The sequence below is a fragment of the Phaethon aethereus genome (genome assembly GCF_964289735.1).
Source record: "Phaethon aethereus genome assembly, chromosome: 1".
In the NCBI taxonomy this organism is placed as follows: domain Eukaryota; kingdom Metazoa; phylum Chordata; class Aves; order Phaethontiformes; family Phaethontidae; genus Phaethon; species Phaethon aethereus.
In genome coordinates, this window is record NC_138575.1 from 50,837,542 (window position 1) to 50,909,630 (window position 72,089).

At 38.4% G+C, this 72,089-nt stretch overlaps 2 protein-coding genes across 2 annotated transcripts in view; both read right to left on the minus strand.

The window, feature by feature from the left end:
- Positions 1–20,649: 20,649 nt before the first annotated feature.
- Positions 20,650–43,322, minus strand: EPYC (epiphycan; the record flags this gene model as incomplete). The annotated part of the gene is made up of 6 exons (XM_082005917.1): positions 43,076–43,322; positions 28,628–28,781; positions 25,812–25,970; positions 24,179–24,381; positions 22,337–22,432; positions 20,650–20,820 (listed from the first exon to the last, which is right to left on the minus strand). Exons 1-6 carry the CDS (start codon positions 43,241–43,243, stop codon positions 20,650–20,652), a joined length of 951 nt encoding a protein of 316 aa, XP_081862043.1. The 5' UTR covers positions 43,244–43,322.
- A 25,367-nt stretch (positions 43,323–68,689) lies between these two features.
- Positions 68,690–72,089, minus strand: part of KERA (keratocan) — a gene marked incomplete at both ends in the record, with an annotated part of 6,466 nt that continues 3,066 nt past the window's right edge. Inside the window, one exon of the mRNA XM_082002556.1 lies at positions 68,690–68,862. Within this exon, the coding sequence (XP_081858682.1) occupies positions 68,690–68,862 (173 nt within the window). The remainder of the gene's footprint in view (positions 68,863–72,089) is intronic.

Consider the following 72,089-nt stretch of genomic DNA (forward strand, 5'->3'; position numbering starts at 1 on the left):
TTTAAGTCCCTGAGTATCACTAAGGGATGATGTGATAGTCACTGAAAGACTAACAGCATATTTTTGAGAATACCTGATATTTTGGAACAGTTTCAACATTTGCCTCTTGTGCAAAACACTGTGAGGCATATTCTCAGAAGTACATGGAGGTGCGGGCATGAGAATACCTGGCACGTCTACACAGGAGTCTCAGCTTTACTGTACGTATGGACACGTTTGCAAGTGCCGTACAGATGGGTCCCGGCATGCATTGGCCAAACCTCTAATTATCCGCCCTCAAAGTGATATCCCCAGAGCTCTGCCTAACAGGAAATTTGCAGGAGTGAAAGTAGTGTACTACTTAGGCTCTTTTCAGAAGACAATTAGGATTTTGGATCAGCCTAACTTCAACAGCAAAGAACAATGAGATCAATATGGAGGTGGAGCGCTATGTTTGGGAATGTACCAAGATTTGGTTTGCCTCTATCGAGCTCAAGGACATTATAGTTTTCACCTTAATTTCTGGTAGTTCAGCACGTCTTTGAGTTTTAGCTTAAAGGCAAATGCTGTTTTCAGAACTTTTTTTAGAGGTAGGAGTGCAGATGATAAACTTGCCGTATGTAGATTTGTGTTTACTTCACACAAAATCTTGGTCTGCAGAAAATACTATACATCTATATAGTAAATACTCTCAGACTTGCAAAAAATATTTTGATTTTTATTTTAAATGTATGTTTGAATCACGGCCTGCTGCCTTAACATAATAAGAACAAAATTTTTGTGGCATAGCACTCCACTAACCTTTCTCTGAAGTGTAATGTGCTCATTTTCACGTTCTCCACAAAAATCTGTCAAAACAGAAATTTCAGCAGTGTTTCAGAAAGCCATCTTTCATACTCGAGCAAGCACATACGAACACCTGCTCTTCCATGTTGGAAAAGTCTCAAAGGCAAGAAAAGAGGCTCTCATGTGAATCCAAGGATTACTCAGCAATGCCTGCTGCTGTCTTGAGCAAACACATTAGTCTGCTGCTTAAAACAGATGCAGGTCACGTTCTCTGGGCCAACAAGCACAGACAAGACTGTTGAATTGCCATCTGTGCTTAATCTGTCACTAAAGAGCAAACAAGGGTGTTCCAGCCTTTCAAAGGCAATGCTGACTGGTAGGAACATGTGCCGCATTAGAAGGTTCTCTAGTCACGGGGCTTTCTTCAGTTGTGCCTTCTCTTTGATTGCTTTCTTAATTCCTTCTCCAAGGCACTGAGCTTTATTTTGACCTGTTACAAGGCTGCTCATCTTATTTGGTATCTTCCTTTCTCTTTTTATTTTGTTAAGGACTTTTTTATGTTAATTATTATTATTTTTACTGAAGATAAAAAGGAATCCATCACATAATCCTAATTTTAAAAAGAATTATTCTCAGTAAAATGATAATCCAGAGAGAAATCTTCCCTGGTAAACAAACCCTCATTCTGGGCACCGAATGAATAAATTTTAGCCATAAGATACTTTCAAATAAGGAACAGATTTATAGTCAATTAATCTAAAAATTGGATGTTTATTTGGACAAGACAGCGATCTTAATCAGTATAGGAGTTTATGTGAAAGTTTAAATGTTAAAAAAGAAAGAAAATTACCCTTGAAGATTTTTTTTTTCCTGATATATTACAGCAGTTACATAATTTCTGGACATGTCTGTTCTAATTAGCTGACTTCTTGTTAAAGAAATCATGTTTTTTGAAACATGATTGAAAAAGTACGTGCTTAGGGCTGTAAAAATGCACAAGAAGTACTTTCAACTACTTTATTTTAATATATTATCTGAGGGGGTTTTTAGAGACAATTCACACCGGAGTGTGTTTTCAGGAGAAATGTTCTGCCAAAACCACTAGTTTGCCAGTGGGTTTTTTAGTACTCTTTTCTGCGTATTAAAAGTAGACTTTACCCTGCCAAAATGCATCTCTTCTCTGAATCTCTCCTACATACAGCATAATTCATGCAGCTCTCTCGATCTTATTTCCCATCACCAAAGAAAGGATGTAGTTTTACAAACCATGTATTGTGATTCAGCTACTGTAGCAACTAGAAAAACATATTAAATTACTTTCTCTCTAGAGGCAAGACGTCTCTCTGATAATTAGGCAAGGCAGCAGAGAAAGTTGGTGAAAACAAGTTCAAGATAAATCTCCCTGGATTTTAAATAACATGGATGAGATGTATATCTTTTATGAAGTGATAGAATTCCACTGATTTAAATGACACCCCTAGTAATACAGCCTGAGAATTAAGCTTGATGTGTTTTGGGTTGGTGTAATTCATCTAACAAACTACTTAAGCTACCTGCTATCATGGGCTGCGCGGTGGGGGCAGGGAAAGACGACAAAATATAAATAGGCAGTTTAGTTCCCCAGGCACTGGAGGGCCTCCCACTGGAGTCACTGAAACGGTAGGAGAATAATTTGTTGCACCTTCCATTCTGCTGAAAAATCTACAGGAAACTGGACAGTTTGCTAGCCTTTAGTCTGCATGAGCTTGATGATCTACAAAATAAGCAAAATTATGAAGAGAAAGACTTCTGAGGAGAACAGATAGTTTGGAGTTTGTTGGTTTTTTTTTTTAAACTCTGTCAGTGCATGAAGTCCCCATGAATCTTTCGTAACCTCACAAGTTTTCTGGCCAACTGCCTCCTTTTTCTGAAACTTACTGTTATATTTCAATATGCCTCTGTCTTCTCAGATGATTGATTATAAGTAGGTTTTCTTCTACACTTGAGAGAAGAGACATCCCTAGCCTGTATTTTGCTGAGCCTAAAAGGGAGAAGATTCAGCCCTAGAATGGTAACACTTTTTTTTATATGCAGTTTTGTCAAATTCAGTGGCATATTGCATCAACTATAGGCACCTCTATAAATATCTCTCTATGGTTTTTTTCAGCCTATGAACATAAAATCATCACTGTACTTCATATTCAGGATGGTTCTGTGCTCCAAAGCTCTATTTTATAGAGACAATGACATTAAAAAAATCAGTGTCTAGATTTCTTTTTTTAAAGTCTCTAAAACATTTCTAAAACAGTGTTTATGTACTCTTTGTGATATATCCAGAACACATGGCAGTGGAATATAATTGACATTTTGAGCAGTTTTTTGGTATGTATGAGGTAACTTGATCCTGGGCTTACCATGCATAGATAGTTCAGTTTCCCCAAACTCATGCTCATGGAAATTAAAAATTATTTGGAAACAAAACCAAAATATCTTCCCCTTTGCTTGTAGCCAAATCTCCCCTCTGTGACCATTGTTATTTTTTAAACAATGACAGTTTGTGTGATGCTGAACTATGTTTCAGTTTTTACAAACTGTGTTTTCAAGCAGGAAACCGCTCTGTTGGACTCTCTGACTAGCTCTGCATACTAGACCTGAGCAGATGGAAAGCTACTTCTACTACTCCCACCAGCAGCAAGATTCAGGGAGTTGATGATTTTAACTTCCCAGGAATTCTTACTGGCTTAAAATTTTTCTCCTCCAACTCCCAACACTCAATCATGTTTGGGGCTGAAACCACCTTTCCTCCTGTTTTTCCGTTCTTGCTTCTTGGTAACAGTTAAAAATACACCCCACCCCAAAGAAGAGCTGGGATGACCTCAAGATACACAGACACTTCTATTTCTTTTCCAGTGTACATCCAGAGCTTTCTAAACAGTTTATGAATGGATTAAACACACTGACATATGTGGTAATATCGAGTAAAAGATCATTATTTTACCTGTAGAAAAGTCAAAGCTCAAAATAGTTTGGCAGCTCGCTTGTCATCATTCAACAGGCCAGGACTGGAATGGAGATGAAAGTTCAGGTTTTATATGGCTGTGGGCACATTATTCATGCGTTCCTGAACTATTTTTGTCTCTTAAGTATCAAACTATTAAGACTATTAAACTATTTAGGACTTGTCCTAAGAGGACCGTCCCTTAGATAACAAACTGTAGTGCCTTGGTGCCCAGTTGTCATTTGTTACTGAAACTGAAAGGATATCTTGAAGTTGTAGTCTGGTCATTTCGGGTTACTGTCACTTGGTGCAAAAAGCTCTGCTGAACACAGAAGTGTTTCAGTGCAAAGAATGAAAGCTTGGATCTGGCAAAAAGCTATAATCAAAACTAAAACCTTCTTCGGCAGAAGGCCTGCCACTTTCTTCGTGAAAAATACCTGTTAAACTAACAATGGTGAAGTGCCCCTGCTCCCCTACTTTTGCACCTTTCTGTGAACTGCTGGAAAAGACCCACAGCCAAGCTGTAAGGAAGAGGCAGGGAGAGGCGGTGTTGCTGGAGCTGGGAGAAGGAGCAGGGGCAATCTCCTTCCCAGTGCCGCCCAGCAGCAGCACTGGCTCCCTGGCCTGTTGCTGGGGAATCGGACACAACTTTTTCTGGAAAGCGATGGCAAAATGTAGGGAGCTCGAAAGGAGAATGTTTGTGCATATATTAAAAATAAAATAAAAAAGAAAATCTGTAATTATGTAAGTATTCCATCTGGATTGGTCATATTCAAAAAGATTTTTAAAAGTTAAGTGGATAATTTAAGCCACAGTTTTGATCCCATCTTTGAAGAAATGGTACAGTACTGGGATCTCAAATTTGTCATAGCTAAGTATCACAACCTGACCAATCCTCTGACTGAAAATGTCATAACTCGTGGATCTGTACAGCTTGTTCCTACCTAGATGACCAAAATTTTCCACAGACATCTGAAGTAGTAGATATGTAGATACGGGATCCTGCTTATATCTCTGTAATGCATGCATTAGTCTGCGAAAATGTTGCACCGATTTGAACTGCGTAGTGCCTCAGAAATCCTCTTTTGCTCTCAGGAGTAAAAATAGCCATGCCATGGATGAGACCTGGATCTGAGCTCAGTGTGACCTAGAGAATGTATCTTGAGCTTGCAGGGCTGAAGCTCATCTTTTCTTTTGTGTTTGGTGTGTGTTCCTAAAGCCCTGCAGGGGACGACTGACATTGTAGTTGTCTAAAGTTAGATTCCATTCTGAGGTTTGGGTATGAAAACTTTGGAGCAGACCAAATCTTGTTTATTCCATCTGGTACACTGTTCTTCAGAATATGTTTGTATTCAGGTGTAATTTCATGGGGGAGCAATTACTTCACACATGTTCAGTTTTTGTTGGTAGTTCACTAGTTTGTAAGTTTAAGCACTGCCTGTTATTAGTGGTAATTCTCATTATAATACCTCATCTTTAGGTGTTTGTAACCTTGCCAAATTAAGCATGGGACTGAAATCTTCCATGTTGGATATCATCTTCTGTTTTATTTTTAAGGGAAATTTTAACCTAGTTTGTTTAGCTATTTCTGAGAATAAGACTATTACCATCACTGGAAGTGTTCAAAAAACGTGTGGCCGTGGCACTTTGGGACATGGTTTAGAGGGCATGGTGGTGTTGGGTTAACAGTTGGACTTGATAATCTTGAAGGTCTTTTCCAACCTTAATGATTCTGTGAAAAGATTCTGTTTAAAACCCTTCTTTTTCACCTTCCTGTACTTCAGAGCAGGAACCTGATGTTGAACTCAAGAATGGCTTTTCTTTTAAGGAATACCTCTTCTGTTGTGCATAAAACAAAACAAAATCCTTCCATTTATGAATCTTTAGAGAAATTGCAGTTTAGTTATGGTGATAGGAGACTTGCAAAGCGTTTGCAGATTGATTGTCTGAGGATTTCACCTGCTCTGAACACACATGTGTTACCCACATGGGCACACACATAGCATCAGGTATTCCAGTGAAGGGTTGGAAGGGGTTCAAAAGGGCTTGGGCAGTTCTGATCTATTGCAGGCTGAGTTGGGGCTGGGATCTAATCTCAGAGTAGGAAGCTTGCTTCTGTTCTTGTGTAACCTTGTGCTTCTACCAAGTAATGTAGAAAGTGAAAATATTTAATTTGAACCTAGAGGGTAGGAAAGATGGATCAAACAAGGAAAGGAACAATATACAGATTGGAACAAAGACTCTGAAGCTGCATATATATTAGTAGATGAAATGGGCTTCTCTGGGCTTGAAACCAAATGACACAGCATAGCTTATTTCTATATAGCTCAAATCAAATACCTTCCCACCTAAAATAGATAGCCACATCCAGACTGCTGGCTTTGAGTGGTCTCAAGCCCGTGCTAACTTCAAGTATTGCCTGAAAGAGCACTAGTTCATTCGGGCCAAAATGATGCCAGACTCCATGTTAATGGTATGGAGAGATGTAAAACAGTCCCTTGAGCATTTTAGTTTTCTAGTGCAGATGAAGGTTTATGGTGGGAGTGAGGTGGGCACAAGGAAAACATTCAATGGCTCAGTCTGGAAAAATTAGAGGAGAAGACTGAGGAAGGGGTCTAAATAAGAAATGGGAGAAGAGGAGAGACCTGGCTTTAGTGAAAGTGCTTACCACAAATGAAGAGTTCCTGCATGAGGAAGGTTGGAATCAGAAAGTAATTTAGCTGCAGTCTTTGTAAACAGCCTTATAATTTTCAAATATTGTATATTCATCTCCTAAACACCTGTCAAAACAAGGTGCCCAAAACTCTATTCTGGTGTAGCAATAACAGTCAGCACAGAATGATAATCAGTCTAGTGCTTTGCAGTTCCAGATTAGATTTCATGGATTTTGAAGGATGTTACATTTTGGGGTTTTTTTTTTGTAATTATATCAATACATAATAGAATCATAAAATTTTTGGGTTGCAAAGGATCTTTAAAGGTCATGTAGCCCAAACCCCCTGCAGTGAGCAGGGACATCTTCAACTAGATCAGCTTGCTCAGAGCCTCATCCAATCTGACTTGGAATGTTTCCAGGGATGCGGCATCTACCACCTCTCTGGGTAACCTGTGCCAGTGTTTCACCACCTCTCACCAAAGGAGAATAACACAGCCAAGGTAAAGTGCTTACAGAATCACACAATGACTGAGGTTGGGAGGTCCCTTTGGAGACTGCAGAGTCAAACCTTCCTGCTCAGAACAAGGTCTGCTAGGGCAAGTTGCCAAGGATTGTGACCAGCCATGTACTGAAGATGCAGAGATGGAGGTTCCACAGCCCCTCTGGGCAATCTTTCTCAGTGTTTGACCATCCTCACTGATGTAGTCAGTATTTCTCATATTTAAATGGAATTGCTTGTAATTCAATTTGTGCCCATTGCTGCTTCTCTATCCACTGGGCACCACTGAGAAGAGTCTGACTCTCTCTTCTTTACTGCCCTCATTAGACATTTATACACATTCATAAGGTCCACCTCAGCCTTCCCTTCTCCAAGCTGAGCAGTCTCAGCACTCTCAGCAACTCCTATGTCAGATGCTCCAATCCCTTAACCATTTTCCTGACCCTTCACTGGACTCTCTCTGTTATGTCCACGTCTTCAGACCTAGTTTAGTCTGACTTTCTATCAACACCTTTTTTGTATCAGAGTCAGGTGAAAGTGGAATAAGGAGTAATGCATCCCAGAGCTTCTTTTTAAAAGGCTCTCTCAATAGTCCTGTTCCATTTTCTATAGCAGTTTTCCCAAGGGACCTGAAGGGCCCATCCTCACACCCAAAATATAGTCATTCACTTGTCAGAGTGGGGTATTCAAGAGATCAGGCCAACAGCAGCAATGAGACTTCAGGAGTCACTGTGACATCAGAGCTGTAGGATAAACTATCTGTGAAGAAGACACGGTGCTTAGCTGAATCATCCCTGGTGATGTAGTAACCTTACTCGAGAGGTAGCGAGCTATTGCTCTGAACCTGTCAATAACCTATGTGGTCATAGCTATTTCATATCAACACATCTGTCACCAACACTGTCCTAGAGACAGCGTGTGCTCAATTTCTAATATGGTTACACTACAGAGATTCTCAAAGTTTCTGAAAGTGGGCTCGGTACTGTTCCCTCACCATTTCAGTTGTTATTTCAATATGTACTTATGATTCAGGAGACCCGAGTGTCCATTCTTCAGTGTGAGTTTAATCCGTTCCCTTGACTCCATACAACTCTGTAGTACCATAAATTGCACACTGGAACACAGATAGAAATCCAGATATCTTATCTCTCGAGGTAATATGCTAAACTAGTGGCTGCAAGGTTGTTCTCAGATTATTTTTGGTCACTGTTTGCACGTAACACCTGAAATGAAACACCAATCAGCCTGATCTCTTGTCTCTGGCACATGAGACTATGGAAAGGAAGGGAGGCCACCTCGCTATGCTGCTTGTACAATACACTCCTAGGGAGAAGGAGCAGAAAGTAGTAACTAGTTTTGTCAAGGCCACATTCAGTAAATGAAGAATAGAACTTTGTTTTCCAGCACCACTATCAGCAAACAAGAAATAGTAAAAATATCCTTGCTGCTTCATTAATGTACAATAAAGAGATATTGGCAGGTCTGCGGAGTGCCATTAATGCCACTCATAGCAATACCCTGTTGGCGTCATTTACCAAATTGAGTACATATTTAATTATGTGCAATAGAAATATTAGTGATTTAGTCTTTTATATAATGAGCTTTTTAATGTCAATGTCAATCTGATCTTTATGTACCTTCAGATGTCATTAGAAATACTTATTCAGACAAAGCTCACAATACATTAATGTTTTAGTAAGTGTGTATTTTGAGAGGCATTAAGAGATGTTATTCAGGAGACTTAAGAAATATTACCCTTGTACATAGATAACTCACATTCTTATTCTGTTTATGTGCCACATATTTGAAAGTATTTACATGTCAGCTTGAAATTATTAGACACTGGTTGTTTGGAGAACTTATGTTAGATATAAAATGTAGTTTGATAAACAAGATCAATTCAAAATGTTGCCATAAAATTAGTGTTGCTTCAGCCTCTTATCTGCAAGAGCACTTTAAACTATTTTGATGTATCAGCTCCCACTTAAAGAAGAAAAAAAAGGAAAAAAGAAAAAAATGAAAAAAGAAGCAGCTGATATTTTTCCTCAGCTACTGTTTTTCACTGTGAATTCCCTATGCCTGGCTCATACCCTCTTGGGAGACTATTACAGATAATCCCTTTAGCAGAATTTGTCCAAGCTCTTTACTGTTGTAAGAACATCTTCCACTTTCTAACTTTTTTCTTTCTGCTATCCACACCAGTAAATTAAAAAACAAAATTTTCCTTGTGCTCTTGAGATAGAATGGTATTCACAGACAGCACTCATTTAATAACCGTGGTTTCTTTTGGCAGAAGATGAAACTGTTAAAAATGCAATAAGCTTTTTTTCCCTAAAAGCTTTTTAGACAGAAATTCAACATTTAAACAATGCTCTGCTATATTATTGAGCAGTTCAACAGAGTTGCTTTTCCCAGTTATATCACAAAAAACAGATGAAATAGACTCAACAATCAGATATTCAAAATTTAGGCTTTAAAAAGTTTTATTGCCAGATTACAAGCACTTCTGAAAGATTTTTTTTTTTTAAATATAAATAATGGCAGAAGTAATTCTGAATTAAGTCATTTCAACTTTATAACTGCACTCATATTCAGGATCTTTTAAAACAGTCTCCTGCATGGCAACACCTGAACAATACACTGTCAGTGGTCCATCATTGAAGTCCATCACACAACTTGTATATGGTGAAAGGAGAAAATATGCTGTAATAAATTCAAACTGGTTCAATTGTGTAGCAAAATTATAAATATTTTGTACTGTACTGTATCGCATTCTCATCTTTTCCAGTATAATAACAAATCAGAGATAAGTAATTCCAGCTTCATAGGGCCCAGTTATTTTAATGACCAAAGGACTAAGTAAAGAAGCCAAAATTAATTTTTTTCTTAATTTTGAATACTAATTCATATTGCTTGAAATATAAATTCCACTGTTTTATGGTAACAGTATGAACTGTGTGCTAAACTGTGATCATGTAATACTACTGTTCTGTGTAAACAGAAAAACAATTCAAAAAATAAACATGCAAAAGAGCCCAATACAAAACATGGAAGTCTGAACTTCCTGTTAATTTTCAAAAAGCAGTCGGTGAAGATACAATAAGTAATAAAATCAGCATTGTATTACACCACTACTCAGCAGAAATCTGTAGCTCGTACACTTAGCTGATATGAAGTTTGGACTATAATACCTTCTTATACACCAAAATCTATTGATTTCTTTTCTATTGTTAGAATGAACAGTTTTCTTCTGCCATTTTTTATAAACCAAATATTTTTCAGCACATTGGAACTGAAATTTGCATCAAAATAAATACCCCAAGTATATAGTACAGATTGGGTTAATAGAATACTCAGTTTGACCAAAATGACAATTTTTTAGTGATCAACTAGCATCATGTCATTTGTATTTTTGCCAAAGTATTTCTCCAAACAGATTCACTCTTACCTACAACTAGAAGATAATTAAGAGGGAGAAAGAAGAAGAAGATTTTCCTCTTTTAATCTCACACAGTGTTACAAAATATCCTGATAGGGAAAGTCACTTAAAAAAAAAAAAAATTGGACAAATCTCTCCTTATCCATAAAGGAAAAGAAAGATTTTTATCTTAATCTTACAATTCTAAAACAATTAAGAAGATTTGAATAGAAACATTCTGAACCAGAATATGAAATACTTGAGAACTAAATTTGAAAATGTTTTGGGGAAGCTCTCTTTTCTGGTCTTGTGGCACTCCAGTTCTTGTTAACCTTCCAATAGTCTAGACTAGACTATTTCAGGTGGAAGGGACCTACAACAACCTTCTAGTTGAACTGTCTGGCCACTTCAGAGCTGACCCAAAGTTACGGAATGTTATTAAGGGCATTGTCCAAATGGCTCTTAAACACTGACGGGATTGGGGCATCGACCACCTCTCTAGGAAGCTTATTTTAGTGTTTGACCAAGAAATGTTTTGTAATGTCCACTTAACCTCCACAGCTTGGAACCATTCCCATGCGTCCTATCACTGGATAGCAGGAAGAAGAGATCAGCACCTCCCTCTCCACTTGCCCTCCTCAGGAAGCTGTAGAGGGCAATGAGGTCACCCCTCAGCCTCTTTTTCTCCAAACCACACAAACCCACACTCCTCAGGGGACTTAGCCACCCCTCAGAGGGCATGTCTTCCATCCCTTTCACCAGCTTTGTTGCCCTCCTGTAGATGCATTCCAGGACCTTCACATCGTTCTTAAATTGTGAGGCCCAGGCTGCACCAACACTGAATACAGCAGGACAATCACCTCTTTTGACCGGCTGGTTACGCTGTGTTTGATGCACCCCAGGATGTAGTTTGCCCTCCTGGCTGCCAGGGCACACTGCTGGCTCACATGGAGCCTGCTGCTGACCAGGACCCTCAGATCCCTTTCTGCAGGGCTGCTCTCCAGCCACTCCTCTCCCAATTTGTACTTGTGCCTGGCGTTACTCTGTCCCAGGTGCAGAATACAACACTTGGCCTTGTTAAATTTCATCCCGTTAATGATTGCCCAATGCTCCAAACTATCTAGATCCCTTTTGATAAGCCGAAAGGATTTATCAAGATTTTATTGCCTTTCAAAGGCAGAAATGTACCAAAAGGGGATATTATAGTGAGGCTATAAACCTTACGCTTATTCAAATGGTTTTCTTCATGATTAACAAAGTTTCAAATGTTCTCCAGGGCTCGGTTCTGGGACCAGTCTTGTTCAATATCTTTATAGATGATCTGGATGAGGGAATTGAGTGCTCCCTCTGTAAGTTTGCAGATGACACCAAGCTGAGTGGGAGTGTTGATCTGCTGGAGGGTAGGAGGGCTCTGCAGAGGGATCTGGACAGGCTGGATCGATGGGCGGAGGCCAACTGTATGAGGTTTAATAAGGCCAAGTGCAGGGTCCTGCACTTTGGCCACAACAACCCCATGCAATGCTACAGGCTTGGGGAGGAGTGGCTGGAGAGCAGCCCGGCGGAAAGGGACCTGGGGGTGCTGGTTGACAGCCGGCTGAATATGAGCCGGCAGTGTGCCCAGGTGGCCAAGAAGGCCAACAGCGTCCTGGCCTGTATCAGGAATAGTGTGGCCAGCAGGAGTAGGGAAGTGATTGTGCCCCTGTACTCGGCACTGGTGAGGCCGCACCTTGAATCCTGTGTTCAGTTTTGGGCCCCTCACTACAAGAAGGATGTTGAGGTGCTGGAGCGTGTCCAGAGAAGGGCAACGAAGCTGGTGAGGGGTCTGGAGCACAAGTCTTATGAGGAGCGGCTGAGGGAACTGGGGTTGTTTAGTCTGGAGAAGAGGAGGCTGAGGGGAGACCTTATCGCTCTCTACAACTACCTGAAAGGGGGTTGTGGCGATGAGGGTGTTGGTCTCTTCTCCCAAGTAACTAGTGATAGGACAAGAGGAAATGGCCTCAAGTTGCGCCAGGGGAGGTTTAGATTGGATATTAGGAAAAATTTCTTCACTGAGAGGGTGGTCAGGCATTGGAACAGGCTGCCCAGGGAGGTGGTGGAGTTGCCATCCCTGGAAGTGTTCAAAAAACATGTGGATGTGGCGCTTCAGGACATGGTTTAGGGGACATGGTGGTGCTGGATTAATGGTTGGACTTGATGATCTTAAAGGTCCTTTCCAACCTAGTGATTCTGTGATTCTGTGATTTTTACAGGCACCAAAAAGATTCAAAATTACACTGATTTAGGAATAAATCTAGTACCGTGTTTTTCAATTTAAGTAAAGGTTTGAGAATCTAATATGAAGCAGCAGTTTCTGCTAGTTAGTTTATGGCATATCAAACCTTCTTGCTTTACAATCCCTCTCTCTACAGCACCTTACCCCATTACAGTCCATGATATCATCTCATAGGCTCAAGACCATAGCTCAAGATATGGGAGCTAAAAATGAGGTTTTCCTGCCAGATAAGAGGTTTGCATACTGCTAAATGTTCAGGTTCTAAGGTTTTGAGTGAGTTTCTACTAACTAGCAGTGAAGCAGAATGCAAAGGAGGAAGAGCAAAAAATATTAAAGCATTATGAGATTTAAAGGTGAACTTCAGTAGGAGCATTTGGGATTTTTTGAACAATTAATTGGAGGAAAGAACACAAAGGTAAAAATAAATCCACAGATCTATGTGTCCATTTAATTCTACATAAGGTATTCAAGAAATTTAACATAGTTGTATTTATATATACAACTATATGCTCATACATAGTTGTTTTACACAGAAAGAATATTGACATCTATAGCAAAATCATATTTAATATTGATTTTATTTCTCTTTTTGATTTTTAGTGGGTTGTTTCACTAGAAACATGAAAAATTGAATATTTCTATTCTATAACTAGCTGAGTTTTAAACCTTGTCTCAACTTAGACCAAAGTTAGAAAAGGCTTATGTGACCTTATTCTATCTTTGTCTGTCCATAAATATAAAGGTCAGAGACACAGCCTTTCCCCACTAACTTCATTTTTCCTTCTTCCCTTTTTAAATCCCTAGCCCACATCCATCAGCATCATTCTCTCTTAAGCAGCCTCTTAAGCCAAGAGTTTTTAACTACTGCTTTTCTCTTATCATGGCTTGTAGACATATATAATTATTTCACCTTGAGATGGAAATACTAGTATATTTGTGATGGCTCCCATGGCTATAGTTTCAGTCACCTTAAAAAGTGAAACTAGGGCATATCACCAAGCCTCTTTCTCTTCTTGACCTTTGGTAAAAGGAAAATGATACAAGCATTTGCGACAGGTCAAAGTGCATGGTCTGTGACTGAGCTGCTGTGCCACAAATGTGATTTTTTGTTCTTTTTCTCCCATTTTGGAGCTGCATTGATTTTGCTTATATTATACAGTGTATGTATGCAAATACACACTTTAGTCATGGATAGGCAGGTTTTAGTGTAAGTTTATATCAAAAAGTATATTTATCTAACAAATACTTTTATTTTTTCTAATGTCTAAAAAAAGTCTCCATTCTAATGTGTGCTTAAATATATGTTGGGGTTTTTTAGTTTTAATCATCTAGTAAGGCCTTCTGTTTTCAGTAGAACATAGTAATGTACTTAAAAGCCTGCCTGAATGGTACACATGTGTCTGAGGGGAACACAAGTTCTCTAAAAGATAAATCTCTGGGGTAGTGGTTTTTGACCATTTTGGCATATGCAATGTTAATCTTTTTGTTTTTCTGGTTCTTCCAGCCCTATCTCAGTGTATGTGAATCACTAGGCTGTAGGCAGCAGGGTTAGAAGCGCAGATATATATTTATTTAGGGAGCAGAATCTCAGGAGCTTGCCTGCTTGTAATAGCTGATGATTCTACAAGTCAGATGTTTTCCTTGTGCTGTCACTCCGCTTTAGGTTTCACAGTAGATATCGTCTTGGTACTTCTAGTCTTGGCAGGCAGGCTGCGTGCTCTCCTCCTCTTCCTCTTCTGTAGTTATGCCTTTGTCCTCCTGGGACACGGAAGGGAGAGGAAGTGCGAGAGGGAAGTCCTCAGCCACAGTGCTGTGGTTACTGCTTCCCCCGGACATTGCTGCTGCCGCTTCCTCTTCATTTCCCCGCGTGTACTCATGCTGGTCCATGATGTACTGGCTGGTGTTATGGGGCGCGCACATCCCTGGCAGGCAGTACCCTGCCATGTTCATGGGGCGGAGGCAAACACTTGCCTGTCGCAGCGTTGCCGCCGGCATGTGCAAGGTCGTGACCCAGCAGCGCTTCTTCACGTTCCAGAACAGGCCTTCCTCTTGGACACCTGCCTGGTCTTGGTGGAGGGGCTCAGTGCATTGCTCTTGTTGATTGCTCCTCCAGTCGTGACCCTGCCCGCGTGCCTCCGCAGGCTGCTCGTGCTGTGGAGACCTGCGCTGGCCATCCTGTCTCCCGCAGCCGTTGGAGGAAGATGCGCAGGGGTCCTGCTCCCCAAGGTCTTTCTCTCTCTCCTGTTGCCCTAGCCCGTCACATCTGTTACAATACCGTTTTCGCCTGGGCTGCCGTCGCCGCCGCCGTCGTCTTCTGCCCCTGCCAGCCCTGTTGCGCCACTGGAGCAAGCGGGGCACCTCGTCCGCCTGCGGCTGCTGCCCTTGCCTGCCGCCGCTGCCCTCAGCCTGCCGTGCCTCCTCGTGGTGCCCAGGACTGCCGGCGGCCGGCGGCGTGGCACGGCTGGGTGGGCTGTGCCAGGGGTGGTCCCCTCTCCTGCTGGGGCGCGGCTCCGCAGTGAGGGCAGCATCCCTGTCCTCGTGGCGGGTGTTTAGCTGGGAGGCCCGGGAGGGAGCCTTGTAACTTGCCCGCCCCATGCTGGCAGCCTGCCGTCCCCCGGAGGCTCTTCACCTGGGGGGGCCTGGGGGCAAAGTGACAGCCTGCCTTGCCGCCCCGCCTAGTGGAACCATGGAGCATGTTTGTGACATGGGGGTGACCGCTGTGACAAAGGTGCCAGGCTTTGTGACCTCAGCCTTGGTCAGCGGGGGAGTCAGGGCACATCTGCACCTCCCTCCTGCATAAGCCCAGGCCCCAGACCAGGTCTATCTTTAATGTTAGTCAGTCCTAATTTTTGCTTGCCTCAAAACACCTCGTAAAAGCAAGCGAACATTATTCTGGCGACGTGGCAGAGGAAGTAAGGGAGGGGCTACGTAACTTCAACAGGCTCACACAGAAAGTCAGCACTGCCAAAAAGCCTTTCTCACTCTGCTGACTCAAAATCCTGCATCCCGTCCTTTACATCACCCGTTGAAATTAATTGCTGTCCTTTTCTTGTGAAAGGTAGCCAGATGGATAGCAGACCTATCTCAAGATTCATTTTCTTCACATACTATATTTACATCACACCAGGTGCTATTTGTATCATCTCTTTTGTTGGCTTCTTGGGGTACAGAATTAATAAATAAATAAATTTACTTGTCTGTTATGGTGAAAGAAGAAGCCTTACAAAAGACAGCTAGCTTGAAGACAGATGTTACACTTATTTACTGAAAAACAGGTGGTGTGTCCTCATTCTCACCACACAAAGGTAAGTTTTGGGGTTTTTTTGTGGCTGTGTTTGTCGCTGTGGAAGTTCACAAAGCTAGTGTAGCTAGGAAGAAGTGGGGATTTATTGTTTCAACCCCCCTCCAACCACTAATACTGTCAGGTCAGGCTTATGGTTTCGTAGTAAGTGGTACAAATCCACATTTAAACCAGAATCTGTGTCCCTCTTTTGCTGAGAGATGTCATCAAGGACTCTGAATTTTCATATTTAATGGTTAAAACATCTGTATAGTATTACACCCCGAGACATTAATTATTCTGATGGCCTTTCTAGTCTATTTATTTAAATACAAAATAAAAAAAATAATAGAATATGTCAAAAACATAAAATATCTGTTTGCAATATTCCTTTTCTAGGCTGATTTAAAAAAAAAAAACCACACAACAAATCCACATAGTGTTCCTTTGTTTTTATCTGGAAAGAGTTTCCCATTACTTCAGCTTTAATTAAAGAGCAAAAGAAACAAAATGTACATAGGATTAATCTTACCAAACTTAAACAAAGTCACATCTACCCTTAATGTTAGGCTTTGGTATGGTATCAAGTGTTGCTATCTATCAACACACGATGGCAGTAGTTGTCTATGAAATGATTAACAGACGCTGCACATCAGTAAACCAAAATCTCTCTTACATCTTTTTTTCTAGATGTAGCTACAGGTTTTGCTTATGGATCGTGACAGTTACCGAGCTCAGCTCCACAGAGGAATGGGGGGGGAAAAAAAGTAAAGAAAGAAAAAAAAAAAAAAAAAAGAGGGAGGTTCATAGTCTTTGCTTAATCAAGGTGTCTCTGTTATTCCAGATACAGATAAAGCGGCAGTCTGGTGATGACATTAACCATAGTGACTTTTTGGAAAGCTTCTTCTGGTTTATCATGTTAACTGTAGCAGTCATTCTTTACCTCATGGTCAGATTGTAGCACCTCGAGGATCTTCCCAAATCAAAAGAAACATTTCTTTAGCAGCCCATCCAGCTAATAATGCTCCTATATCTGTGATCAGGTTTGAGTGAGGTATCAAAGACGCTCGCTGGAGAGACATATTGACTAAGTAAATACAACTTTTTCTAAATTGCATTGTCAATTCATCTTCAATATGTCAATGAAAAGTCTTTTAGACATGTAAAAGTAGTTTAATACTCGCAATGATCAGTTTGATTGGATTTTTTGTCATTACTTATCTTCTTGTTGAACAATGAACATTCATCCTTTCTGCAGAATGTGGTGTAAGGCCTGGTCAATTAAGGAATTCAAAGCAGAACATACATTTTCAGATCGTGGATTCAGAATAAGTGAAAATACCATCCTACAACCTGGAAGACAGGATGAGGCCAGTCTGAAGACTTGATGCCACACTCACTGGCAGGAATTGCAGATATTTTTGTTATGTTCCATGGCACTAAGGTCCTGCAGTGTGGAAGGCATCAGACACCTTGCTTGGTGCCCCACCCTGGAGCCAGCAAGTCAAACATTGCAGGTGTTTTCTTCAGGCACCCAAACTCTGTGTTATAAAAGCAGAATAACACACAAAGAATCAAGGGAGAGAGATAAGGAGCTGAATTCTGTGAAGCACAGCCAATTTCCCCACATAGGGCTTGGCTACAGAAAACCATTTTTTGGATTTTCATTTTTAAATTGATTTTTTTTTTATTTAGTTCTTTATTCATAATAGACTTTCCAGGTTCTTGCCCCAATATTGAGTGTTTGGCAAAGAGAACTATCTGAAAATCTAACACCTTTCATTTGTTACTCACATACTTAGAATCTGCATACCAAGGACATATGCTTTTGAGCCTGAGGGGGCAGAAAAGTTAAATTAAAGGAGTAACCCTGTGTTGAAAATGTACCACTTTGTATCCCATGAATTAATTCTGAAGCAATTATTTGATGTTAGGGTGGTCTAATTTTGGGTTTGCTCCTAAAAATTCTGCCTGATTCAGTTCCTGAGAGAAGTGTTTGCATTTTCAACTTCAGAGAAATAAGATTCTCTCCCTTTATTGTGTCCTTCTGGCTTCCTAACTTTTTCAAACCCACCCACCTTGGGCACACACCCTTTTAACTACTATGAGTTTTCTATTTTATTGGCTGAAATTCAGGTTAGCTTCCCTTCATTTAATAAATGAGAAACCCAAATCTCATATACATTGCTCTTGAAATTACAGAAACTGATGCAAACATTGTTTTTTAAATGCAACCAAATAAGAGTGAGGATATCGTTCTTGCAGATGTCAATAATATGAGTGGGAGGTAGTAGACTCAGTGGCAGAGAACAGAAGAGATTAATATTCTTACATTGACATCCACCCACAATACAAAGGGGATCACAAGTGATATTCTATATGTATAACAAAAAAAAATGTAGACTATAGTGAGTGTGCTTGGCCTTGTGAACTTGCACCAGAATATTGTTCCTATTAATGGTTTTGTTTGGGTTTTTGTCTTCCCTAGGAAGCAGAGACTTATAGTATGGGCACAGGACTGGTCAGTCTCTAATGCTTAGTTTCTTCCATTACAGTTTTTTCAAGGCTCTTAGTTGTACTGGTTTTATCTTACTTTTGCTAAAATCAATCAGGTTGATGCACATTCAGTTTGTGAAAGTAGTGTGAAGATAACTCGAGTAGAAAATTTCTAAAGGCTCTTCTCTCACAAAAGTCAGTGCAAAATGACAGCTATAGTACCGCTTATAGCCTTGGTAATATTCCCTAGGAGTCTTCACAGTCATCGGAAACAGAAGTAAGAACAGAGTTGTCTAGTTTCTGCATCTCCAGCGCTCTTTTTATTTCTGCTCTATGCCAGGCATGAGATTTCTGACCGAAGGAGACGTTGTAGGAGTTTTTGTCTGCTTCCCCTTTGGTACAGTTTTGGCACAACTTCTTCTTCTGGTGAAATTTCACATTGACTTTTTGCCTGTATGACACATTCACAGTTGCAGAACATTTTTTTCCCCTAACACAGGCATTCGCTTGACATGTATTTGAATGGGGAAGTTGCAATGCTGCCTGAAAGGCAAGCGCAGGCTCAGACTTCATGTTTGGCAGTACTGCTGCAGGAAACTGAACTGCAGAGGAAGAGATGCTAAGGTTCAGGCAGAGAAAAGTAGCAGAACAGGTAGCACATGTACTCTGCATGCTGAGCAGCTCTCCCAAACCTCTGAAGCATGGAATTTGGTAGTGGACTTCGGGAGGTCTGTTTACATGAAGCAGGTCCGCACGAGAGCATCACAGCTGAGTTCCGTGAGACTCGGTCTGATTTGTGACGTGGAACAAAGACTGAAGTTCAGAGAAACCTCAGAAAAAGAAAAACGTACACAGGAACTGTGAATCCCCTGGCTAGATTCCTGCATGTGTATAAGGTCTGCATTAGATTAGTATAGCTGACCACTATACAAGGGATGGAGCTCTGGTCTCTGGTTTTGGAGGTTTCTTCCAAGGCAGAGTTTAGAGACATTGTATTCCATTTAGTATTTCTTAACTCCTAGAGAACGATAGTTGATTTTTGTCTACCACAGGAATTTCTAAGTTTTTTTTCGCAGTGTTCCCTTTCCTCACTGTCCTTGATCTGAGAGTAGCTTGCAGAACAGTCTTCAGATTGCAGGTACACACCATAGAATATGCCTGGGGCCAGATATCTGAACACCCACCTTCCTTTGTATAATATGGGGCACTGTACTCAGCATTTATGGATTCTTTATTTATAGTTAGTGGATCTTTTCTAGGCGCTTTCTCCCTAGAAAAATATATTAAAGCCACTTGCCAAAAGGAAGAGCGTTGTTTAAACCATCCAAAGGGAGGGAATTTCCTAATCTTTGACTGGTAAGGCTCTTCAACAGTAAAGCAGAAAAGCTCAGTGAAATTATTTCAAGTAATTGGAAGTTGAGCCATGGCTTCACAAGGACATTTGTGACTTGGACTCTGAATTCTGGTCCTTACTATATTGAACTGCAATATTTTGGTTGACTGTGATAATATGTCAAGGGGAGTTTTTTACACTCCTGTACAGAATAAAGTTCAGTGTTTCTCAAACAGGCTATTTTACATGAGGTTTTTATTAGCCAGATAATCTGGCAGACAAGTTTATCAAAGATACAAAAGAGAGTTTTGGGCCTCATTGTCATTACAAACAACCAGTTATTACTGCAAAGGTATAAATGAATATTTTATGTACTTTTTTGGGGTAGTTTGGTACAAGTGTAATCTTTATATTTGATTACTGATTGAAGGAAAGATTCTGTTTGTTAAAGAAAACATGGTTTTTGGAATAGTTAGTGCTTTTCTAAAATGAAGGGACATTTAAGGAAAGACATAGAAAAATGGATGTGTCTCTGAGAGAAAAATAATTAATTAAATGGGGATGAATTTTCAATTGTGTACACATTTTTATTTCTTTATTTATCATGTTATAGTTAGATTTTAACATATAAAATTATTTAACTTTAGAATTTATATGTTAGGTCTGAATAATTCAGCATAAATTTTTGCATTTACATTGATCTTTTATTGCCTTTAGTACAGTATTTTTAGCAAAATATTTTTCTTGATATTGTTATACAACTTACATTTCAGTAGATAATAGAGTTGTCTTTTACCATTTCATATTAGTCGTTGTACCTCAGTAATCAATTTCATTAATAGAAATATTTCCCAAATTAATTAAAAAATGCATCTTGCTTAATGTAGCAGTGAGTTAATAATTTGTCTTTAAAGATTCTTATAGTGTATGATAGCACTGGCTTCCGTCAAAGCTTAGTTGAGGTTACCAATTGGCAAACGTGGTAGACACATGTATGCATAAGGTGTTTTGCTCAGGTTGATGGGATTACCATCCAGTCTGATGTCTTCAAGAGTTCTACGTACATAAGTAAAATCGTTCATTTTGCAGAAAGTGTCTTCATGCATCTCTTGAATGTTGTTGTTCTAAAAAAAACACCAAACTATCAGAATAGTTGCTTGAAAGCAATTTCTTACTCTTTGAAGAATGATTTATGGATTTATTTTCAGTGCCTAGAGTGATACTTGTTTGAACCCAAGGGACCAGATTGTGGCGCGCAAGTCATCAGCACAGAAATGTCCCAAGCAGAGGAAAAGTTCTTGGCCAGTGCAAAGCTTCGAAACTCAATCATGTAGCAGAGACAGGCTTTGCAAGAGGGGCCTGTTAGAAGCATAGAGCATTTTAATTTCTGAGTTCATATATTGAAGAGCTTTATTAATGCAAATCAGAACCAGCATAGGCCAGTCCAAAAATCATAGAACCATAACTAACCTGACAGCTTGATACGCCTCAACCTGCAAAGGCACAAATGTGCAATTTGATTTGTGACAAATTTATTTCCCCCAGGCCCTCTCACATTAGCTTAACACAAATTTGCATATATACAGGGAAAACAGAATGCTTTAGGTTTTATTCCTTTGATGTAAATTCCTCTTATATACCTTATCTTTACTGAGCTTTTGTTCTTGAAGTGAGCCATTTTCAACAATGAATTGCTAGAATACAGTATTTTCAGAAATTGAGACAAAACCATCATCTTCTAAAATAAGGGCTGTCTGAAAATTCTTCCCTTCTCCATTCCTTTGCTAGTTAGAAACTGGTGTGGAAAAAATCCAGTTCACTAGCTTTGGCCTGTAGCACATAGAAGTGAATATTTAATGTACAGGCATGGGCAGGTGAAAAAAATAGTCAGCTAGCAGGCAGAATATTTCTATAGATTTATTTATTGGAATATAGAAGTCATATTATATATAGTACACAAGGGTATTTATTCAAAGTTTTTTGCTCTATTATGGAATAAACAAAAACATCTGATAATAAAAATTGAGCCTTGGTACAAGAGAAGATAAAGGGAAAGATGCAGAGATGCAAAAGAAGTCGTCAGAAAAAAAGGTATAGGTAAAAGCAAATACCAAAAGTAGTAATACAGAAAGATGATGGATGGGATGTTCCAACACAGTCAAAAGGAAAAATTTGGCTGAAAAAATGTTAGCAACTGGGAATGACATTTATTAAAAGAATTACATGCACTGATATAGATACAACCAATATGTAAGGTAACTTTCTTTGGGTATCTTAAAAACATTCCTGTTGGAAGATTTATAGGAGCAGTGTGAGGGATTTCTGTCTTTGAAATCTCTTAGACTAATGTTGCTCTTCACAGCTGTGAACCTAACTTTAATCTGTACTAACAATAAATCTAGAATTTAATGTTTGAAAAATACTGGATCACAAACTCTAATAATTAATGCTTAACTGAGCTAAGTTTTACTTCTTTCAAGTACTACATTCACTAGTTAACTCTATGTTTCCAACAGTTTGTTTAGTTAAGTAAGTACACTTTTGGATTGATAGAAGAAACAAAACATGACAATAGTTACCTTTTCCAGTTTTACTTACTATTTGAACATGATCTATAGAGCCATTGTTTTTTTAGCCTACCTGAAGATGAAGAGCTTGGAGGCTTTCAGGGAGTGGCAATGGAATGTGATCCAAGTTATTGTCAGTGATGTAAAGATGCTGCAGTTCATGCAGATCCTAGAGGATGAAGGAAAAAGGCAGGGGAAAACTATAGACATTTTTGAAAATCTGTAGCAAGTAAGTTTGCAATAGAATCATAGAATCATTAAGGTTGGAAAAGACCTTTAAGATCATCAAGTCCAACCATCAACCCAACACCACCATGCCCATTAAAACATGTCCCAGAGTGCCATGTCTACATGTTTTTTGAACAATTCCAGTGATGGTGACTCCACCGCCTCCCTGGGCAGCCTGTTCCAATGTTTGACCACTCTCTCAGTAAACAAATTCTTCCTAATAGCCAATCAAAACCTGCCCTGGTGCAACTTGAGGCCATTTCCTCTCATCCTAAAATCTATCACTGCAATGAGCACTGCTGGATACTAACACAGTTTGTTTCAGCATGATATGGTTGAAAAGGTAGAAATTCAAAGACAGTCATGACCTTTCTTTTGCACAGGCTGAGAACTGTTACTGTTAAAGACTAGGTGTTTGGATTAAAATAAAGGAAAAAAATTCTTTGAAATCTCTAGACACTTAATAATTGGAGATGTAATTTCAGTGATGTTTTTCTAAAGTGGAAATAGTGTCTTACCCAGTCATTATACAAAAAGGGTTCCTATTCTGTTTTCTTGCTTTTGTGACAAGCTTACTCAATTTTGCAGAAGTGTATTGCTGTTGAAGCAAATTATAACTTCATAAGAAATGCCTGAGCTAAAAAAAAATTCTCATTCCATTTGAAAAGGTTAATCATTTTCTTCCTTAACTTAGTAGTAAGATATAAACTTGTCTAGGTCAATAAAGCTTGGTAAAACACTCTCATTTTGCCCCCTTTTTACACACACAAGTTATCATTGTACCTAACTACTACTTTGAGTGCAGTGTCCTAGTTTAATTCCTAGTGACAGAACTCTGAGATATCAGGGTGAAGGTTCTTGGCAAATATGGAAGATAAAGGCTGAGACTCCTTCATGGCTAGAATCAGAAGAGTGCAGAAGAAAAGGGTGCTATCTCAGTCTGGGGGACTGATTTTTGTCCATCATTCCTATTACCAACACCTGCCTTATGTTGGGCTAGGAGAAAATACCTGATTCAGTAACTGCTGTTGGTTGCTTCATTAATAACCTGTCTTCCAAAGGAGGAATTCAGAGATAGCTGGTTACAGCTACCTTCTTAGATGCAATTGAATAGTGCATATGAGCCAGGTCTAAGAGATGAACCTAGCCTATATTCTATAATGACTTCAGATTCTACATGCAATTAGGAGCAGTACATGGCTCCACCAAAATTCTCGAGGAAGGATGATCACTCAGAGGTTCCAATATCCATGCTTTTCAAGGTGAAAAGAAAATATATATATTTAAAGAATGCTCTAGCAAGTTCCCATGTAGATACTCAGCAGAGTAAGTTTGAAGCAGCAGCATCCATAGCTTTACCCTTCCCTCTTGCCTACTTGCAAGGGAACATCAAGCAGCTTTCTGGAGTCTTGCTAGTCACGTGGGTAGTTGGTTCATAGATACAAACATAGTATGCCATCGCACATCTTGTGTGGATTTTTGTAAAGAAGAATAAAAAGGATTCTCATGCCAAGCTGATAGCGCTCATACATCTTGCTCCATCTTTATAGATTACTGAGCAGCCAGCACAGTCATGGTGCCTATAATCTTAATGGTTTTACTACTGTAGAGGGACACTTAAGCTCCTTTTCTGACCACATCCTTTGGAGAGAGGAAGAAAAGGTCTTCCCATCAAACCCCAACTTACTTTAAATGCCTCATTACGTATTCCTTTGTGACCAAGCCTGTTCTTACTAACATCGATGAATGTTAAGGTAGATGGTAACTCAGGGAGTTTCCTTATCTTATTGTCACGGAGCACCAGCTCCTCAAGTTGGGGCAATCTCTGGAAGGCATCTTCATGGATCTCTGATATAAAGTTTGAAGTCAAATCAATCCTCTTTAAATTGTCTGGCAGAGAAGTAAGATACAACAAACATGTAAGAATGTATTTCCTGAAAATTTTAAAAAAGATAAAAGGCAAATGGGTGATTTAAATTACAAATGAAATGTCTTGAATCAGACCCATTACTGTCCCACTATGTGACAACTCTATCTCTCTGTATATAATGGAATGATCAGTACTTGAACGGTTCTCCTAATGAAGGGGACCAGCACCTCCTTCTCTTGCTGCTTGGAATTGCCTGTGTCATTCCTCATACATCTTTCAGTGAAAGATTTTAAAGTTAATAGTTTTAAAATTTCTCTGTGTTCTGGGAATCTTTTAAATGGTTATCATTTGGAAAAATAACATTTAAAGGGAAATAAACATATTCTCTACCACCTTGTTCCATATGTTTATTTTCAATCAGTGCATTAATATGCATCAATTTAAAATGCATTATTCTGTAGTTTACTTCTATTTTCCACACAGATTATTTTTTCATGGTTATTTTATTTTATTATTTTATTCTTATGCTAGCAGTATATTTTGGCCTAAATAAATTTTCTTTCTTTTTAGTATTTATTCCCCTTAGGTTTTTTTATATAACAATTGTATTCCTTCCCAACCTTTATCTTGGTTTGAGCAAGCCAAACCCTTATAGTTTTCTTTCACAAAAGGATCTTTGCATTCCCCCGAATTATGGTAGTAGCCTTTTTTGGCACTGATTCCACACTTCTCAATATGAAAAAATAACATTTGTTACACAAAGTTAGGTCTAAAACAAAAACCAAAGAATATGACTTGATATTCAGATTGATGAGTGTATGGCAATCCCTACTGCTAAACAAGGTAAGCTTAATACTTCCTGAAAAATCAGGTATCTTTAAGAATCTCAAGTAGGAAATGTGAAAATATAAGCTCCCTAAATCACTAATTTTGGCCAGTTTTAGGCCACAAACGGTTTTAGATTATCAGTTTTAATTTACTGAAGATTTTTCTAGGTAATGCTGGAATAAACCAATGAACATTACTTTAAAGGTAAGTTTTAAAGGTAAAATTTAAAAGTGAAATTCCTTTCACATAGGTACTTCGCAAATATTTGCAAATATGTCTACCTGAGTACTTGTCTCGTTTAGGAAAACAGTACTTTCTATTACGCTACAAATGTTCCACGAGGTTTTGGGGTTTTTCTACCTTTCTAAAGCTTATTACAAGTAACAGCAAAAAGAGAGATGAAAGTTGTTATTTCTTATAGTTCAAAAATTTGACAGAGAATATGCATTTGAAGTATTGACTTTTGCATTCAAATGTAGCAAACCACTTTTCCATATGTACATTTATGTGTATAACTCTACCATCATCAAACATTACATAAAATGAATGACTATGTCTTAGGTTAGTATGAGCCAGAAATAATAGAGATTAAAATTAATTACAGCAATACTACTGTCCATACTTAAGTTAGCAAAGTCATTTCTGTCGATCTTCCTGATTCTGTTGTAGCGTGAGTAGAAATATGTGGTTTTCTTAGGCAATGGTGGAACAGCATCAAGCTCGTGATCATCACAGTAGACTGTGGTCCCTAGGCAGGTACAAAAAAGGCAAGTAGGAAGACCTGTCAAAGAATTTAAAAGAAAACAATTTGTTACAATAAAAAAAAGTACAAAACTGATATGTAAATTACTACTATGAAATGCTCACCTAAGCACGTAATGATCAGATTTTTTCAATGATAAAGTTCACTCCCATTCTGTTTTGACCACCATGTCATATAATTACAACGAGAAAGTGATTAGATGCTGCTTAAAACTAAATTTTGATTCTGCCTATGCCTCTTAGGAGTTCATTTAACTTGTTCTGATACAGTACTTCTCAGGCTATAACAATAGAATATTAGGTGACAGCAGACAACCAAAGATCAGTCTTCCCCTAAGCTGGTAAGTGTGCTCTTCCATGTGGATGGAGAAATTACAGCTGATGACTGAAACTTGTTATGATTTCCCAAGTTCGGTTCTGTAAATAGTACTTCTGAATAATTTGTAAGGAAATTAATACTTTCCTGCAGAACTGTGGAGATGAACCTCAATTTCCTTTGCATGTTGTTTAATAACATTTTCTGATTCAGAAATTCATCATAATGAAAAATTTCTCTATCAGTCTGAGTTAAGGTATCTTGGAGACCATGTTAACAAAACATTTGGTTACCATTACCACCAGAATTTCATGAAAATGAAAAATTAAGCCATTTAATCTCAGTCATGAATACCATGGATTCAGAAAATTCTTTTGATAATACTGTTTGGTGAGAATTGTGACACTGAGTGGTTTGTCTGAATGTAATTTTCAGTAGGAAAAGTTGTTAGTTGCTGTGTGTGTTGAATTTTTGATATATCTTTTCTTTGATTATGGGTATAAATCAACATAGCTGTTTCTCATTTTTTAATCACGTAGAAATACTTTTCTCTTTCATGTTTTCTGCCTCCTTCTAGCAGATGGCTGCTTGTTTGTTGTGGTCACTTTAGAGAATAGTAGCATGATTAATGAATATGAAAATATTTTTCCTGTGGATGAGTTTTTTCTCCGGAACAGTTGTGGCTAAATGGAAGATTTGCCTTCATAGTATGTGTCAATTGCCAACAGGCAGTGTGCTTTTTTATTTGAGAATCTCTACTTGGGCATCCAGGAATAGCATTTCTGGAGAGGTAAAATTCTTTTTATACTTTCCCCAACTTCCTGCATAGGACAGTTCAAATTAGCTACAGGGAGCAAACCTGACACAGGAAGAAAATGAATTGTCACACTTTGAACCATTCCAGCAAATCTAGAACTAAATGACTGTAGAATTTAGCATGGCTGACTTTTTTTTTTCAAAATATTGCAACATAGTACAAGATGGCAGTTTCCCCTTCTGTACTATTTTTGATCTTGGAGGAGTGGTATTTGTCACTTATGGCTGGTGTAGACTGGAAAAGGACAGAGGTATGGGAAGGATTCAAAAAGTCATCAAGAAGAAAAATTAAGTTGGCTTGATGTTCCTGAGTCTTGTAGTCTTCTATCCAGTACCAAGCCAACAACAGCAGCAATATTTGACAGGAAAATATATTGCTGAAAAAAAATAGAGACACAAAAAACCCCGATTTGATATGTTACAGCCTTGAGCCTCCCATATATATCTTTAGTCGATGTACTAGTTGATTTACATTCAGTGCTCAAAAATGTTGACAGATACAGAATTCATAATATGTAATATTTTTGTGAAATGTTTTGTAGCATCCTGCAGCTTTCAAAATTGAAGAAAGTGTGTGGTTTTTTTTCCAGAACTCTCCTAGGAAATCCTCATTTCCATTTTTATTTGTTTTGACATGAGTGTGGGTTTTTTTTTTTTTTTTTGGTCTGGTCAAGGCTCACTAGTAATATGCATAAAAACAGTACTAGGAATGATTAATTTCTCTTAATTGAACACAAAATTTTGGAAGCATTAACTTTTTTTTTCCATTTGTCTTCCATGGCACTCAGTTATAGTGTTAAACATATTGAAAAGTAGAGTTTGCCTGTTGTTTTATGTTGATCACCGTACAATACGAAGACCCATCACAGCAGTGGATAACTCTCATGAGCTTCGACTACAGGAATTCAGAGTAGCTGCTAACAAACGTCAATTATTAGCACCACAATGTTTGTGTAGGAGAGGGACATATTGTATTTTACAATTTTAATTCCCCCATGAGATGTAGAAAGCTCTTATTTCACTATAGCTAGTCAGAAAACCAGAAAATCAACATCACCTTGAATTTCTAAATAGATCCCTTTCCTTAAGTTTCACAGTTTCTAGTTTTCATAGTCAAAAATTCTTCAAGTTTTTAATTATATTTAGTATGAACACATTTATAAAAAATGTAACAAATAATTATAAAATAAAGATCGCTAATAATGATATTGAAATCTAAGCCAATAAAAAAGTACTGGTAGCATTTGCCAACCATTAACAAATTTTTAAGTTGTAAGTGTTTAAGCGTTAAGTAAAATCTTATTTGGAAAAATCTTTATTGGTGCACAGTTATTTTCATTGTGAAATAGTATGGAAACATTTGACTAGGCAGCTATCTGACTTCAGAGCATTTAAGATCAGCATGTTCTAGCTCTCTTCAGTAAGAGAGGTACAGAAATTATGTACCTCCTGTTCAGTAAGAGGTAGACATTCACAAGCAAGCAAAGTGGGCTCACTCAAAATCAAAGCTACACATGTAAAACTCGATTCTCTTCCCTACTAACCATCTTGAGTTTGGGGTCCAAGAACCCCAGATCCCTGTGCTGAAGACCCATCAATTAATTTTGGTGTTGATGCTTCCTCCTCAGGTTCTTCTGTCAATGGTGCAGGAGAATAAGTCTCTTGAATTACAGAAGGTAGTGCTGTGCCAACCTCTGCCTAGGGAAAATTAAGAGCAAACAGGAAATGTTACTGTTTACTTCCACTGGCAGCTGTTTCTCTTCCACTTATTCATATTCTCCCACTAGAGGTCACATATGTTCTGAGGTTTAGTGCTTGAGCTGCCTTTCATCGTGTAGCTATAATGAATTCTGATGATGTGTGAATAATTCATGAAACTCCAGCGTACTTATTCACTTTTTATCTCAGTGTTTTGAATGTTTTGTTCTGTGCACATGTGCATGTTCTTCGTTAGTGAGAATATGTGCTAACAAAATGCTTTTTCCATATTTATTTAAAGTTAAATTATATTTGTGATAAAAGTTGCTATATTCTGTGTGACAAATGAAAATTTGTTGTGAAACATCAAAAAGATGCAAGTCATTTGACAATAAAGTTGTAAATTGTATCAGCATAAATCCAAATCGAAGGTATCTGTGCAGGCTTTGTTTTAAGGACACTAAACGTGCTTTAAAAATCTCATTATCTAAGAATTCTGAAGTCTAAGTTCACATAATCCTTGCTAATATGTTGGCAGTTTATCATTTTTGTTTTCTGAATCTGATTACCAGTAGGCTCTGGTTAGCTTCATTCATCAGTGGCTGTATTATGTAGTATCAAAAATTAAGAATATAGGTTAAAAATGCTAGATAAAATGTTGATTTAGAAAAATCCTATAAAATTTGGCAGATCATTTCATGGAACTAGAACTCCGTATTTTTTCTTCTCCACTTAACATAATTAGTTAAACCAGCAAATTTTATTCTGTTAACTTTAATTCTAAAGATCTATTCTGTTAATTTTGCTATATGACTACTTCAGGATAAAAATGAAATTTTCTTGCATCATATTACCCCACATAAAAAGAGTATTGCAAACTTACCAGGCTTGTTGCAGAGGGTCCTACATTTGCAAAGAGGCAGTGTGGTTTGCTGTAATCACCCAGACACTGAGAATCCACTGTAGTTGTGTGATCTTTGCAAGTTACTTTACCACTGTATCTTGATTTCCCTGTGTATAATAATATTGTTTGACCACACCAGGGCCTCCCTTGAAAATGCACTTTTTATTTTTTAAATCCCAGGCAATGAATTAGTCCTTATAGATCTTTGCACATCTAAGGTACTGTTTAAAAGTTAGGTAATACACCCACCCCTGTGGGTGCTGCACCCCTGTGCTGCCATTAACACTCCTTATCTTATATACAAGGCACGACCAAAAATAGGAATTTTGTCACAGTATCTTTATCCCACATGCAAAGGTACTGAAGCCTAAAATTATACTTAATAAAGGTTTTCCTCCACTGCAGCCTTCTAGCACACTACCACCATAAAACTATTGAATCCTGAGTTTTTCACCTGACCAAACATTACCTTTTTTTTGAGATCATCTTTCAGCTACTGCTGGCTTTGCTGTCTCCATGGAGAAACAGTTGTTGAAATCACTCACACTACTGCTTGTAAATTCTAGTTGCAAAAGACAGGTAAAAGTAGATTGCATCCAGACTGGACAAGTGGTTAGGATTTTTAAAATTAGGTTTTCTATGTAAACTATACAAGTTAAAAGAACTAACACACCTGAGATCTGGGTCCTAAGCACGAGCAGAGCTTTTGCTATATTCTGATCCTTATTTGAATTGCTTAGCTTAACTATATAATATTCTGCAAGTAGAGTTATTTTTGTTGTCTTATTCCTGGATAGAATAAGTTTTAAATATATTTATGCAAAATACCTATATACATTCATATGTGTATATATATTTACCACAGTTTTGGAATAAAACACTTTACGCTTCCTAATAAACTCTCTGGATCTTGCAGTGTACCTATGTATAATTACTAGCAGTTTTAAATATTATGATCCTGGACTGCCTGAAAACATGTAAATAACCATCTAAAATCTGGGTTTTGCACAGAAATGATTTGGTTTAAGTTATATAGTAGCCATAGGTTCAAATATTATGCATCAATTAGTTTCACTGAAGACAGAGGATATGGAAGCAATGAAAAACCAGCAGGCACTCTGAACCTCACTGACTCAGATTGTGACTGAGCACACTTCAGATTCTCTGTATATTCTTTAGTTGTATTCCAATAAGCCATAGACACTATTAGTAAATCGGGTTTATGGATACAAATGCCCTGATTGGATTACTAGGATCATAACTTTGCAAAATGCAGGGTGATCAAATGAGCAAAGTGAACTCCAGCTGAACTATGACTGAGTAACCTGTTGGTGTAAGAGTAAGGATGTACCTTGTTGCTTTGTGCAGACAAATACACAATGTTCCCATCTGCAGCACTGACAGTAAGACAGCTTAACCAGGAATGGACTTGGGGACAAATCAAAAGGAGACTTTGGGAACAAAGGAAATGGGACAGATGTTCTCTGAATGGGGGAAGCCTAGAGGGAGAGATACATTCCAGACTTTTATTGACCCGGGGTAGTAGTGCACTAAAGTGCTTGCACATGCTGTCTACCTCTTCACCAGTTTTGTGGAAATCAGATAAAATTTGCTGTCCTGAACCTTGGAACAAAATCTGGAGATTTTGAGACCTGTTAACACCTTTGTATGCATCTTTTGTGGCAGTTCTACTGAAAATAATATTCTGGAGAAGAGCATTTTCAAGCTACAGTTTGCAAATAGTCTTCAGACCTAAGATAATGCTCCTTTCACTTGTCATGGGATTTGGGTCACCTACACTGACTGCCACTTCTCTGAATATTTGAGGGCATACTTTATGGAACTTACTAGCTTGAGATTTGTGATTTGTTTTATGTTTTCTCAGGTGTTCTTAGTTGATTAATCACTGTAGCTTTTGTGTACCAAAGCAGAGTTATTAACTTCTAGTAATTCTGTTTCTAGACTGTTATGTCTTTCCTGTTACAGGATGTTACCTAGTTTTGGAGATGCACAGTCTCAAAGTCTCCCCATAGTTTCCTTGCCGATGTGCTAAATCTGGGTTCTAGAAAAACTGTTCCAAGCAGTTAGCATTATCTAGTCAGTCTCCTGCACCAGTTGTGACTGTCATAAAAACCACCAATTATTACAGTGAATTTAAGGACATTGCCAGTTTTCTGCTGGTGACTGAGTAGAAGTTCACTGATACATGTGTATTACATACCAGACTCAGAGAATGAGCAGTATTTGCTTGCTGTACATAGGTTGGACTTGAACCAGTAACCTAAAGGTAAGAGTCTGTTTCCCATTATTGGTCATCTGATCCATGCAGCTTTCTATCTTTTACATATTTGATAAATCACACAAGATCATAACAAGACAAAGATGTTTCTTGGACTATAAATTGTACAGAATGATCCTTCATCTTCCAGATGTTTGCTTATTTTTTTGGAAACATGCACTTTACTAAAAAATTGAACCAGAAATGATTCTATATCACTTAATGGTATTATTCTCCATAGGGTATTTTGGGGCTTGGGGGTGGGGTTGTATTTCCTTTGCTACTCTAAGTAATATTCATTGTGAAAAATCACAAAGCAGGAAGAATATTGTAGAGAAATACAGTAAAGCATGTTTCTTTTTGCCAATAGTTGCAAGTCTTCAAATCATAATCAGCCTTCCAAGCCAGATTTAATACACAGCATAAGAAAACATTGAAAAGGAATCACATCACCTACCTTTAGCCATCTAACTATGTGGTTAATAGCTACCCTACTCTGTCTTTGGAATCAATCAAGAGATTTAGAGAATACCAGTGCAGAATGTTAGCCACAGAGCATACCAAAGGAGAGTGATCTTTCCTAAGGTTGCATGGAGTATCTATTTTTTCCCCCTCCTATACTTATCCAATGTGACTACATTTACAAATGAAACTTCATAATGTGGCTGGCCAATTTAGAGGCACTTTCAGACTAGGAAGTTACAAAAGTCAAGAGGGCAGAAATTGGAAACATATTAATGAGCGATAAAATACAAGTGGTAAAAGTCAACTTGTAACTTCACTCATCCATAGGCTAGGCTGGTCATCCTTTCACATTCAGCAGGGAGTGAGATAAAACTTCTGAAAAGCAGGTCCAGCCACTGACCACAAATGCTGCTTTTAGTACGGGCTCTTTAGGTATCTATCTCTCACCACTGTCTGAAAAGGAGGTGAAACAAATGAAAATGGTAGCCAGCCAGCAGAAAGCCATGCCCTCTGCACTCGCCAGAATGGATGTGGCAATCCAGACAGAGCTCCCACGGAAACAGCCATCCAGGTCTCAGGCTGCAGGGAGTGGACGAGCCTCTCACTGGTAACTGATGGCAGTGGCAAGAACAGCTGTGTGAGGTGCGACCAGGTGTATGATCTGCTCAGCCTGGTGGCAGAGCTACAAGAGAAGGTAGAAAGGTTAAAGAGCATCAGGGAGTCAGAAAAAAAGATTGACTTGAGGAACCATGCTCGGCCCTCCCTGAGAGAGAAGTAGGAACAGCCACCAGAAAAAAAACAAGATCAAGGGGGTCCTGTATCCTCCTCCTGCCAGTCTGAAGGCAGTCGGTTAAAGGAAAGGAGTGAATGGAGGCAAGTTCATGCTCGCGGCAGCAGGCAAACCCCCTTCTTGCCCACCTCGCCTTCCCAGATGCCTCTGTACAACAGATATGAGGCTCTGGATGTGGAAGAGCAGTCCATGGATGAAGTGGACGATGGTCCAGATACACCAGAGGTGAAAGGTCTACCCCTGCATCATGACCACCCCCATGAGGAAGAAGAGACGGGTTATACTTGTAAGCGACCCCTTTCTGAGGGGAACTGAAGATCCAATATGCCAGACAGACCCTTCTTTTAGGGAAGCCCGCTGCCTCTCTGGGGCCTGGGTTAAGGACATCAGTAGGAAACTTCTTAGCCTTGTGCAGCCCTCAGACTATTACCCACTGCTGCTCTGCCATGCGGGTAGAGACGAAGCTGCAACTCATAGTCCAAGAGCGATCAAAAGAGACTTCAGGGGCTTGGGATGGTTGGTAAGGGAATCTGGAGCACAGGTCATTTTTTCCTTCCTCCTTCCAGTTGTGGGCAGCGACATAGGAAGAAACGGATGGGCCCAGTCTATTAATGCATTGCTCTGTGACTGGTGCCCATGACACAACTTTGTGGTTTTTGATAATGGGATGGCCGACACAGCACGTGGATTGCTGGCATCAGATGGGATTCACTTTTCTCGAAAGGGGAAGAGGGTATTTGCTTGCAAGCTAGTGGGGCTTATTGACAGGGCTTTAAACTAAACTCGAAGAGGGAAGGGGATAATATCAGTCTTACCCATGGCAAGCTGTGGGATGATACACCAAGGTCAGAGGGATGGGGTGCTAGTGAGGTCCTTCAGTCTGTTGCACAAGAGGAAGACCTCAGAGGAAATAAAAGGGGTTCCACTAACAGGATGACACGGCCGACAGCCCATCTGAAATACCTCTACACCAATGCATGCTGTATGGGCAACAAACAGGAGAAGGTAGAAGCCACGATGCTGCTAGAAAGCTATGACCTGGTTGCCATTACTGAAACGTGGTGGGACGAATCCCACAACTGTAAGAGAAGCTATAGATGGCTACAGGCTGTTCAGATGGGACAGTCAAGGAAGGAAGAGTGGAGGCATTGCCCTCTATGTCAAGAAAAAGATAGAGTGCAAAGAGCTGTCTCTGAAGAATAGCCATGGGCAGGTTGAAAGCTTAAGGGTAAGAATCAGGGACCAAGGCAGCAAAGGGAACCTCGTGGTTGGTGTGTACTACAGGCCTCCTGATCAAGGGGAGCCCATTGATGAAGTCTCACTCCAGCTACAAAGGGCATCGCAGTCGCAGGCTCTCGCCCTGCTGGGGGACTTGAACCATCCTGGCATCTGCTGGAAAAGTAGCACGGCAAGCTGTAGGCAATCCAGGAGACTCCTGGAGTGCATGGAGGGAAACTTCTATGACAGGTTATAGACAGTCCTAACAGAGAGGATGCCATATTGGACCTGTTGGTCACCAACGCAAGTGAGACAATTGATAACGTCAAGATTGGAGGCAGCCTGGACTGCAATGATCATGCACTGGTGGAGTTCGCACTCCTCAGGGATAGGGGGCAGGTGAAGAGTAAAGTCAGGACCCTGAATTTTAGGAAAGCAAACTTCCAGCTCTTCAGGGAGTTAGTCAATAGGACCCCATGGGAAACTGCTCTCAGCGACAAGGGAGCAGAACGGAGCTGGTGGATATTTAAGGACACTTTCCACAGAGCACAAGAGCTCTCGATCCCCAGGTGTAAGAAATCAGGGAAGGAAGGCAAGAGACTGGCATGGTTGAGTTGAGACCTGTTGGGCAAACTAAAGGGCAAGAAGGAAATGCACAGGCAGTGGAAGCAGGGACAGGTATCCTGGGATGAATAGAGGGAAACTACCCGGTTGTGTAGGGATGGGATCAGGAAGGCCAAGTCACAGCTGGTGCTGAACTTGGAAAGGGATGCAAAGAATAATAAGAAGGGCTTCTACAGGTATGTCAGCCAGAAAAGGAAGGTCAAAGAAAGCGTTCCCCTCTCCCCTTCCCACAATGAGCAAGACTGGCAGACTGGTAACAACGGATAAGGAGAAGGCTAGTTCTTTGCTTCAGTCTTTGTTGGCACTCTGTCCTCCCACACCTCTCAAGTGGATGGATGTCTAGATGGGGACTGAATGAGCAAAGTCCCTCCCTCTGTAAGAGAAGATCAGGTTCAAGACCACTTGAGGAACCTGAGCATACACAAGTCTCTGGGACTTGATGAGACGCATCCCAGAGTCCTGAGGGTGCCAAGTGCCAAGCCACTCTCCATCATATTTCAAAAGTCACGGCAGTCAGGTGAAGTCCCTGAAGACTGGAAAAAGGGAAACATTGCAATCATTTTTAAAACAGGGTAACAATGAGGACCCTGGGAACTACCGATCTGTCAGCCTCACCTCTGTTCCCGGGAAGGTCATGGAACAGATCCTCCTAGAAGCTATGCTAAGGCACATGGAGGGCAGGGAGGTGATTTGACACAGCCAGCATGGCTTCAGCAAGGGCAAGTCCTGCCTGACCAACCTAGTGGCCTTCTATGATGGCTTGACTACATCAGTAGACAAGGGAAGAGCTACCAATGTCATCTGATTGGACTTCTGTAGGGCCTTTGACATGGTCCCCCACAACATTCTTCTCTCTAAATTGGAGAGATATGGATTTGATAGGTGGACTACTCAGTGGATGAGGAATTGGTTGGATGGTTGCATTCAGATGGTAGTGGTCAATGGGTCAATGACCAGATGGAGATTGGTGACGAGTGGTGACCCTCAGTGGTCTGTATTTGGACCAGTACTCTTTAACATTTTCATCAGTGACATACACAGTGGGATAAGTGCACCCTCAACAAGTTTACAGATGACACCAAGCTGAGAGGTGCAGTTGACACGCCTGAGGGACAGGATGGCATACAGAGGGACCTGGACAAGCTCAAGGAATGGGCCCGTGTGAACCTCATGAGAAAATAAATAGATTTAAAGAGGTAAGTGGCAATTTTGGAAGTCATCAATTGCCACATTTTTCTTCTGAGGTGGTGTAATTCCAGTGGCAGATGTTTTGTCTCTTGTTTTATGTCTACATATTTTAGGATCAAAGTTGATGTATTACATGTAATAAATTTAAATCCACAGGAGAATCTCAAGTGTGTCCAGCTTCAGTGCTGCTTTTACTGCAAAAAATATACTTAAAATCATGAACAAAAGTTCAGAATTCTAAAAAGAGACATCATAAACTTGAAGGGACTGTTGTACCACACATTGACCCATCAAAAGGAACTAGTTTCCCCCACAGCTGTTCTGAAACTACCAAAGCCTTACAAGAAAATGTCTAATTATGGTAGAGGTTTTTGGTTTGTTTTCCTTTCCAAAAGTGGCTCATACTTGTTTCTTCTTGAATTTTGCATTTAAGGTCTTCTTTTCTCCTATTGTTCTGTCTTAAAAATAAATAGATCTGTGAGCCATTGCATGTTAGTTCAATAATTACTTAGATTGCAAATTCTGCAGTTCAGATAAATTGTCATTTTCTTGTAGAGAGCTACATAAATAAGTTGTGTGGTGAAATTAGTGTAGTAAAACTCGGGGAGATCTTGTGGAAGCTGATACTAATTTACAAAATTCTTAAGTAAACTGATGTTACCTACTTGCACCCATTCTCTCAGATTTTAACCACTTGCATGTTTACACCCATGTACTCTCACATACTGAAATGTGTATGCTGTAGTGGTCTGGCCAGGATCACTTGTGTTCAACAAAGAAGACAAGGGACAGAAGCTGCTGAGTCCTTCTAGCACCTCTGGGGTTCTTCTTAACAAGCATTGAAAACTCACTTTCGGACAGGCTTTTTTCTCCTTTAAGATTCACCGGCTGTTACGGGGCAGGTTTTTTCCTCAGAGTCTTGGATACTCCTGCATCCATCAGGTTGCTGCCCATTGCCTCCTTTTCTTCACTGGGAATGTGATTTCATAATGGCTAACATGGAAAGGAATGGTATAGATTGTATTCTAAAATCTTATTTCCTGTCTGTTGGGGGTAGGATGAAGGGTCTTCACCGAAAAGTCATCTGTGCTGCAACACTATCAGGGTACAGGACCTTTGATTTTGGCATAAACAACACATTCCTCAGTCTTGCTGCTGGGAACAATATTCTGGAAGTGGTGCAGTTGTGTACATTGTCCTTCATTATCAACGCAAGCTGTTCTTTTAACCCTTTAAGCCTTCTAAATGTTTTAAGTTATTTTGTTCTTTCTGCTGGGTCTTACACACACATGCACACATAAATTTCCATTCATACTTCAGTCAGACCAACCCAGTTCTCTAGAAATTAATGTCTGTGGATTCTGCCTTGGAAAATATAAGCAGACTCTGAGGTTCTTATATTAGTCTTAGAAAGGGAAGTAGTCTTTTTAACACCTTGACCACAGAATAGCCTAAAGCTTTTTGTCTCGAACAGCAAGTGTATCTATGTCATGTCTGATTTTAGCTGAGTGAAAACATTTATGCTGCACAGCAATGCTACAGAGATTTTACTTATCAATTCTGTTATCTGAGAATGAAGAAAGTCCATATAAATGAATATAAATCTGCATTTCCATAAGTAAAAATGAAGTCAAAGTCTCATTCCAGTACTATATTTGAAATTACAGATTTTATTTCTAACATTCTGATTTGAAGGCTATGTAATATGTAAATTAGCCTAGAGCAGATGCGTTTCTTTAGAACAGTGCTGAAGTTTTGCAAGACATAACATTTCAGAGAGAAACATGCCAGTTTTAGAAATCAGAACAGGGCTCTTTGCGCTATTATAAAGCACAAAAAGACTGAAATCTAGTTCCAGCTATTTAATGAAGATTCCACAGAAGCTCCTGCTGACCCAAGCCACAGGGTAGACGTGTCTGGCCACAGCCAAAGTTGGAGATCACGCAGATGACCAGAGCTTCTACCAGAAACTTTGCTAACCCTCAGACTTGTGGTAAGGAGCTGCCTCAGTTGGACTTCCAGAGCTCACTGTAAAGGAGGGTTCAGGGACTCAAGGGTATTTCCTCATGCAGTCCAGGCAGACTGGGCATTGCTGGAGCTGAACATGCTTCTGCCCAGTTCACCAACCTGGCTTTTCCTAAATGTACTGTAATTGCTTTGAATCTCAACTACAACCAAACAGTGTTAGAAACATGAACCAAAATATAGTAGAAGATTTCCTATTTGGGGATAAAGCTTCAAATGGTAAATTTAATTCTCTTCTCAACTACGTGGTTATCTGACTTCTACGTCACTTGTACCAATTCATAAGTTTTTTAAAAGTGTATATGCCATCTTCTGAAAAATCATTGCATATCCACCTTGAAGTCTTATTTAATCAGATACCTGCCACAAAGATAGAAACAGCAGTGTAAGCCTCTCTCAAGTCTGAAGAATGGCAAGGTAGAGCTCTTGCACAGGTGAGATCCATCTTCATGTTATGGTAACGGCAGAGATGCTTTGTCTGTATGTGCATGTATGTAAGTGAGTGTGTGTGTGTGTATGACTCAAGTTCTGAGCTTTGTGCAGGCACCTGAATATCCTATTATCTGTTTGATTCAAATTCAACAGCCTAATGCAGGATCAAATATTAGGCTTTCACAGTGCCTGTTTCTGATTGTTTTGTGGATCGTGCTTCATAGCTCACCTCTTCTATGTACACAGACCCAGACCAATCCGGATTCAACTCCCTGGTTTTGCTGCTTATTCAGTGCGAGGATAGCTCCCTTGTTTCTCAGTCTCACTGATAACCTATTTTATTGATAAAAATATTTTTCTGATGCCCCTATATTTTGACTTCTTATTTTTCTAACTTAGCTTTTCCTACCTGAAGGAATATGAACTGATTATGTTTAACAGGCACTGTAACCAAAAGTTTGTGATAGGATTTTTTTAGACATTAGTAGCTGTACATAAGAATCTCTATCCACAATTTATTTTTCTCACACACTATCCAAACAAAGTTTTATTTTCAAAGAGGGAAAAACTCTGAGCCTTTTGTTTTACCAATGAGAAGCTGACACAAGAGTGCCTTTGACAATCTGGCTTGACTGTATCCATTTTAAAGAAGGAAATCTGTCTTTGAATATATTGGCAGAGCAGTTGGAACAATGAAGACCCAGTCTTGACTGAGGCCTCTCGACCCTATTGTGATATAAATATTCATTGAAAATTATAATGAAATTTACTGTGAATAAAAGGGGCGATACTGCAGCTCGTATTTATACTGCTGTAACTGTCAGTTTCTGAAGATAAATCCAACAAAAAGTTTGTACACTACCTTACAGTGACATTCCTTTGCAGTCTCTTTCACCTTTAGGACCTTGGAATTTCTTCCTTGGTTACAGGTTTTTCTTTTACATTGCCTTTTTTTTTTTACCATTATCTGTGAAAGGGTTCATACAGTTTTCTCTAAAATCTCTGTACACATTTTATTTCTGAGTGATATATTACTTAAGGTTTTTTCAGTAACAGTTTTCCTTTGGATGCAAAGCTTTAGCTAAGCCTTCCATGTCTCACCTACCCGGGAACTTGGCAACCACAGATTTTATAGCCCAGATTTGACCTGTGTAATACATGACAATTATAGCTTTGATCGAGTTGTCAATACAGTTCACTCAAGTAATTCACAGCTACAAGTATTTTCCCCATGCAAAGTATTTGCTTTAAAAAATGTACACATATGATGTCACACTAAGCAATTAAAGCTAAGAGAAAGGAGGCAGTGGGGGAGGGGGGAGGGGTTTCGTTATTAAGGTGTTTGTCTTCCAAAACAATCATTACATATACTGGAGCCCTACTTCCCAGGAAGTGTTTGGACATCACCTGGTGATGGGAAGTAGAGAATAAATCTTTTTGCTTTGCTTCTCTTCTGTGCACAACCTTTGCTTTTCTTCATTAAAATGCCTTTGACTTTGCTAAAGTTCCTTTAGTTTTGACTCTTGAGTTTTTAACCTTAATTTCTCCCCCTGTCCCTCTGAGAAGGGGGAGTGAGACGGCAGCTTGATGGGCACCTGGCAGCCACACAAGGTCAACCCACCACAACAGGTATCCCAAGACAATTATTCATACTTGTCTTGGAGGATGGTCTTGGGATGCAACGCCTAATTTTAGCCAGATAGAATGAGTGGGACGAATCTCTCCCTAATTACCTCTAGGTCTTTCCTCATTTTGGTGGTTACACATTGAATAAGTGATTGCAGTACCCAATGGTTAGCAATATGGAAAGGACATACTGATGTTTTAGTTTACTTCCTTAAGATGCACAGGTGCCTAATTCCCATGGAAATCAGCAGGAGCAACACACCAAATGCATCTGAAGTCCTAGAACCAGTCTCCTGGACCTCCTGAAAATAAGTTGGATGCACAATCTTGGAAAAGATTGCATTTCTCCAATGAGTCTAAGAACATGTTAAACAGAATTATTTATATTTGCACATAACTGATTTTTAAAATCTTAAATTGAAGACAGCAATGACAGAAAATGCTATTTCATTTTTTTCTCCACTATTTCAGAAGGCTAAAGACATGATTCAGAGTTCTCTAAAAGGAAATGCAGGCCTTAAATCAGACCGTAAAGATTTATTGTACACAGACTAGATCTAATGAAGGCCTGCTGTTTATCTGGGTCTCTGTGGTATTGCTCATCATTTAAGCTATGCATAATAAAAACTAACCTGTGACCTTGCATAAATACTGGGTTTTGCACATAGAGCCACTTGTGTAGTTCACATCGTTACGATAACAGAATCGTAGGGAGGAAAGTCATAACCACAATCAAGAAATCAAATGTATTCTGTTTAAAACTTGAGTGATGTCAATAAAAGATAACTTGCAAGACTGACATGCATGTCTATAAAAGATGCTTGATTTCTACAGCACTGACCAAGTTGAGCTCTCCTGGGTTTAGGGGAATTGTGAATGCTTAGGTTTCTTTTGGGTGGTACATGGTAAGAGGAATGTAAGCAAAAAAATATTTTGGCTAAATGTCTAGGAGAAAAAGGCTCTCACAGGGAGGTCCACCCATATGCAAAGTAACATTCCTTCCAGCTGCTATGATGGATGAATTTTAAGAAAGCTATCTGAAGAACTCATTAATGAGAGAAAATCCTGCTGTGGAAAAGAAGTTTACAAGACAAAATGAAAAGAATTTTTGGACTCTGCCTGTTCCATGTTTCCCTAAAGAAAGCAAACTGTGATAGGACCTGTTGTATCTTTTCTTTGTTGAGTGCAATATTGATCATCCTGAATTTCCTTTCAGCTGGAAAAGAACTACAGGAGCCTTGCCTTGTCTCTGTCCTTCACTCAGAAACTTGGAAAGGGGCCACCCCATGCTTCAGCGTCATAGGACCTCACAGGGAGAGCACAGCACAGGAGAGTCCCACCTACCATTCAATGCATTACTAAGAAATCTATTGTTTGAATGAGAAAATCTCTGTGGTGAGGCACATACAAGCTGTTTCTGTAGGACTGGTAAAGGCTTCGTTTCTAAGAGCAAAGACAGACAGGAACTGTGACTTTTTAGTCATTGTGAAATAGAGACAGCACAGGTATCCAGTGACTAAAAGTGGGGGTGACTCTGTCAGGGAAGAAATCTCAAGCGCATAGGTATGTAAAGAGCTTAGCTTCTGCATGGCACAACAGGGAATCAGGCCAAACGCAAAGTAATTTCTTTAAAGTTCTTCTTAGTCCTTCTTAGATGAGAAAATTTATTTCCCCCAAACTGTAAGATTCTGATCTTGGTGCAAAATTTAACATGATTTTTATCTCTTCGGTTCCCCAGTTTTGGGATATATTTATTCTTAAATTGTCCCTGTCCTTTTATTTCAAGGCTGCTATCCAGTTGTGATTTCCCTAGTTCCTGTCCCTCCTGCTGCAATCATGGATCACTCAGAGGAAGACATTTTCATGAATTATGTACTCTTTTGTGAAAAAATACTAAAATATTATGTATAACAGTGAAAAAAACAAGTTATTATTTAAAAGTTGTATTTTTCACTCGACTTCTGTTGCACTCAATCCTGAATCATACAGTACATATATCACCTTCAGGGAACTTGTGCCCATTTCTAAGCAGTAGAGTGAGACTAAAATTAATGTAGCCTTTTAGTAATGTAGATAAATACAGGAATGTAGGAGGGGAAGGAGGCATTTAAGTCAAGAAATGAAGTCCCTTGCTTGTACAGGCAACACATCTTACTATCTCATACTATTACAGAATTTCAACAGTTTTTCTTCAGTAATTTTTCTTACTTTCTTTTTTTTTCAATTCCAGTGCTTTCCCTTTTCTTTTTTATTTCCTTCTGCCCACTTTCCTAACAGAAATAGGAACCACTAGCATTTATATCCTGAAATACTTATATTGAACATATCTATTACTATACAAAATAACCTCAGGAAACAGCATTTTACCACCTCCTTTAATGGGTAATGCTGGATGTCCTATCTCAGCTGCCTCTGTGCCTCATCCAGACCGATAAATCATACGGACAATCTGCAACAGAATTTGTGGCAATGCAAGGAGACCTGAGGGAAGCTTGGTACCTTTCACCTGCTTTAAAAGATTACCACAAAAAAAAAAAAATCAGGAAATATTTTGGCCACATTGTAGATTAGGGAAAATGTGAATGAACTACGGTGTGTTACTAGCACAGAAAACCATTGATCAACCCAAGGCAATAGGAATTACATGATTTGTCTGATAAACATATTGATGGCCAAGAAAAACTCATCAGCAGCCACTGCATTTGATCACTTTGGAAAGATAAAAGAAATGAAGTTCTCATTACCTCTATTTGATCAGACTGCTCGTTTTCATCATAGACAAATGGGTGAAGCATCTCTCCAAGTGGCATGTCATAGAGCTCAGAATCATAAATTATGGTATCTGTGATAGGCACAGCTCCAACAGACTCGAAGATAAAAAATCCCAGAAAAATAATTACAAAAGTCTGCATTCTGCTTTCTTTTCTGAAAGAGAAGAAAATGGACAAAATGTGGGTAATCTGGTATTTGCAAAGAATCTATGAAAATGTAATCTCACAAATACAGTACTTATATGTATGCAATAATATTTCTGATGCATATTTATTGGTGATGACTCAATGGTTTATTTTGTTTTGCTTTATGAAGAGTCCCTGAATCTGAGAATTTCTGCAGACTGCTTTGGCCATACTAACATTTAGATAATTTAGGAAAGACCCATTGAGTTTTATTGGTACAAAAATAGACTGGCCTCAATAAGAAAGTACCTGAAAAGGTGAAAGGAAGATATATATTCATCTTTTTCCCCCTCCACCTAACTTCACCTATTTCTACTACACCAGTAAAAAAGACCTTTTAAGAAAGTAGCCAAAAGATAAATTATTTTATTATTTGTGTCTTTCACAATGAATAATCTTTTGAATGTACAATAATGTAATTAGTCTTTCTTCACCACCACCAAAAAAAAAACCCATTGGAAAACATTAGGACCTTTTTCTCCTTTTTCTTTGTTGTCTCTGGATGAGTATAATAAAAATATTTTTCACCCAGTAGCTGCTTTGCCAGAATATAATTTTAATCAGTTGAATGGTGTGGCATATTTGGACCATCACTTCTGCAAATGACTGGTGAGCAAAATAAAAAGTAGTCTGTGTCCTCTGTAGCCCTGTAAGTGACAGTACTCTGCATTCCTTTATTATTCAATCAACACCATCTTTAAAGTAGTACAGCCACATGTTCTCCATGGAGAATAGAATTGTAAAATCAAATTATCATCCTTTTAGAAGTTCCATATTTTATTAAAACAGTAGAAAATTCACACTGGGCTTAAATATTAGTGTTTATACATTCTCTATTCCTTGTAAGCGATGTGTTCACTATTATCATATAAGATGCCTGACACAAGGCTCTATTCAGCATACTTTACTCACACCTTGATTCAGCTACAGCTCCCACTAATTTCACCAAAAGCACAGACAGTGATAATGAACAGTACATAAGCCTAATAAATTGTACATAATACACACATAATACAATTGCCATAATACACACACTTAAATATTTCATTTTTGAACTGTAGCTACTTAAAATGGTTTAAGAAATGCATGAGATTTTTTTTGAAGGTGTGTGTGCTGAGCAACAAGCTGAATTTTAGCTTCATGAAAAGAGTCTTTATGAAGCTGGTTTAGGCATAAGGATATGAAATTCCTCTGGGGATGGTCAGCAACACAAGGCATTCATTTTTCCCTCATTTGCTTTATTCAAAAAGGCTTTTCAGCTGCTGCTGGGAGAAGCTTGAGTCACTTGGGTTTGTCTTTGAAAAGGCTTAGTTGAATTGCACCTTTCAGTATTAGCTTCCAATATTGCTAAAGGTATTCTGCTTCATTACAAAAAAATTAAATGAAATAAAAGTGCAACCAATCTCTGAAATAAACTGAAATATGCTCAAGCTTGGTTTGTTTCTGTATTTATATTTTCTGCTGCCTATTTTTGACAGCACTGGTTTTGGTCTTGCTTTTGTTTTGCATGTCATTTATTCCAAATGATGCAGCTATAAATGATGTTATCTATTAACCCAAAATGTAATACTAACATATCTGGTGTAATTTTTCATCTGAATAAACAATTCCTAAATAAAAAAGTACTAATTATTCAAAATTGTTTTCATTTCACGTTGCCCAGAAATAAAAAGTTTTTTAAGGGTATATAAGGCTTGATACATTTTGTGTATACATAGGCAAAACCAACAAATATAATGACAATCTCTATGAAAAAAAATTATTTACCTATAACTATAGTATCTGTACTAACTTGCAGAGTTTGCATGTCTCTGTACTTCCTTTATGTGTAATATATTGGAACACACTGTAATGATATTGGCATCTGCAGTAGCTGCTAGATCAAATATTTTGATGAAGATTATGTATTCCTCTCACAGGAAGGAACTAAGACATATCCAGGGAAAAATAAATAGTCTCCTCAATCTGCAGCCTTTGAATCAGTATCATGCACAATAAAATAAAACAAATACTATAAAAATATTTCCAGCATTAAAAATCCAACTAACTGTTCTAAGACAGAAGTACCAAAACTTACCTTTAGCTTCCAATCTCTCAAATGGGATGGAGTTATTCAGAATGCAGAGCCAGTGGTATTAGACCCTGACCAATGGCAGTGGCATTCTGGGACTGTGGGAGGTGGTACAGCTTCCACCCTCAACTGGAGACCTCAGCCCAGGGAGTTTCTCAGACTTCGAACACCTTTATATTTGATTTTGCTGAATAGAATTTTAGCAAGGTCAAACAAAGATTTATTGTAAGATAATGGCATCTATTTCACGTCACAACTTTTTACCCTTTCCCCTCAAATTTCTTACGGCTCCTACCAGTATAGCGATACACCAATAACAAGCTCAGTTGCATTCTGGAAATAATCTTTTGGTTGTCCTAATAATCTAGAAATCCATATTTTCCAACATCCAAAATCAAGGCTTAAGAAAATTGGGTTACATATTAATAATTTTTCCTATGTGTAACATTTCTATTTTGTGGCTCTTTGTATGTGATAATGTTTAATGAATTTCCATCTGCTGTAGGTATTATCTGGTACATATTTAGAGTTACTTTTTTTTCCTTTACTTTTCTGTCAGTACTTACGAGGCAATACTCATAGGATCTACACTTTCCTGTATGTTTTCCTTCTGAAGGGGAAATACCACTTCCTTAATAGGTATAAAGTGTTGTAATATGCTGCAAATGATAGGCATACACTGTAGTATCGTGCGCTTTATTACACCAGAAATAGGTTTTACAATGTTACCAGAAGCAAGATATCCCTTTTCCTTATCCATGTTTTTTTCTTTATTATCACTTCCTACTTAATTCTGTGCTTACTCCTATATTACCGGTATTTTGTACAACATACAATCATTCCTCTGAACTTTTTCATCATTCCTCCAACTTTTTAATGAAATATACCTCCTAATACTGTCAATGTCCTATATTAATACTTAGGAAATGGTAGGACCCATTCCTTATCTATGGAGGGATATAAGATTCACGTAGAAGATTCCAATGTGCTAAGCAAACCTGATACCCTTTGTTTTATACAATTTCCACATCAAAATTTTTCCAATAAAAAGACAATACTAGAATGCCAAATTTGCTTGAGGCACTGAAAGCATGTTAAGAATTTTAAGCCAGCTCTCAATAACTTCAATGTCCAACATGAAACTTCTGCTTGCTAGCCTAGGGAATCCAAGACATTTGAAAGTGTTTGGCAGATAGATAGGGCAAAGGGTAGAATAGCAACAGCTCTGTTAGCAGTTAGGTAGAGTGTAGGATATCGTAGGACATATCAAATGGCATTAGGTGTCATGTGCTGTTTTGGCAATTGGGTCAAGTGCATTACAGTACTACAACTACTCCTGGATGACAGACTTCTTTCTAAGGAAGGTTCAGCATGAATTGCTTCTATGAAAATGGAGGCCTTGAATCATTACGTCAGATATTTTTAATTTCCTTATTCACAGTCCCTTCCCATTGTAAAAACAGCTTCTTCCATGAAGAATTAGGGCAGTAAGTACAGTGTGAGCACCACATTACCGTGTCCTGTTGCTATGCTTTTTCTTCAGGTCAGTAGCTTTGGCCTCACTTCACTCCTTAAGTTAGTGATCTAGTTGCTTTCAATGCCTATGTATGCTCTTTCCTGGCAACAAAGCAAATAGCTATGTCTTCTGCAGCAAAACGCATAATTTTACCTTGTTACTCCTACTGGTAATTTTTATGCTGCTCCATGTGCTGAAGTAATAAATGACATTTCTCTTTCATGTATTTTATTTGTTGCTGTGCTTGATCATTTAAGATTCACTCTTTTAAACCCTCACTTCCAATACATCTTCTTCATTTACAAAACATATTCTCTCTAGACAGGCCCCATGTTCACTGTTTTCACTTGTACAAAAGATCCCAATCTTATATTTTTATTGAAGGAAAATTCTTATCTACGACAAATTCTTCAGATCTGTATTAATGTTTTTTCTTCATTCTTATACAACTAAGTTGATACTACTGTGGTCTATGGCTTGAAACTTTTGTGTCTTTTCTTGTGTAGGTTTGCTTTTTTTTTTTTTTTTAAGACCAACGAAGTTCAAACCACTTACTTTGGTTCTGAATTTTAACTTAGCCTTGATTTTAGTGGCTTACTGTATTCCTGTCAGACTACAATATGCTTTGATGGTCTTGTTTTCCAGAAACACTAAGGAAATAAAATTAATTGAGGGCAAATATTAACTTATAAACATTGATATTGCTTCTATTTTTTGTTAGAGCTATGCAAACTTATCTGAAAAAGTATATACTTTATACTAAGCATTTTACAAGCTTATGAGCATGACGTTTCATATGGTACACAAACTTTGCCAATAACTGTCAAACAAAGAAAACTGTTTTGTTTCTCTCAATCTATGCTTTAAAGAACCAGAACTGGAGATTGAGGGGTATATCTGTAGAGGACACACCTTCCTTGATGTTGGAATTAGTGTTTGGTGTTTTGTTAGAGCTTGGATGCTGGAAGTCCTGGTGCTGGCAACCCTAGGCTAGATAGAATCCCAAGAGACCCAACATTTAAGCAGCTGAAGAACGATATGCCATTAAAAGCAAAGGAAGAATACTTATAGCCCTTGTGGTGTTGCTGAGCAGAAAGACAAGCATTTAAAAAAGCTCACAGAAAACCTGTGCTTGAGCTAAGAACTGATTCAGATCACTGCCTTGTGCTTTCTGAATCCTGTTATCACAGAAGATAATGAAATTCCTGAGTCTGACTAAACGACATTTGGGAGTGAGCTTTTCATGTCCTCTAATTAGTCCCTTCACTGACACTTGTTTTTTTTCCAGATCCTCTGGCCTTGTGCAGTTAAAGTTACTGTCTTGCAAACTTCCCCAGTTGTCTCTAAGTCTTGCTGTCTGACTTACTAACTTGGGCTTGATTAAAAGCTCACTAAAGTTAATGGAGAGTTGCATCGCATTCAGTGGTTTTTGGAGCATGACTTCAGCTGGAAGGATAGCCAGCTGTGGTCATTGCCTAACAGGTTCCTAGCTAAAATGCATTCCTATTGTGTAATTGCTGGCAGTGCTAAATGAATTAATTTATTCCCTTGTTTTTTTGAGAGGGCTTTGTTTCCACTTCAGTTTTCCCAGTTCTTGGAGGTGCAATGACTCCTAACTGTGTTCTTGAACTCAGTGCCAAATCCTCAGGGTTTTTCTACTCTTGTTTTTCCAAAACCTTGATTATAAAGTACTGAGCCTTTGATTCAGACTCTCAGCATCCACTTGATATAAATATATTTTTTTCTTTGCTTTGTTTTCTTTCGGGCCTCACAGATTCATCTCCAGAAACTTGTGATATGAAAGTTAAGTAATAAAATGTCATACACTGTGTCACTTTTGTTACTGATTTATATATACTATTTAATTTTTTAAATTTTTGATCCTTTTTAAATGACTATAAACTGTTATCTAAGGTTGGGTTTCAGATTATTTGGTGACATATAGGTACCCTTTATTAATAAAATGCCCACAAGGAATGCATGTTTTCTTTGACTTTACTGTAGCGAAAGGACTGCAAAATAGATGTAACTCCTACAGACATTCTAACCCCTATTATTGTGAACATGTAAAAATTTTATTTTAGAATTTGAAATACGATTTTTCAACCAATACCCTCTAACCCACATCTATGTACCTAATCCAATTGCACAGTTTTTAGTTTTCTAAATAAAAGTAGTATTTAGCACTCCAAACTACGTCCCCTGAGTGTTAATGAAGAGCTTTATTAAGGCACATAGCAAAGAATTACACTTTTTTGCACCTGGGTCCATCTTCTTTGACATCCTACTTCTCTCAGGCCTTTAATGCTAGAATCCTCCAACATTTTCACGAATGTTATATACTATACCAGTGAGTCTGCTTCATGTCCAAACAAATGCTTTTCTCAGCTTGTGTTGGGTGTGTGACATTATTATTTACTGAATCATTATTTATTATTTATTTTCTAATTTTAAATATGTGGTCAGAATTATACTGAACAAAGAGAAACCATGATGTGAAAACCTGGAATCATTGAAGTTAGCTACAGTCAATTTCAGGGCTAAAATTCAGGCAAGTATTTTAGAGTGTTTTCTTCTGAAATACCGAACATCCCGACTCTTCTTTCTGTTTGTTTGTTTGTTTGTTTGTTCATTCTAAAGGCATAATGAGAGGATGGAGAGGTAGGAAGCTGCTTTGATACATCCCTTGCCTGTTTCAGTACCACTTGCATTTCATGAATTGCTGGATTGTGGAACCTTGTTCACCCTAGGACCCTGGGAAAAGGAGTGCATCATATGAACCTCACTGGGGCTAGGGAACAAAGGCTGGAGAACAGAAAAACAAATATTTCAGAGAAAAGGAGAAAGGAAGGAAATCATGTGTCTGCAGAAGGGATTAGCATTTCCATTTTGCTCATCAAAGTTAAACAAAATACAAAAGAAGGATTTAGAGCGCTCCAGCTGTTCCATCCCATGTGCAAATCACCATAAACAGGAGGAAAAAGAGAGTTAAACAGAAAATGTAAGATAGCTACAATTGTTTTTACTAGTAAAGTCTTGTTTCGGTTTAATTATTTCTGCATAAACAGTGAATGCAAGGAAGAAAAGAAGTTTTTTTAATGAGTCACAGAAATAACTAAAAACCCATTACTTATGGATCAACCCAAGTGCCTTATTTCTCACCTCAGTTTGCCTGATTTTCAGTTCTTGATGGCAAATTCCCTTTCAATTCACATACCCTTAGAAGCTGTTATTCTTTTCCTTTAAAGTTACTTTTATTGTCACCTCTTACTTCCATGGCTGAAGTAGGCAGATTAAAGTGTCAGTTCTTCTGCTACAAGACTTTCTTCCTGTCTTTCAAATATTAATAGTTGCTCTTTTGTACTGCCTGGGCAGCTGCTTTTTTTTTATTTCATCTTCCAGAAAAAAAAAATAACATGCCTATTTAACAGGGACCATGCACATCTACTGTAAAATCAAACAACAAATCCATAGTTACAATGACAGGAATAGATGGCTCCCACTTTTCTTTTGGAAAGGATGATTTAGAACCTGCAATATCTGCTTTGGAAATTATTAAACTTTAATGCAAACTATGAGCATGATCCAAAAGCTATTACTTTTAATTATCTTTAGCCAGGCTTGCTGGAATGACTGTCCTGTGAAATTCAAAGATCTTCCTTAAATACATTTCCAATTTTACCTCTCTAACATTTGTTTGTATGATCAGCCCATAAGTTAAATGCACCACAGTGTGCTGTTCACTCTTTCTGTATGGTATAAATTTTCAGGCAGATGAAAAGCTTGTCAGATTATTGCTATATATTATATATAAATAAAGCATATGGTTAGCTTAGAAAAGCACTTAGAAAATCAGAGAACTCTGATTATTCAAATTCTGCAAAAATGGGTCTGAAATAACCTTTATAATAAATTATATTCTTTGCACTTCTTTTTATTTGATTCAAAAGTTTCAAGAGAATATCTTTTTCTCAGGATATTTAGTAATTTTGGTTTGGACACAACTGGCAAATAATACTGAAATATAACCTAAATTGAGGTTGGTGCTTCAGATAACATTTTTCCTTGTTCAATGTAAATGTGCAGAGAAGAGATGGAGAGATGTATTTTCTGAAGATTTGCTGGGGAAACCATAATGGGGCAGGTTTTTTCTACCCTGTTACTAGTTGGGTGAAAACAAATGTGCATTTTGTGCTTCACTGGTCTATCAGTTCTGTGCATGCACACAGATATATGCAGGTTATACAGTAGCTTGTTAATGAAGGCAGTCCTAGGAATTCCCACTGAGACCAAAGATGGGAGTCAGAGCTTCAGACTCACATACTTGCGTTATATTCCACTCACGTTAGACAGACTGCCATTCTTCTAAAACCAAATTTACAGTTTGTTGTTTAAGAGGTATAATTTGCATCAGTTTTGAGAAGGAGTTGGAAGAGGAATCTCTGTTCTTTCTTTAATCATAGTAGAACATAAGATAGCACTGCTGAGTATGCAAGCGTGTGGTGTGGCAGAATGGTTTTTATTAACATCCAGAGCTATTGTCTGCTGTTCCAGCCCAGCCTGTGGACTGGTTGGTGTTAGACCCTTTCAGGAAAATGCAGTTCCTGGCCCCAGAGATGGAAAACTTCAGAGTGTTTTTGCTTAGCTAAACAAGTACAGTTCAGAGCTGGGTTATCATATTTATCGCTAAAAGATGTATGATGTTTTGCTTGGGATGAAAAAATAAACCAGAAACAAGGTTCAATAAGACGAGGATTTGGAAATCACTAGAGCACAGCCTTTGTATTATATATTGTATGTTGACATACCGATTTATTCACAACAAATGGGGAAGACTATTATACTATACTTATTTCATGGATAGAGACTGTCAAAGACTTTATGTAGCATAATGCGGGTCATAATGTCCTCAATATCCTGAGTAAATTTGAAATTGAGGACATGAATTAAAGTTGTTTTTCTCGTTAGCGTAAATTTTACCCAGCTTCCTGTGATGTTTGAATATGAAATTTTACATGTGTTCTTAGGTTTGCATTTTGTACTGCATAAATTGCAGTGTTTTATATCCTCTACATATGCTTCTAAAATGTTCAAAAAAGGCTTGTAAAGAAGATAGCATGATTGCATTTGAATGCCTTTATGTAATCCTACAGTTGTAATAAAAGAATGATCTCTGCTTTCACTGAATTTGTTACAAAATGCATGGATATGAAATGCTTATAGTATCTTACATTTTACAACTTTAGTACAACTCACTAGCAAGTAATTCTTGCCTACACTGATCCAAAGAAGTCATAATTACTCCAACCTGCAGAACATAATCTGGAAATCATTAGTGCATTGTATAAGCCAGTCATTATCATACTTTGCTCAGGCACGACTGTGTCAGACATGCAGCTGGCATTCATGCTACCATAATATCAGTTGCATTCTTCAATGGCATTTATGCATTGTCTCCTTTGGATTGTTTCTTCTAGCAGTAGCCAAGTTGGCGGCTCTAAGAGCATTGATCTCAAGGGAAGCTCTACTGATGTTAATCTACATTTCTCTGGTCTGATATTTTGGAAATATATTAAATCTTTTAATCTTTTATGTAATTAAGGATTGAAAATAAGAGCGTCTAACTCTGGAAGAAGAAAACTGGAAAAATACTTATTATAAATCTGGGATACAAACAGTAAAACCACTCCCTTTTTCTCCCCCAACTATCATTACAGACATGTTTTCAAGAAAAAAAAAAAAAGGATTTTAATCTTAAAACTTATTTTAACTTTTTTTTAAAAAATTGTTGTTATTGCCTTCCAAAACCCAGAAATAAAATGTATACAGTATTGGAATATATTTAATAGGATTTTATAAAATATTAAAACTGTAACCCTATTTGTAGGGTTTGTAAAATATGCTGGCCTGCAAAGCAGTTTCTTTTTCTAATTAGTTAAACTGAAGTATATACACATTGTAAAATAGAGGTGCAGGTGATAATAGAAAGTGATTTTGTAGCAAAATAGATCTGTCACTATATCAGAGCTGAGCTGAACTTCATCAGGATTGTTATTGCCAGTCCAAGCGTCTATAATTTGTTTTCTTCCCATTATACTAATAACATGGAAAATGATTTTTTGAAATTAAATATTTTCATAGAATAAGTTGTTGGGGTTTTTTTAACAAAAGTGTTTGTTTTTTTCATAACAGTCTCCATTCTATGGGAAGTTTTCTTTTCTGATAACTAGCAGTTTCTGACTGAAATATTTGAGCCTTTAAATAAAGGGCTATTGTCTAGGCTTGCTCTGCTGTGGCAGGAATAGCGCCAAGAGTTTTAGACAAGCTGTAGAGGAGGGCAGAAACTTCACCACCATGGCCAATGGGATGACTTATGGCACCAGGGAGTGGGAAAAGGGGGAAGTAGGAAGATAAACCAGCTTTAGTAGCTCTTCTTACTGCTCCTTGTAGGAGAAGACAGCATTCACAGGTTAGTTCATGTGACAGAGGCAAGACTATCCTGCTTCACAGATGCATGCGGGTGGCTTGAGTGATACAGTGGCTGTACCCACACCAACACTAGGTCATCTGATGGGAGACCCACCAGGCTAAAACCACAGATGCATTTCCCCATAGTGCTTCTGAGAGAGTATGGGTCCCGTTAGGTGATTCAACCCCAACTACAACACAGCATTTCAGGTTCTCTCCAGCTGACAGCAGCCAGCCAGCTTCAACTGGCACAGTTGAGAGGTGCAGGAGGAACCGTGGAGCTCAGCAGAGAGAGTGGGAGGTGGATGCTGAGGAACATGGGGCAGAAATGCCTGAGCCAGTCACGCAAAGTGGGACAGACATAGCTGGCCTGTGCCATGGATAACCACAGCCTGACTCCAGGACCTCTGACACTGCAAATAAGACACATACCACCCTTCAGCCAATATTCTTGTTTATTTGTTTTGAATTTCTGCTTTAAACTGTTTCATTTCTGAATAGGCTTGGGAACACGCCCTTTGAGACACTAATGCAGAAAGAATGTGAGAATCTAAATTTTTCTCATAGGCCTTAAAGAAAAATATTAATTTTCTTTATCTGTTAGAATTATCATGGTGATTCATCAATTATCTATAAAATAATGTGTCTGTAAACAAGAATGAAATACAACATTAGCCAGACCTCCATTTCTATCAATTAAATATTTGGAAAAAATATTTTAAAAAATCTTAGCTTGCAGAAAATTTCAGCCCAGATAGCAGTTAGCAAAAGTGCAGATTGTTATTAGCATGAAATTAAAGGAAGCTGCCATTGGTTCAAGAGTGACCTATGAATTTCTCCACCATTTTAAAGGTCAGACATTAGTCATATTTTTAAAGGCAACTATCCAAGAAAAATACCTAAATTACTTTGTAATTGTTTTTGGTTGAACTTTGTATTCAAACTTTGCTTTTCCGTTTCTATTTGAAATCGATGAGGCATTTTCCAAAAGTATTTTTCTGATTTATGCACACAAGCACACAGAGATAACCTGGTAGCTTCACAAAAACCCAGGACAGTGTAATCAAGTGTCCTTACAACTTCTGATCTACAGAATTGTCTTTTAGGGGATTTTGCTTGTTTGTTTTACTTCACTGCCCGCACAATATGTCATTGACTCTCACTGCTTAAAATTAAAATGCAATCAGCATTTGCTCAGCTCACCATCTGCAACAAGTTACCACATGGTCTCTATTCCATGAGCTCTGTCATTTCTGTGTTGCCATTAACAGAAACAGGATCAGAGTTAGCTGATTAAAGACCTTTTATCTAGCATAGTCAATATAGCTAAAATACAGGTAAAATTGTTGGTTGAGTGGAATTTCTTTACTGTATATCATCCAGAACAGACAAACTAGATCTAAGCAAGTGTCGGGAAAATACACAAGCACTGGATGAGGCACTGAAGGGAAAAGGAAAGTTTTGGGGTTCAAAGTAAACTGCAGATGTAGTGTGTCTCAGTGGTATTTCAAGATTGCTAATGTCCTGTTTTCACAAAAAGCTGTGCTGATGAACATGTGAGGGAATCATTCATGGGGAGGTTTCAGCTTGTGCAAGTTTCCTGAAGTCAGGAAACCCAGATTCATCCAGATTCATCCAGCTTTAGACTGAGGGAATTACGCCAGCTCTGGTGCAGAGAAAAATTCTCCATCCAAGCACAAGGGAAACAGTTAAATTTCATTGTATAAATGGTGCTTTCTTTCTGGTTTTGTCTTTTGATGAGCAATATGGTGATTATAGTGTTGTTTGCCCACATGCCCACAGTTATTTTGCTGATTCTTTTTGGTAGTCGGTTAGTTCACTGTAAGCAGCTAAAAAAAAATAAAAATCTGCTGGCACCACAGCAAAAGGGCCTAAATCAGCCACATGTAAATTCAGGTGGGAACTTAAAAGTTTTCTAAATGTAAGAGCAATAGATTCTGGAACAGCTGTCCAGTGACAGTGAAAAACCTTTGGTATTTTTAGTGTAAAATCACAGAAATGTATGAACTGGATTATGTGGTAACAAGTAACTGAGATTTTTGCCTGAAATGAGCAAGTCCTACATGAAGATCAGAAGCTTGAATTTCATCATCTGGGGAAAAGGAGTGAGTGGAAATGTTCAGATGTAGTCTGATATGGTCAAAATTATAGGCAAGGAAGATTATTTGACATTGTACATTTTTAGTGAACAATAATGTATGAACTGTGTCTGAATGATCACATATGAGGAGAGAGAAGGAAAAAAGTAGGAATTGCTGTACTGGAGACCAGAAGAAAGAAATTCTAATAACTGACCTTTATAAAAATACGGACAAAAACCAGGCATAGGAATAATAGTTCAGGCATAGGAAACAGTATAGCATACAGTGGCAAAATTCAGAGCACAGCAGGAAGAAGGAGAGGTCCAAAAGAAGAGTGGGGGATAATTTAATATCATCAAGGCACTGACATGACACACAGGTAGTAGAGTGGAGAATTAGAGAAGAAAAAGAGGAAGCTCTGTTTTCCCATTCCAAATTCTAGTTTCTTTAATACAGCCTTCAGCAGGAGATTGGGAAATCCTCACCACAGAGGTTAGAGATCAAGTAATGTGAATAAATAGACATGTCTAAGGCCAATGAGCAATGGGAGATCAGCAGGGCATGGAAGTGTGAAGGAATGAAGGAAGGACTAAGACCTACTGAAGAATGACTCAAGATATAAGAGGACACCCAGGAAGAGACATTGCTGCTAAAGTCGCATGATCATTTTCTAGAGGGAAAATAGGAATTTCAATTTATCTCTGCAGAGATGTAAGTGCACATCTCAGTTGTAATCTCTAGTATTCATAGAATATGTCTTCTCCTTAGTAAAGTCTGAGGGACACAACCGCAGCTCATGAAATTCATCAGATTTTCGTGTCAGAGTGCAGATTAAATTAAAGTTGAGTCCTGAACATTTTATGGTGGTTTAATGATAGCTAATATAGAAGCATGATATGTCAAAACTAAATATAAATTAAAGAACAGTGCAGCCTGACTTGTAAAACTCCATTACTGAACTAAAGCCATCTCTGAGGTAAATCACTTGGAGCCCATGGTGAGCTCAGTCTGCTGGAGAAAGTCCTTGCTTTCATTTACACCTCCGAAACACCATTAACAAAGGCAGATTTTGGTCCACATGTTACTTTAAACAGAACTAGAAGGCAGTAAAAACCCAGACATTTCTATCATTAAAAAGAGTCCTGCTGAGGGGACCAGTCTGTTTTAGTTGCTACTGTGTAGTGCCAATGACTCTCACTGTATCAGTTGCTAGAGAGAAGTTTGTTCCTGTAGGACTTTCTGCGATAGAGTTTGAAATGGTTTCATTTCAATAACTCTGGGTACTATGTCTGAAACTTTAGAACATTGAATAAAGATAATAAAAGGGAGCAGAGGAGAACTCTATAATATATTGTGTGAGAAGAAGAATAACCAAAGGCAACAAAAACTTTCCCTTTGGCACTTATTTTTTCCCTTTTACTCCATGAAACATGAGAACTTTTATTACATAAAACTGTGCTTTCTTGTGAATTTTTCCTTTAGGCTTGCCAATGAGAGATGATGATTTAATTCTTTCCAGATATTCAGTTGATTTAATATAATTTCTTTCATGTGTAACAGAATGGGATAAATGGGCACAGGTCCTAGAATATCTATTCTTTTTCACAAATCCTTAAGGGTACTTTTCATGGAATCACAATATGTTTTTGGCATTCTATTCTTGCACTAATTACATGGTGTTTGATTATAAGACTGTTTATTGAAGATCATATGGTGTTTGTCCTGTGTGCTTAGCCCTGGTATTTTTCTTTGTTTTAATGGACAGAGATGTATGCTTGAATTGAAAATACTATTTAAAACAGACATATTTGAATAACAAACCCCTTTGCCCAGGTTCTCTAGACACAGCTGTTACTATTGCAAATCCAGAAGCTTTCATGTGCCTCATTCTCATTTCATTTCTCTTGGATTATTTCTGGAATAACTTGAAGCATTGATTATGGTTAAAAGCTTCATTTTTCTCTAACTAAAACCAGTTTCATGAAAGTCTTCATTTCATAATATCTTTTATTCACTCTTGTGCCTTTTCCTTTACCCTGTGTCTTATGTGTATGCAGCATGTTTCTTTTGTGTGCTACACTTATATTTAATTGGAAAACAACATACTGAAATGAGGCATATGTATCACCCAATCATGTGCTGTTGACACAAAGAACAACCCTACCACTGTGGGATTCTGGCAAGAAGATGTGGAGAGGGAATGTGTGATCCAGAACATCTTTTTTTTCCCCTAACTAGATTATGTATTGAAATAAAAATGTTGTTGTGTTAATGTCGAGCCAAAAAGCAATACTGTGGGTAGAGGGGTTTGATATGAGAGCTATGGTATCCTTTCTTCTCAATTTTCCCTCCAGTTTGTCACTGAAATTCAGCCCTCAAAAGTTAGTATCTTCTTTTTGCACTGTTCTAGATACTGTTAAAGTAGAAAAGGGCTTAGGGAAATTCACACAATTTTCCTTTTACCCCTTTCTTTTCCCTTTATTTTTTATTAGGAGCTTATAAGGTCACCCTCACTGTCTGGGAATGACTCCTTCACTGACTTCATAGTCCAGGGTGAGGGAACAGCTGAATTTTGTTGCCATTGCTGTCATGGCCATTTCAAAACAGTGCTGCTGTTTTCATTGTCAATTTGTTGACCGGAATCCATTTGGGACCAAAGTAACCCAATCTATCCATGTAATAAGTGGTTCACTCTTATGTTCCTGGAACTCCAATTGATGTAAGATCAGATGTTTGTCTGCCAAAAAAAAAGCCTGAAAAATATCTAGAAAATATGTTTCTCCAGAGGAAAAAATTCCTGTGAGTTGGATTTCTGATATTCTGCAATCTGAATTTAAATTTTAATTTGGTTCACATTAATCAAGGTTAAGTATCCAGTTGTCTATCTCTCATTAATAAGATGAATTTACAAAGTTGTCCCATTTACAGGAGTAGAAATGTCAAAGCTTTTATGATTAACCAGTGTTGGGACCGTACTTAGAACTTCTTTAAACATGGTTTCTATAACCATCCAGTGTTGACTTTTCTCCTTCAGCACGGACACCATTTTTTCTGGTAGAGAAAATGAGGATTTTTTCATTGCATTATGTTAAGTGGAGGCTAGCAAGAAGCAAAACTTTGCTTTTGAGCTTGTAGTACAACTGAGGCATGATTCAGCACCTGAAAGTATTTAAGGGGCCATAACACTTCTGCAAAACCCAACAAGTTAGAGGGCCACTGAAAATTAGTAGACCATGGATCTTATATCAGCCAGTGTCTGAAACATTAGCTGATAAAACTAAGCACATGGAGAAGCATATGGTTTACAGGATGAAGGTTAAGCCTGAGAATACTGCAAAGTTGATTTGCCAGCTGACGTTGCCTCTTCATGTGGTTTCCAACAAATCTTTAATGAAATTCATGGTTGTGGCATATTACCATATTCCTTCTGGAATTCATTCTAAAAGGCAACTCCACATCAGCATGAAACAGTACACAAAATATAGTAATGCATGATCTGAAGAAAGCTCATGGGTGTTGTTTTCACATCGGCACAGTTTCTTTGTGTTTGGACAGGGCTCAAATGCTGGATTACATATTAATCACAGCACTTTAGACAGCTTTACAAATATTAAGCACTTACTCTTTGCTGTTGCTGTCCTGCCAGTTCCCAGAAAAAGTAACACTAAACTAGGCTGAAGCATTTTAAGTCTCAGGTTTTAGGAAAGACCACAGCACTGCTACAAGAGGCATTGTGAACCAGTACTTTGCAAGCTTCCAGGCTCTCAGTTTTCCTCCTAAAAATCATCTGAGCTCTTCGTGTATTCTTCTCCCTCCTTTTATCCTCATGCAAAGCGATGCACAAAAAGACATCTCTCAAGCTTCCTTATTTTCCAAATCTTATTTTCCTTCCTCTTTTCTACCCCCCATTCCAAATTCCTTCTCTTCTTTTTCTTTGTCAGTTTTCTTTTTCACATCTCTAGGCCTCTCTCTTCCAGTATTTGAATTCCTTTGTCTCCTTCCTTATCAAATAGTGGTTATATTAGTGCCATGACAAATGACAAATATGGTTGTTTTATTACTTGACCAAAGCCAACAAAAGCCTTTTCATATATCTGAGAGTACTGCATAAAACTGTAGCAACTACAGCTCAATCTCCTGCACAGAATTTTGAGATCTCTAAGAATTCTTCCTATACAGGCAGTTTTTCCATAATTACAACACTGTAAAAGGGCTTTTTTTTTAATCTGTGTGGCAAAGGCTAATATACCTTTCTGAGTAAAGAATACCATACACAGCCACTTCAGCTATAATCTATTAACCCGTGTCCCATTTGTTTGTATGATCATATCACATATGAATGGGCTTCATCACATCACTTTCCTTTCCACACTGTTTGTAGCTGCTCACAGTTCAGCAGCAACTGACAACATAACTCTATGGTCTTGTGATGCAGAGGGGGAAGCACCACCTGGTCAAGTGCTGTATGAGCTAGCTAATTTGCAGTTCTTTCACCTTCTTTTAGCTGTAGAAAGCACAGAGCTTCATCATGTCCCATTTATCTTTAGATGAGTTAAGGGGTTTTGGTCTGAGGGCTTACTCTCTTGAAAGAATGGGAATTTCCATTCACAGCAAACAAGTAGACTGCTGTCACCAGCTCAGGTGACTCCCAGTTCTTCAAGCATTTTGTTGAATCCAAAAACAACCTTAAAATTAAAATATGTGTCTCTACAAACTCACAAAGCAGGGACAATTTAGACATTATAAGTGTTTTCATTTTAATGGGATGCAAATATTCTATATACAATGTATCTTCTAGTAAATCAATGTGAAAAGTTTTATCTAAAACATTTGGAGTTGTCTGCTAATGATAAGATATACTTGTTCAAAGTTAATTTTATTTTAAATAAGGCACATTAATTCATCAGACCTGTTATGGAAATGGTTTCTGAAATTATGAAAAAGTTAATGAAAACTGTAGGAGTATTTGACATATTTTCCCTGAAAACAGTAACAGCTTTCAAAGGAGCAGCACTTTTTTTTTTTAAACGAAGGATATGTTTACATGAGCTTTCAGCAGCACTTATAACTGTTGAGCTGTGCCTGAACTGCTATGTTTAAACAGTTCCTGGAGACTTGGAAGAGTTGACTGATGGCTGTTTAGACCTGATCACAAAGGTCAATATGAAAAAAAAACCCAATGCCACAAACCCATTCGTGTCACCAATGTACTGTTTACTTCCAAGAAGGTAAACAAGAAAGGACAAATCATTACACACTACTAGAAAACCCTGCAAAAGTTAGGTCAGTCAGCGCAATCAAAATAGCAAGTTTTGGGGAAAAAAATTTCCATTTCTGCATTCACAGCTTTCCACAGTTTCTCCTCTCTGAAGTCCCTCTGGTTTTATGTTTTAGCACTGAACTGCCCAAGCTTCATGCATAAGTTTCTAAAGATGTTTCTCCTGTCTGCACGAATGAACTGAGCTAGCACGACTCAAGAGGAAGCTGCGGGAGACTCAATGACAAATGGCACTGAACCAAGTGACGCCGAGGTAGTGATGATGTTAAAAGTTCTGTCCCTCAAGTCATTGATTATAAAGAATTTCAACTTTGGTTAAAAAAAAAACAGTGACATTTTTAGTTCTGTTACACAGGGATAAAGTATGATTTTATGAACCCTATGAATGTTTCAAATCCAAAAGTTAATTAAGAAGAATTCCCTATTTACAGGTTGCCTTTTTTTTAGCCTTTTTTTTAGACATCTTGCTCTAAGAAGCGTGGCTCATGTCCCTGCTCATCAAGGGCTGCCATGAAAATTTCCCCAGCCAAACCAGGATCCTTCCCTTGCCCATCATTCAGCCTCCAGACTCCATTGTAGGAATGGAAGTGCAAGAACTGGGACGTCTTTTCTCCAGGTAGTTCATGGACATTCAGATAGTTCAATCTGTGTGGATGGCTGCTTGAAAGAAGCATGAAAAGGAAGGAGGCAATTACTTTAGAAGTATATTTGCCCTCCAGAGTGCATACAACTCCCACCTAAAGGGCACTGTTTGCTGGCATTGATATAGATGAGGCTGTGGACTTTTTTCTTAATTTCTTCTTTGTGCCATATTTAAGGTTAAGGTCTGCTGTAAAAGAAAATGGGTTTTTTTGAAAATGAAAAAAAAAATTCAGGGAGCAGTTCTAGATAACTGCTGACAGAAAGCACGGCTGATATACCAGAGGTTTAGCATTTTTTTTTCTAAATATTAAAACACATTTCGTTTATCTTTTGAACCCTTCTTGCCTTGATTCCTACCACTCAATTCAACCTCTTCATAACCATGAGCTGCTAGTCACCTGCTTCAGCTCCTCGGACACAAGGCCCACAGGCTGTCATACCTCCATCAGCCCAGATGGCCCATGTTAGAAAAAGCCCAGCCGCAACATGATTTATTCTGCTCTGTCCTTCACAGTACCAACATTGTGAAAAATCCCAGTATAGAGGTAGTATTAAACCACCAGGAATAAGCCCCACAACAGCTTTAGGAGGCAGGCAGTGGATGTCTAAATATCATAGAATCATAGAATCATAGAATTGTTTGGGTTGGAAGGGACCTTAAAGATCATCTAGTTCCAAGCCCCTTGCCATGGACAGGGACACCTTCCACTAGACCAGGTTGCTCAAAGCCCCGTCAAACCTGACCTTGAATGCTTCCAGGGATGGGGCATGCACAACTTCTCTGGGCAACCTGTTCCAGTGTTTCATCACCCTCACAGTGAAGAATTTCTTCCCTATATCTAATCTAAATTTACCCGATTTCAGTTTAAAGCCATTATCCTTTGTCCTATCACTACATGCCCTTGTAAAAAGTCCTTCTCCAGCTTTCTTGTAAGACCCATTCAGGTGCTGGAAGGCTGCTATAAGGTCTCTCCGGAGCGTCTCTTCTACAGGCTGAACAACCCCAACTCTCTCAGCCTTTCTTCAGGAAACCCCCAGGCTCCAGCCCTCTGATCATCTTCATGGCCCTCCTCTGGACTAGCTCCAACAGTTACATGTCCTTGTTATGTTGGGGGCCCTAGAGCTGAACCTAGTACTCAAGGTGGGGATCTCACAAAAGCTGAGTAGAGAGGGAGAATCACCTCCCTCGACCTGCTGGTCACGCTTCTTTTGATGCAGCCCAGGATATGGTTGGCTTTCTGGGCTGTAAGGGCACATTGCCGGGTCATGTTAAGCTTCTCATCAACCAACACCCCCAAGTCCTAAATATGCGGAAAGCAGGCACCATTCAAAGCCTTGAATCCCTGGGAGCGCTGCATTTCCTGCACAGACATTGATGAAACAGCACAAAAAAGGAGGCTTGTATGCAGAGGTCACAAAAGTAGGAAAATACAAGCACAAATCTTATTAACGCTTTCAGAATAAGAAGCATGCATAATGTTGCAGCTGAAATCATTCTCAATGTTCTTCAGTAGCTGATAATTCTACTACATGATTCCAAACAGAATGCAAATATAAAAAAGAACAACAGAGCTAAAAAGGAAAGCATGGAGATCTTGGCTCGAGAACAGAAAATTGGCTTTTCTGTTTGTTTGTTTGATGGTCAGACCAATACAAAAATATTTATGCTTATTTGATGAAGAATTATATATTTTAATCTTCTTTTCTTATTGAAATGGAAAATAAACCTCACACCATGTTTATATGTTTTATTTTAATTTAAATGTAAAAGAACATACATCAAACCAGAACAAACACAAAAATGTCTAGCTTTTTTAAAGATCCAAATCACCACAACTTTCAGAGAAAATCTTCACCTACAGCTCTCACTTCCCCACTTGGCCAGTAATTCAGAGGCAGGGAATTTGGGGGCCCTGTGCCTGGAAGCTTTCCCAGAGAAGACATTTTAAGTGTAACTCCTGCCTATTCTGCTGGTAAGCAATGTTGAGAAGGGTTGCTATCAGTCTTTTTAATTTGAAACAGTTTCAGTCATTAAAAGAAAAAAATCTTAGGATTAACAAGATGGTGTGAACCTCTAGTCTGGTGCTTAAAACAGCCGCCTCAGAGAAAAAAATCTACACTCCGATTCACCCTGCTTCTGATTCAGACAAGGATTTGAGCCGAGATCCTCTAATGCCATGAAGGATACCCTCACTGCCAGCATAGAGAATTGGTGATTTTTTCAAGTCCTGAAACAAAGCAGAGCATCACAAGATCACCCTCCTTGAAATAGGCTTCCTAGTGGTAGGATTATGATTTCAGACAAATTCCAGGGTTTCATTACCTGGAGAGGGCATATCATGACACACGGATGTCTTAGCAACATGACTACTAAGTAAGAAATATGAGCACTGCTTTAATTGTTTTTTCTTTCCTGTGGCTGAAACTACTTGCATGTTTTCTGAATTCACTGATAATTCATAAAAAATGTGATAGAGCATTTTAATGAAGAAATGATTTATTGAAAAAGCCTAGCTTCACTGAGAGCTGCTGATTCCACATGTAACTTTCATTGCCCCAGCCCCTAATGAGGAAACAGCTTTTGTTTGTGGAAGATGCAATTCCAGTTTCTTCACTAATTTTCCTACAACAAAATGGGGGAGGAAAGGGAAGCCTTGGAAAAGAGATTTCCAGATATACACTCTCTACACGACAGCGTCAGCCGGGGTCTGCGCACACGCGTAGGAGGAGGTGCGAGTGCTGCGGGCAACGGGGCGCGGTGTTCTGCTGCAGTACTTGCGGCAGTCGGAACGGCGCTTCGCCTAGAGAAACCCAGATGCAGCTGAACTGCCAGGAAACAGAGGAAATCGGAAGAGCCATTAGTGTAACATGCGTAAACACGCTTAAGCTGAAAAAGCACTGAAGGAAAAAAAAAACAAATCAAGCTCATAGGCAGATAGGTTGGTCAAATGCATGTGCTACGGAAACCAAGACAAAAACAGAAGAATACCCAGGCTGTTGGCAACAGTGCAGGGAATTAAGAAACAACGGTATTGGAAAGGTTTCAAACGAATTACAGTATAGATTTGTTTGAACTAACATTGGCAAAGCCAGCACAGGACTCAGAAACAATATTACCTCTACTAATGGGGAAGAAAGCAAGTTAGTTAAGGCAGAACATGATACAGGTGATGCATATTGCTTCATACGCTTGACCTGAAGTGATTAGTACTACCCCGAGCATCATTACACAGAGGGTGTGGTGCCTTGTAGAGCTACTCTTTATGTTTAAATGGGTAAGCTATTCTGGGGAAAAAAAGGCAATTATGCAGGAGACTTTCAGTCAAGAGGAAGGTGTTTACTTGCTGACTTCAACAATACCAAAGATTCTCTGCCACATATGGAAGAAATTGGATATTATCTGTTCAATAACCAACACAGCAGTTTAGGTGTTACAGTAATCCTATTCCAGATAGGTGACAAAGCTAGATGCAATATAATATCAGCAAATATTTTGTCTAGGCGGGAAAAATGACAGCGAGTATTTTTGGCAATCATTGAAAAATATTTGGGTGCAGCAAGGGTGAATGAAAATCTCTTCAGTGACACAGGATATGTGTTGGAGTTAGTAATTACAAACATGCAAATGGGCTTTCTAGTTGTCTTCCAAATTGTTACCTCTTAGTATTTGTGTTTCTTCCTTCAAGTGTCATCCAAGCTGCTGTGGTCACTGGCATCTCTGCAGATGATTGTTGCAGTAGTGTTTTTCATTAAAAATCTTGAAGAAGGAAGGGGGAGCAAACTGTTTGGAATATTGAGAAAGAAACAGAAAATGCCGGAGAAGAGTATGGTAACAGGGAGGTCCATGCATATGGCTGAATTTTTAACCATGCTGGCAGCACCTATAAAGGACTTTTCTTCCTGCAGAGCCAGCTGGGTTATAAAACCACACAGTCTTCTGGTAGATCCAGCCTCCAATCAAGCTGGCAGACATGTCAGAAATGTCTGGGTATTTCTCAGTTCTTGGGCCTCTCACTTTGCTTTAATGCTTTTATTTAAAGAGCAACTGTCTGTACCCTGGGTTGAGGTGATAGCACATCTGTGTTAACGACCATAATTTCAAAATTAACTCATACGTAATACGCCTTTCTGGCAAAGCACTAGGTGTTTGTGGTTTCGTTAGCGATTGACCACGACTGCAGTGTGCTTAAGGTGACCTGCTTTGTTCTCAACTTCTCACGCTTGTAAAAGTTTTTGTTTCTGTACACAATATGCCGTTCAAAACTGCTTGCGATGGGCTCTAAAAATTAAGTGAAACAAACGTCAGCTTTGCGAAGGCAGCTGTGGGTTCAGACAGGACAGCTGAGAGGTCTGTTCCTCCCTCCGTGCAGCGGAAGAGACTGAACTGGGAAATGACAGTGGGGAGTCTTAGACCAATCTTGGATTAGGAAGAATTAACAACAGACTTTCAAGCACAGTGAAGTTTTTACATTGTTTTAGGGACCCTCTTCTTAAGTAAAAGGACATTGTGTTTTACATTTTCCTTTTTAGTCTTTTGGCATAACGAATGGATTGAATGAGGTGTGGCTGAAAGCCTACATTGTTCAGTTCCACGCAGTAATGCACTTTAGGCCTGCTCTTCTAATCTGAGGGGAGATTTCACCAGCTTTCCCAGAATGTTTAAGAACATTAAGGCTGTTGCAAATAGACACATGCATGCAAGAAAGCAGCCCAAACCCCAACCGGAGTTCATGTATCTTGTGAAGGCCACTGCAGTAACAGAACTATTTTTCATTCTGCTTCATACTGCTGGTTCTGGGAGAGGGAATCAAGATGGGACAAATTAACCTAAATGAGGATACTTAGGATGTTCTCTTTATTAAACAGTTCCCAGATGTGGAGTCAGAGGGTTGCATCAAAGGTGTAGAACACAGAGCACTTGGCAGCAGCAGCTCTTCACACCAATAAAAGTTTGTCCAAGGATGTATCATGACTTTTTGTCTTCGCTTAGGTTAACTGGGATTTGACAGGGACAAATCCTGAGCATCAATCTGCAAGGATTGTTCCATAAGATAGTACTGACCTTTGAATTTATAAGTCTTTCCACCCTACAGGGGATTGGAAAAATCCATAAATATCATGTCAGCTGGTGGAAAATAACTGTTAAAATCAATTTAATCAGATTATGTGTCCCTGGTTTCATCACATAATGCCCCTATCAAGAAAACTGAGTAACTTGGTGCTCCAGTGTCCCTGTATGATCTTACATATCATCACTTCTCATATAAAAGCTTGACACCTCTTTGGAGAAGGGTTAGTCTTTTCTGTTTTAACATACGTATAATGCCTAAAAGCATCATAACTTTTGGATGGGACTTCAAAAGGCTTTACTGTACAGTCAGTTAGAACTGTAAATAATGTTTATAATATGCATATACGCCTGTGAATATTCACTTTGGAGTAAGCATATTCGCTCTTTGTTTAAACTAGAAATTAATTTCCAAGTACAAGGGCATAATTATTGTTATAATTTAATTAGGAATATTGACACTTTTTTCCCCCCAAAAATAAATTATTATGTTATTATTGAGTAAAGAACATAGGTAAACATGCATACATATTGTAGAGACTTTTTAAATCTGTATTTTTTCATATAGGATGAACACAGAGGTACAGAAAATATTTTGCTAGAAGGGCAGGAGTTTCTCAGCAATCACATAAAAAGAACTGCAAAAATAAATATTTTTGTGATAGGATTTCTGAATGGGTGATTTTTATGCTGGGTTTCTATACCAGGTTATTTCCACAAGTGCACTGGAGCAGAACAAGACCTGATTTTCAGATAAAAAGAGACTGAATGTTAGAAATTGCAGTTCTCAACCCTTTTAAAAATCTACTTTTAAAAAAATGCTTCATCTTCAAAGAAAAATTGTACCACATGCATAGTCTTCAAAAGCTTGTTACTGAGGCCAGTCTTAAAATGTTAAAAATAGATGCAAACTATCAAAGAGCAACTAACTCCTTCCATCTACAAATACAAGAAGACTAAAATAATATGATTGATGGATAGTCTGTTGTGCTGGCTATCAGAAATAGAAATGTCATACTCTCCCAGTTAATAGTTGAGTCTAATATTCAAGTTGTGTATTGAAATCCCAATATTATCTTACAAAAATGGAAAAAAAACACAATCAGATTTCATAAAAAGATGCCCGCTGATATCGCCCTTGTCAGTGAGTTGTGAATGTGCTGTATTCTAAATACCCGACTTCTCTAAAATCTGGTGCATATATATGAGTCGGCAGATAGCTAAACACTGCTCTGAGTTGATTGTATTTACCTAAACTGATGTAATTGCTGTGTAAAGATTTGGCTAGTTCAGTAAATAATTGGCAGGGGATGTATCTCTTAATTTCTTAATTTTCTCTTTATCACCACTATATTAACTAGCCATTCCAATTTTTGTGAGGTACCTAATCTGTGAAATATGTAATAATTACCGTTCCTGGTTTTATCTCTACGGAAACAAACTAAACCAAATATTCAATGACTACCCCAAAGCTACAGAAAGAAATGGTCTCAGAACTAGAACTGGAATACAGAAGAATGAAACAGCACAAAATAGACACTTTGATAGGCCAAGATTTCATCTCATGTTCCTTTGTCCCTGGATTTGAGTTGGATCAGTGTATTCCAATTCTGAAATCATACACTGAATGAATCCATAGAACAACACATATTCAGTATATTGCTTTGGTCTCTGAGCCTCATATACTTTGTGCCTTAAAAGCATCAGTGTCCAAAGGATGACAGCAATTTATGAATCATTTACATGTTAAATGGTTGTTCACCATTAGTCACTATCTTAAAAAAGACAGCGGCAGTTCCAATAACTAGTAGTAACGCAACTCACAATTTTCTAGCGTACATATTTAGCCAAGTGTACCCAAATTCTTTGTGTTAGTTATTATGTAACAAAACATGAAAACATAATTTGTCTGTAGCAATGAAGTTAATGGGATAGGCATTGAAAGAAAAGACCGAGAAGAAAGAGGGGCAGAGTAGACAAGAGTTTGCTTTGGAATATTTGGGATCTTACACAGACGATTTTCAACACATTCTCATTAGGAATTCTTAGGTAAATGTTAAGCATGTGTTTCATGTCCATCCAAAATCTCTTCTGAAGGAAGAACAATCTTTTCAGCCATAGAAAAGATGTAAGCAAGGAAAAAATTAAAGTCAAAATAAAGCTGTTACTTCTTGATTTATGAGTTAGAACAAGTTTCATTCCAGCAAAACTTGTATCTTAGCACTCTCACAACACAAGAGTGACACTGCAATATCTTTATATGACAACAGCTTGAAGTAGTCGGAAACATATCATGATGTCCAATGGTATTGGAGGCTGAATTTCATTTCCATCCAGGCGAAGGTACCGGAGGCGAGGGATGTTGCCATAAAAACCATAGTCTTCTGCTATGGCAATTGAGACTGGGCATATCTGAGTACCATTGACACCTGAAAATGTAGATCAACATGTTAGGTCATTTCCACCCGAAAGGTTCACGAAGATAAAATTCATTTAGAAAACAAATAAATCAGGCTTCTACTGATATGGGAGACACTTGCTCTTATCAGAGTTGGAAATGTCAAATTAACAATTAACCGCTCTTTTGATCAAGCAGAAAGACATCTTAACATAATGTAATCTAGATCAGCAAATCACATATTTAAAGTGCTGCAATTATTAAACAAGGTCACTAGATGCATAATTTTACTTTGGACAGAGAGTAAACTAATGACAACTACTGGGTAAGTATTCATTGAGAAATAGCTCTCTGCCCTCAGAGCAAGCAGAACAAGGTTAATGCTAAGAGATTTTGAACAACTTCCTGCAATAACAGTACATTAATTTTAGCTGATAATACTCCCCAATGAAGATTTTGCATTCAAAATGCTAAAAGTATTGAATCAGAAAAGCTTTTCATATAGTGTCTGTAACTTTTAACATCTGTACTTTCCTGTTCTCTCAAATTCTTCAGTACAGTTGTTTTTAATTGCAAGAATATAACTTGTGCAGTGGGATATTTTTCTTCCTAATCTGAAAGCCAACAAGTTCTTAACATTCTTTATAAACCACACATAGCTTGTTTCAGTTCAGATAAAATTTGAAGCTATGGCTTAAATCATTACCCATTTTCATAATGATTGAATAGATTGGGTTCTTTACATTGTCTCCCTTAAGTTACCTCTGCACTCTCACTTGGCTAAAATGCTTCTCGTATTTTATCTACAACTGTTGAATAATGAGGCTGCCGCTGCCCTATTTCAGCCTCAAAATGGCCTTATTCTAGAAAACATTGCAGTGGTGATTTTTATCAAAGATGTCAAATTCCTTTTACCAAAATATGGTATTTAGTGATTGGTCTGACTGCTTGAGGATCTTGTTGGCCCCAGACCTGCAAAAAGTTGTTGAGTGGAGAATGTGTGTGTAATATATTTTTTTTAAGCATAGGTATTTTAGCAGCCCAGAAATAGGAAAAGAAAAGCTTTCTACTGAAATTTTTCTCCCCTTATATTTAGTAATAATAATATGCACACATGTTGTGATTACAATCCCCAAAACTGGTTAAATGTTATGATGAAACACCCCCCCTTTTTTTCCCCAAAAGAAAAAAAAAACACCCTATTTTGAAAAACTGCCCAGATGTTTGCAACATCTTGGAAATAGACTTTGTCATGGAAACTGGACAAATACATCTAGTTGGCCAGGGCCTAAAACTTCTGTCATATCCATTATATTAAAATGTCTTTGCCTATGTTGTGAAATTTGATTAATGTTTGTAAAGCATTTGATATTCTTGGAAGAAACAAGCTACAACTTATTTTTATGTGTGAAGCTACGAAGCAGGAAGCTTGACAGTGAGGTTTCATTATGAAAGCAGTTATTAAAAGTTTTACAAGTGAATCAACACTATGTCACAGAAACTATTTGCCTTTTCAGGTCAACACTACTGTCCTTAAGAGACAAGATGGCTTTTAAGTATGTTCTAATTCTCTGTGTTCTCTGACCTAGAAATTCTCCCACTGCACTAATTTTCACTGGGTTAATTACTCCAACCTTGAAATGAGGCAACAGTTATCTAACCACAGGCCACCTATGAAGAAGTTATTTCCTGATGATGTGTGGTATGAAGAGGTTTGGTTTTTTATTGTTCTCTTCCCATGAAAGGTAAATCCTACCCAAACTATCAGAGGAGTAAAAACCTCTCTCTCTCTTCTTCTCTTGCAATCTTTTTCATGGGTATACTGCTGAATTTTGCTTAAGCAGGAGGGACAGGGCAATCCATCTACGCGGCTACAATTCATCCTACCTAAACTGATTCATGTAGGGGGTACGTGTCAGTCCAAGTAAATCATTTCAACTCTGTTCATAAATTCTGGAGAGAGATGAACACTTCCAAAAGGTGATTCACAGTTGCTTAAGATGGGATGATTTTCCCCCTGCAATTGTGTATCTCTTTCCATTAATTGAGTAGGTGGTCTGTATGACTAAGCCAAACCAGATACAAAAATCTAGCATGGTTAATGCAAATAAGATGAAATCCACCTATTGTCAACAGTATTGTTAAGTGGTGTGATATGAGATATATGATATGGTGTAATGAGACTTCAGAGTGGCTGTAGGGGAAAAATGCAGAAGAGGTTGTCATTAATGGCTAATATAGTATGCCTGTTGAAGAACCACAGAAGGTCCTGTTTCTTTTCCAGTAACACTCATAATTTAGAAACATTCAGAAAGTAAGTTGATCTAGAAGATAGATGTGTTCTGACATATATGAGTGTGAGGGTACTCCTGTTCTATTCTTGTAACCTCTAACTGTATTCACTATAGTCCATCTCGAATAGTTGGACTCCCTATCTCCTTCTCACATAAGATTTAACTGCTGCAGATGTGAATCATTCTGGAAAGCTGTACATTTCTGGGCTCTTCCAGCAAAGAAACCGGTACCAGCAATAGCACTGGGTTCTGACAATAAGTCAGGATCTGTAACTTCAACCATTTCTTTCCAAATATCCTGTAACGGATTCTGATAGACTGGCTTTGCTACTTGGCCCAAGGACTTCTCCATTTCTCTACACCTGGGATAATATTAGCACAGAGGAGCTGTCTCAATCTCCTGGTGTTCCTCTAGAGCAACTTTCACTCTCTTTTATCGCTCCTTTGATAGCACTGTAATAGCACCTGCTTACCCTCGCTCACTCACTACATTATTGTTTCATGCCTTCTCCTTTTACTTCCTCTAACACTCCCTTTTCCATCATTTGACGTCTCTCCAGAGCCTTGCATGTGTATCTCATGAATAAATATGTAAATGTGTGTGTTTTAATATGCCATGGAACAAGTCTGGTGCGTATCAGTTGTAGCCATAATTAGTTTTGGGTTTATGTTTATTTTGCTTCCAACTTTCAAGTACTTTTTCTCCTCTGTGCACTGAGATCCTTGGGGAAGGGGCCACAGGTGAAATCCTGGTTCCACTGAGACCAATAATGAGGCTATCATTGACTTCACTGGGCTTCAGGATATTGCCCTGTATCTTCATAAGTGGTCTCTGGAGAAATAAGGCCTTGGACTTATGTGAAAAACTGATGTTATACAATAACATACCATAAAAAGTAGGCAAATAGTATTTGCATAGAAATTTTAATGACTGAGCTCTTGCAATGCCAGCAGTGTAACTATG